This window comes from Rattus norvegicus, chromosome 17, assembly GCF_036323735.1.
Source record: "Rattus norvegicus strain BN/NHsdMcwi chromosome 17, GRCr8, whole genome shotgun sequence".
NCBI lineage: Eukaryota > Metazoa > Chordata > Mammalia > Rodentia > Muridae > Rattus > Rattus norvegicus.
Window position 1 is genome coordinate 24,221,499 of NC_086035.1, and position 71,142 is coordinate 24,292,640.

At 47.2% G+C, this 71,142-nt stretch overlaps 1 protein-coding gene across 4 annotated transcripts; it reads left to right on the forward strand.

Annotated features, from left to right (window-relative positions):
* The first annotated feature begins 8,565 nt into the window (after positions 1–8,565).
* On the forward strand, positions 8,566–31,721 carry Tfap2a (transcription factor AP-2 alpha). 4 transcript variants are annotated; one of them, XM_063276386.1, is made up of 7 exons: positions 8,566–8,683; positions 17,739–18,173; positions 21,281–21,332; positions 23,146–23,377; positions 25,579–25,697; positions 27,717–27,858; positions 29,731–31,352. In XM_063276386.1, exons 1-7 carry the CDS (start codon positions 8,651–8,653, stop codon positions 30,017–30,019), a joined length of 1,302 nt encoding a protein of 433 aa, XP_063132456.1. In that variant the 5' UTR covers positions 8,566–8,650; the 3' UTR covers positions 30,020–31,352.
* Positions 31,722–71,142: the final 39,421 nt, after the last annotated feature.

Here is a 71,142-nt window from a genome sequence, read left to right on the forward strand (position 1 = left end):
GAGCTGTCCTTTAATCCACATTTGCAATGATGAACAAGGCTCTGATGTGAAGAGCTTACCCAGCAAAGTGTTGGGACCCAGGGCTTAATCCCAGCACCTGGAAAGCAGAGGCAGGCAGCTCTCTGCCAGTTGGAGTCCAGCTTGCTCTACTACTAAGGACAACCAGAGCTGTGTAAAACAAAAACAAAGAATGAAGAAAATAGAAAAATAGTTAGATAAATAGATAGATAGATGATGGATGGATGGATAGATAGATAGATAGATAGATAGATAGATAGATAGATAGATAGAGTGGGCAGTGGTGGACCTTGCCTTTGATTCCAACATTAGGTTGATCTTTGAATTCTAGGCTAGTCTGGTCTACAGAGCGAGTTCTAGAACAACTGACAATACACAGAGAAGCCCTGTCTCAAAAACCAAAATACATACACACATAGATACATACAAACATGCATACATATATGCATACATACATACATACATACATACATACATACATACATACCAGACAGGCAGACAGACAGACATGTTGATGGTGGCGGTGGGATGTCGGGTTAAAATGGGTTTGAGGTCAGCCTGATCTACATGTTTAGAAAATAAGAGAAAGAGAAGACAAGAGGAAGTGGGGGCGGAAGGCAGAGGGAGGGAGGAACTCAGAGACTAAAATATAGAACTCTGGTTTTAATGGCAGTGGAGGTTTGCGCTGGAAGACCTGTGGGGTCCAGGGGTCCCCTGATCTAGCTCCATCAGCAGCAAATGGACCCCTTAAAGAAACATAAGAGGCAAAACAAGTGTCTCAGCTTTTTAAAATAAAGCCCTTTAAATCAATAATTAAAAAGGCACGCCAGGGTATTTCCAGATTAGAGTAACAACTTGAAAAGTCTCAGGCCACGCCCTACACCCCAGTCTGCTGTCACTCACCTAAGATTAACTGAAAGGAAATGCAATCTTGTGCGGGACTCGGATTCCCTCTCGGTCCCCACCGCTTACGGGGGGGGGGGGGGGGTGATCCGTGAAAGGACCTGGATAAAGGGACTCTGGACAGAGCACTGGCGAGAGCCCGGGTTTTGCATGGCAGAAAGTTTTGAGGCTTCCTTCCCAGACTTCCAGGAGACTTGTTTCAAATTAGGAGACTCTCTGTCTCCACCAGCCTCTAAATTCTGAATGGGAAGGAGCCAGATCGGCTCCCCACCCCCTGGCCCGGCAGGATTTGGCGCCGCTGCGCGCAGCAGGGACCATCCATCCCGAGGGGGCTTCCTATGCTCGGCGCCGCCTCCAGGCTGGACTCTTGGCTCCCCCTGGAGCTGGGAGGATCTGAGTCTCTGGGCCGGGGGTTTGGACTTACAGAAGGCCAGAAGCCCCTGTTGTCCCCTTCGTGACAGTAGGCGACGCCCACCTGTTTGCTCACGAATGATCCAATTCAGGCAAAGACACCTCAACTAGAGGCCAGACTCCACCAGAGGCACGGATGAACCACAGGGGCACACATCCTCCTGCAGATTAAAGTGCCGGAGGAACAACAACCTGGGGCCACGAGCTGCGGGTAGAGCCCCCTGGGCTTGCAGCCTTTAGCGTGGTTGAGTAAAACTTAGCCTGCTGCCAAATCCAGCCGCTGCTGCAGGAAAAGGTATCCGAGCTGTTGTGTCCAGGAGCCCTACCTTTATGCTCAGATATAGAAAATTTGACCCAGGAGAGGAAGGATTCCTGAGAGGACGCTAGGACGGAACCGATAGTGGCCAGCAAACAGCTTTGAGAGTTTAGGGGGTGGTGGGTGGGTAGAATGGAACAGAGAGAGCAATGTAGGGAAAAGATAAAGAGTAGACGCAGACTTTTAAAGTCATCCTCCGTGCTTAGGAGCACTTGTTGCTCTTCCAAAGGACCTTGGATCAGGTGCTCGCACCCTCACTGGGCTGCTCACCGCGACCCTATAACTTTTAGCTTCTACAGGCACCTTCACGGGACACACACTTAAAAAAATAATTTAAAACATTTTCTTTTAAAATCGCTTCAAGTGTGTAGTAGCAGCATTCTGAGGGGCAAGACAAACAATGCACCTGGTTAAAATATTGATGGCCAGGCCCCGATCCTCACAATATTCAGCAGAGTGGCATCTGAGACCTTGCCTAGTTTAACATGTTCCCAGCTCTGATAGTGACTTTCCCCTGACTACCCCCTCCTCCTCCTCCTCCTCCTCCTCCTCCTCCTCCTCCTCCTCCTCCTCCTCCTCCTCCTCCACCTTCCTTCCTCCTCCTCCACCTTCCTTCCTCCTCCTCTTCCTCCTCCTTTTCCTCTTCTCTCCTCCTCTTCCTCCTCCACCTTCCTTCCTTCTTCCTTCTCCTCCTCCTCCACCTTCCTTCCTCCTCCACCTTCCTTCCTTCCTCCTCCTCCTCTTCCTCCTCCTTTTCCTCTTCTCTCCTCCTCTTCCTCCTCCACCTTCCTTCCTTCTTCCTCCTCCTCTTCCTCTCCTCCTCCTCTTCCTCCTCCTCCTCTTCCTTCCTCCTCCTCCTCTTCCTCCTCCTTCTCTTCTTCTTCTTCCTCCTCCTCCTCTTCTTCTTCTTCCTCCTCTTCTTCTTCCTCCTCCACCTTCCTTCCTTCTTCCTCCTCCTCTTCTCCTCCTCCTCCTTTTCCTCTTCTCCTCCTCCTCTTCCTCCTCCTCCTCTTCTTCTTCCTCCTCCTCCTCTTCTTCTTCTTCCTCCTCTTCCTCCTCCTCCTCTTCTTCTTCCTCCTCCTCTTCCTCTCTTCCTTCCTCCTCCTCCTCTTCCTCCTCCTTCTCTTCTTCTTCTTCCTCCTCCTCCTCTTCTTCTTCTTCCTCCTCTTCTTCTTCCTCCTCCACCTTCCTTCCTTCTTCCTCCTCCTCTTCTCCTCCTCCTCCTCCTTTTCCTCTTCTCCTCCTCCTCTTCCTCCTCCTCCTCTTCTTCTTCCTCCTCCTCCTCTTCTTCTTCTTCCTCCTCTTCCTCCTCCTCCTCTTCTTCTTCCTCCTCCTCTTCTTCTTCCTCCTCCTCCTCTTCCTCCTCCTCCTCCTCCTCTTCTTCTTCCTCCTCCTCTTCCTCTCTTCCTTCCTCCTCCTCCTCTTCCTCCTCCTCCTCCTCTTCTTCTTCCTCCTCCTCTTCCTCTCTTCCTTCCTCCTCCTCCTCTTCCTCCTCCTCCTCTTCTTCCTCCTCCTCCTCTTCCTCCTTCTTTTCCTCTTCTCCTCCTCCTCTTCCTCCTCCACCTTCCTTCCTTCTTCCTCCTCCTCTCTTCCTCCTCCTCTTCCTCCTCCTCTTCCTCTTCCTTCTTCTGGAGTGAGGATTAAACCCAAGGCCCCCTTTATGCTAGGCAAGGGTCTTGGAGTTAAATCCTCTTGGAATATTTTTGCTTCATCCCTCCTCAGAGACATTCTTATGTAATTGCACCAGAAAGTTGCTTGGGCATCAAAACTGGAAAACTCTCCAGGTGAACTTGTTTGTAGAGCAAAGCTTTGAGAAGCCAAGACTTTTTAGTCATTGCTCCCTGGGAAGCTTTTTGGCTGGGGAAGGGACTGGGGTCACCCCACCTTAGACTTTTGAAGATCCTGTTAATTCCCAAGCCCCTGACAAACATGCTGGACAGAGAGCTCTTGCACCAGGGCTCCAGTGTAGCCCGGACACTGCTTTCCTGAGCTATATGGGAGTTGTAAATGGCGACATGGCTTCTCCCAGGCCTTCACCAAGTGCAAATGAGAAGTCCTCACTGGAAATTCTTGGAGCTGCATTGGAGGCAAACTTATAACTTCTGCTGTCCCTCTGGGCTCAGGCTCGTCCTTTGGGACTCCACATGATCTCTTAAAGGCTAATGGCCACAGACTTTTCAGACTCCGGTAACAGACACCAAGACTCCCCAATTTAGGGTGGCTTGAAAGCACAGGAGTTCGAACTCCCAAATGTGGATGTATGTACTTCCTGGATCATGCTGGGGATAGAAAGGTCAAGGGTAGGGGTGGTGAGTTAGGATACAGTTTTAAATGCTCAGGTACAAACTCAAAAAGTGTAGTTATAGTAAGAGGTGAAAACAAAAATGATACCAAGGCTGACAAAGCAGTCTCCAAGGAAGAATTCCTTCTCTTAATGTGCTTGTTTGTTTGTTGTCTCAATGCAATGGAGAGGCAGGCGGGAGGCACCTGGGTGGAAACCCCTCCCCCTCCCCAGTCATCCCAGTGTGTGAGCTTGGCTACACAAAACACCTCTCATCCTGCTTTAAATCTGGAAAAAATTAGAAGATTCCAAGGCTTGTGGGTGAAGAAAAGGATCTCTCATGGTATTTAGGACAAACATTTCCAGTTTTGCCTTGACATTTAGTGGGTACCACCCGGCTCTGTCTTAATCTCTCCCTTTCCAGAACAAATTCAGGAGAATGGCCTCCGTTGCAGGAGGCACTATCCACTGGCACCGGTCAGGAATTTCATGAGCACCCCTGTAACCAGAGACTCCAGAAGGGACTCACAGTTTCTAAGAATTCAACCCCTTCCCAAAATCTCTCAGCTATCTTGAAGGGCCTTATGGGCATCTGAAGACTTGAGGAAAGCTGGCATTAGTGTTAGGTGGGCAGCAGTTGGGTTCATTCCATAGAGCCAAGAGAGGAGACTCTGCACCTTGCCTGGCCCAGTCCTGGATGCTGACTGGCTGAGCTCTTCTGCCAGGGTCCTGCTCCAAAACCCAGGGTACGCTGGTCTTTCTTGGCCTGTCAGGGCAAGACATGATGGGGGCTCGCTCTGGCCAAGCGATTTACTCTTCAAGGAAGTTAGAATAGTCTCCATTTCTTCGGTTACCTCTCACGCCACCCACCACACCACGAGCGGTTCTCCAGAGTTTCGCTCCCAGGCAGATCACGTTATGACAGGGTGTGACAAGTGGTGATTTTGTTCCTCTTTTGATGGCAGGATTGCTTTGTAAACAGAAGCACAAACTCGTTCCGATAGTGGTTCCGCACCAATGCACCAGCAGCCCTGGCACAGCGGGAGGCCGAGGCAACCGCTGCACCTGTCGCCCAGGGCAGAGAGGGCCCCGGAGGCCGGGCGTGAAAGGTGTGTACCCAGTGGTGGCTACTCTTCCAGCCTTCAGGGCACATCCCCAGCCATTGGGCCTTTCTTTCCTCTAGTACACACTTAGGGCTTTTTGCCCAGGATGACTCTTTCCACTGGCACCAGGGAGCCTCAATGTGGAGCAGCCCGGTTCCACTCCGAGGTCTCAGGTCCTCAATTCGGCACCTTTGCAAAGCGATGCAGCTTCCTTCTCTTGTGGTTTCCTGGTAATCCTCTTCTTTTGCCTTAATCCTACTGGAGAGTCCAGAGGGCTTTGGGGCCCTGAAGACATCATTTCCAGTGAAGGCCTCAGGTACAGTGGGAAAATGCCACCCCCACCCCCACCCCCTTCTTTCTTTTCAATCTCTCTTCCTGGCTCGGACCCTAAGAACTGGTTACTAGTTTACTATTCAAAGTTGATTTGAGTTTTCTCTGGCCCAAGGGCAGCCAGGAAGACAAACCACTGCTAAGAAAGAGGGCGGTGTTCACTGATTCCTGATCCTCAAAGGGGGAAAGCTAAGCACACACAGGTCACCCCCACAGGTGTCTGAAGTCCTTTTAAGGAACTTCGAGGTCCAAAGCTGGAAGTTCCGAACCAGATCGGCAAATGAGAAGTGACGAGGAGTCCTGGTGGCCCTGGGGTAAATGAAAGTGAGGTAGAGAGACTAATCTTAACAGTGTATTCCTTTTGCGGCTTGGGGAGCTGGTGGAGCTAAAGAAGAGCTTCGGGAGAGGAATGGATTCCTGTGTATTTGATACTCCGGCCTGGCAGAGCCCCAACTCAACTCTACCTGCAGCTGGAGTTGCCTGTCATCTGTCATCCGGTTTACTCAGTCTTTCCCAGAGAGCGCGTCCTGGAAGGGCACAGAAAGTTTGCGATCCGGTGCTAAGTCCTAAGGCCCTGTTAGCTGCAGAGCCTACAGCATTCCTGCCTCTCTAGGAAGGCGGTCTTAAGCCTGGTGCCGACTGAAGCCGAGAGGCAGCTCAGGTCGGTCCTCCTATCCCGTCCTGGGCACTGCGGGTGTTTGAGTCCCTCTGCGCCACAGAAGACAGATGAGATGAGGTACAGATATGGAAGCTGGTGTCTGGGTGGAACGGGATTTGGGGAGGTAATCTCGGGAGGGATCTAGACAAACATCTCAGCCTTTTTGGGGGGGAGGGGTCTGCGGTGAGGAAAATGGAGCTGATCTCGTCTTGAATCGAAGGTGTGTTTGCTAGGACGGGAGCCTCTGGAGTGCTCAGACGGTCATGCTCTCTTCATATCACCTGCTAACGGGGGTTGGCTCTTCTTCCCCTCCTGTTTCTTACCAATTACCCATTTGAAAAGGAGCAAGTGAGTTTCAAAGAAATTCACCGTCTTGGCCAAGACCACTCATTCAGCAAATGAAACAGGCAGAACTGATGCGTACTCTAAGGTTTCAGCTGGACACTCTAATTCTAGATCTCCTCTCTTTTCCAATCTTCTTCCACCCTCCAGCATCTAAGGAGAGTTCCCCAAGACTCTTTGATTTCTAGCTTTTCTATCTGCTCTGAGCAGCGATTTGACTTGGTGACCACCACCACCACCACCACCACCACCACCACCACCACCACCTTACTTGTCTCTTCCAGTGTGCATCACCTTGCCCGCCAACAAAAACACCCAGGGTGGAACTGGAACTCCTTAAGTTCCACCCCAGCACACACATGTGTTAGGTGTTTCAGGACCGGGCCAGGCCCAAAAAGGGGGTGCGCTATGGATCCATTTTAGGGAAAGGCTTGGCAGACAGGACCTATAACCACCGCACATTTGTGAGTAAGCAAGGGCACCAAGGAGCGTCCAACACTGCCTTCACCTGCGTCTTGGGCTAAAAAAAAGAAATGGGTTTCACCACCCTGCTTTCAAGAGCCTGTCAAAAACAAAAACCAAACCCCCAAATCAGGGAAGGTTCAGTGTAGACATTCAAGAGTTTAAAACACAATTTGGCCATAAGTTGCCACTAAAACAAAATAAAGGGGAAACACCCCCCACCAAACTCCACCTACAAACAAACTCCAAACTTGTTGAGCAAGGTTTCAAGACAGGTCCAAGAAAGTTTCCAATCAAGTAGAAAATCGGCCCTGAGATGAAAGGCCAGAAGATTAAGGGCCGATTAAAACGCTGAAGGGACTCTAAGGAGAGACACCAACACTCCTCCCCTCGACACTCAAGTGGGGTGCACCATCTAGACCAGGCTCCCCGCCAGAGTAGGAAGGAGGAGTTTTGGGGTGGAGACCTCTTCTCCACTCTGCGATTCACAGATGACCTTTTACATATATTTGCTGACCTGTGCCAGAGAACCGATTGGAGACCGGTTCATTGTTTCTCCCCAAGTCCCCGCGATAGTAGTACCAGGAGAATGATTGAGTCTGTGTCCTGGGTGCTCCAGACCTGCGCTCTGTACAGCCTGAGACCTCGTGGTCCTCGGGAAAGGGGCTGCCCAACTGTGGGAGCAGGGTGCCTACCCCTCGGGCGAATCTCCTCTCGCCTCTGCTCCTGCCCAGGTATGATTGCTGACGGAGATGAGCAAGATGGGAGCCCCAAATCCTGTGGCTTCTTTTAAACTCCCCTCTAATTAGAAACAGCAGTGAAGTCACCTGAACGATTTTATCTGTCATGGGAAAGCAAACCCCAACCCTAAACCTCGGCTGCTCGGCCCAGAGCCACCAACGCCCCATCTCGCTTTTAAAAGTTTTTAATGAAAAAGATCTTTAGCCCGAAATCATAGGGGGTTGGGGGCGGGGGGGCAGGGAACGTGGGTTGGCGGGCTTTATATTTAAGTGCTAAATATTCCAACCTGAAAGAGCATGTGTGTGTTTGTAGTCCCCCCCCACCCCAGCCCCCGGTCCCCAACTCTCTGCCCATGGGAGGAGACTACATCTCGGAGACAGAAGTGAAGCAGAATTGCGAATATCTTCACTTATTGAGCAACACTTGATCTGGAATCCACCGCCGAGGCCGCCCTGGGGGTGGCAGTCAGATCCGCTAAGGCTGACAGTGCCTTGAAGATTGTGGGCGGGTGAGGAGGAGGGGCGGGGACCGTGTCCCACCGCTAGCGTCCAGGTGCGCCCAGACTCTCCAGCCGCCCTTTCTCAGGTCTGGCCCATCCCCCATCCCCTCCCCCACCTCTAACCTAAAAGTTCCGGGGGCGAGGGGACAGTGGAAGGAGCTTGCAGATGTCCCCACAACACGAGTGCTCAAACGCACGCTCACACCCGCGTGGGACTCAGCAACCTTCAGCAGTCAGTCCCTGGCTTCGGTTCACTGGCCAGGGACTGACCGGGAAAGCGGGTTAGGGCTGTTGGGAAAAGCTGGAGCTGATGGTGAGATTGCCGTGGTTATAAATCCATCACTTCCCAGGTCAGCTTAGAGAGGTGCTGGGACTGGAGCTGGCGGACTGAATTCCTTAGGCCAACGCGCATGCGTCGGCAGGTAGCAACCCAGCTCTTTATGACCAGGTGAGATGTTGGTGAGCAGGTAAAAAAAAAAAAAAAAAAAAAAAAAAGGATTTGTCTAAGCGATTCCAGGGAGCGGGCCCGGTCGAGCCCTCCAGCCCATGCCCGGCGGGGACCCGTCGCCTGGAGCGCCGAGCCGCGATGTCCATACTTGCCAAAATGGGGGACTGGCAGGTACGGGGGTTTGCCTTGGCTGGGGCTGAGGTGGGCGGGGGTGGAGCGGAGGAGGGGGCCGGGAGTGGGGAGGCGGAGAAGTGCCTTGGCCCAGGGCAGGGGAGTCCTAGGTGAGGCACGCCTGGCAGCGCCCAAGACTGCTCCCCGGAGAGGGAAGACTGGATAAACCAGCGCAGGCAACAGCCTCGGAGCTGGGGGCCAAGCTCCCGGCTCTCGGGGCGGAATCCGGAATAAATTCGGCGCAGGTTCCACAGGTGGCCCCTGGGGTCACTCGTGGTTTGATCTCCAGCCATTTTCCCACCTCCATCCCAATAGAAACTTGGGTAGATGACTAATAAAGAAGTGGGGAGAGACGCCGGACTGGAGGTGTGGGTTTCCCGATGGCCGTGCCTTCAGCTTTGCCCCTAGACTTGGTGCACCTGACCCGTTGGCATCCTGTATTTTGGGGACCTTGGAGGGTGAAATCAGGTCGTCCTGATTGCCAGACATAGCCGGGAGCACATTCTCTTTTTGGAGAGACACTTTTTAAAGTTTGCCTAAAGTTGAGCTGTTCTCTCAATTGGCCTCCTAGGGTAGGTTTTCGGTTGTTGGTCTACGGAATTGTGGTGGTGAGTAAAGGCAGCGAATTTTCAGTACTAGAACCTGACAAGGGTGACCCTGCTAGGCCGTGGACTCCTCCAAGCTGAGTAGGCGCCGGGTCTGGCTTTTCCCGAGCCACAGACCCCGACACCGGCCCTGGGAACGGGCTTCCACATTTTCCTGACAAGGAAACAAGGGCGGCTCTAGCTAGGATGAAGTAGCGTGCCGCCAATCCCCAGTTGAGGATTTCATAATAGGAACCGCGGGGCCCTGTTTTTTTGCCCCAGTCAACCGAGGCCTGGTTAGAGCGAGATTCTGTAAGCCGCAAGCCTAAGGGGCAATTTGAACCAAGGACTTAAACCTTTCCAAAGAAGAAAAACAGAGCTGGAAGCTTTGCTCCTTCCAGGGCCAGGCCCTGGAGTTGATCTTCTTTCTTTCTCTTTTGCCTGAGAGGTCAACTATAAAGTTCTGAGAGGTGTCTTCTTCATTACATTGTCTGGAGTTGGAGAAACGAAGGCATTTGGTCCCCCGTCCCCTTATACTTACCACTTTTATTAGTTGAGTGAATACTTTTATACTCCCTCTCTATTTAAACTACTTAATAATATTCCTTCCTCAAACTTAGACTGACTTTGCTTAAGGATGAAAGTTTCACACCATACACTAACGCTAGAGCCCAGTCCCTTCTCTCCCCACACCGCATGTGCCTAACTCTTCTTTCTGGGTGCTGAAACTTGGAGCAGTTCTAGCTAAATTCTGAGGAACTCTGCAGGAGGTGAGAAGGTGCCTAACGCCCACAGTGGTTGGGGTCAGGCCTCCAGGGAGTCCGGCTAGGTTTTGAAAGCTAGAGATTACCAAAGAAAAGAGCCATGGAGGAGCCCAGGGCCTGCTGCGGAGAGCCTACAAATTGGCAAATGGGTGTAGCCCTGAATCTGGGGCTGAGGGTCAGCGGTTTAGAGACCCATGAGAACAGATCTATCAGGCTTGCCCACTTGAGTATTCCCCATCACAGTGGATGCTGACAATCAGAGAACAGACGGTCATTCTGACCCGCGTTTCTTTGTTTCTCCCCACGTCTCTGCCTCGGTACAGTTCATTCCCCCAGGTCAGGCCTACATCCTCAGCTCTAACTCTAGGCTGCTATTCAAGGGAACCACGGGCCCCTGCCCAGCTGCCTAACTCACTGCAAGAGATGAGTTGTAGTAATGAAGCTCATGCAAGCGTGAGCTTCCCAGGCTCAGGGGCTACCCGACCGACCGCTCTCCCCAGCCTTTCATCAGAGCCCACACTGCGGGGTGGCGGCTGGGCCGCTCTGAGCTGGCAGGCCCAATCTACACGTCAATGGTGCCCTTGGCGGGAGTACAACAACAGTTTAGTTGCCTTTAACTGATTTGGAGCCAGAGATCCGCCGGGCACTGAGCTGTAGGGACAAGAGAGGGAATGGGGGTCGCTTTAGAGAGCATATAACCCCTTAAGCGCCTTTCCCCTGGTCACAACTGAAGGAAAAGAAAGCGAAACTTAAAGAGTTCCCGCGAGCCCGCAGGATGTAAAAACCCCTGCTTGCAGGTCTTTAGAGCGGGCCTACAGGTCATAGGGCACCTGGCTGTGGCTGTGGCTGTCCCTGGGAAAAGTGGAGGTGCTGGCCCCTCCCAGAGGCTGAGCTCCAGGTTTTAAGCCATTTTACAGCTCAGTTGGGCTTGGGGCAAACCTTACAGAACCTTACTTAGAAATTGACCATTTTTCTGGGCAGAGTGGGGTGCCAAGCTTCTACACCTATCAGCCAAAGGACTACTTAAATGTGGAACGGTATCTCTAGGGGGTACCCGGGGCCTTGCGACTTTGAATTCACTTGTCAGCTCTGGCCTTGTCTCTGGCTTTTCGAGGAGGAGACTCTAACTTAATTAGGCAGGTTCTTGAGGCTGAAGCACTGCCTCTCTTCAGTTTTGGGTGGAGATTGGGGTTCTTCTCTTCTTTTGTTTTTCTTCCACCTGTTAGCGAACACTTGGATTTGCCGGGCGTCTTCCTCCCCATGAGGAACTCGCCATGGAAATGGAGGTGGGGGGGGGCAGAGATTTTTGAAAAGAAAGAAAGAAAAGAAGGAAAGAAGAAAAAAAACAAAGAAAAAAGATTCAGATGAACCAGAGATCTCTGAGGAGATCTGTTGTCGTTAAGCAGTTTACCACAAGTAGCAGAAGAAAGAGAGATAAAAAAATATTTTTTAAAGTGCTAGTGGCAGAACTCGGTCAGAGAAATCCCTCTATGTCAAAGCGTCATATTAAAGTCTTTAATTTTTCCCCTTACTTTAAAATAATTGTTGAGAGGGACGAAGGGTCCCAGTGGAGTACGTAAGCCCCTGGGTGGAGTTGGAAAAGCCACGAGTGGTCAACTTGGGGAAGGGGTGTCTCCCGCCTTCTGGTTCTTCAGCAGACGGCCAGTGCGTCTCCAAAACGCCGGCGTCAGTAACAACAAATCATGAAGGATCGGGTCCTTCTTTAATTAAAAAGGAGAATCTTGGGAAAACTGGAGCCGATTAGCAAGGAAGAGTTGATTCCCAATGTTTTATTTTGATGCATGTACGACACCTCATGGAGAGTCGCAGGAGCTCATGGGTCTGCGATTTGGCTCACTCCGGAAGGGGCTTTGCATCTCCATCCGAATTCCGTGGAGTTGGTTGTCCACGTTGCACCTGGGAAACCTTAGAGTCCAAAAGCCCCGATGAATCGTCAGTCCGCTTTGGCTTCCTACAAACGGGAGGAAAATCATTTAACACCCGGATCTGTCGAGTAATCTCTTCAGGGTACAACTTTTATTTTACACGTAGCAATTAAGAGATCCGCAAACCCCAACCGAGCCACCGGAGTCGGTTGGCAGAATCTCCAACCTGGGGGGAGGGGGGGGAAGCTCAAAGCTAATAAAACTCCCAGGGCGCTGCAGCCCGAGGGGGTAACAGCCGTGAGTGGAGGCGATCTCCAGTTGGGCAAAAATCCTGGAGTGACTTTGCTGGTCCTGGTTTGATGGTTACGGTTCGTTGCGAAAGGGATAAGGATTTCTAATAAAATCGGACCGGGACGAAGGCAGATAGTGGCGGTTGTAGTAGGAGTGAGGGTGTGGGGTACTAAAAGTTGGACCCCAGGCGCCGCCGCTGTTACCCTGCGTAGTACAGAGCGCATCTTTTGGTTAGCAGGACCCGAAGACAGGCGAAGGGGAAAGGGATGAAACTGGGGACAGGGGCCGCAGGAACAGGGAGGGTGCTGGAAGCTCTAGGCAGAGTTGTTGGGCTAGCAGGCTAGCAAGCCGGCTTGTGTGCTCTAGGAGCAAGTTCGCGGCTAGAAGAGGCCTTTATACCTGGGTCTGAGCGGCCGGGGGCAGATTGCGGTACTGGCGAGCAATTGGACTATTGTTGATATGCTAATGAGGCGATTAGGCTGTTGGTGAGGAGCAGGAAAAGGGAAAAGTTTCTACCATTAGAGGGAGATCTCCGAGCGCACACGGGAGCTCTCTAACCCTTCTCTCCTCCTCCCTCCTCGCCCTTCTCCTCCTAGCCCTCCTCCTCTACCTCCACCTCCTCCACCACCTCCTCCTCCTCCCCCTTCCTCCCCTTCTCCTCCTCCTCGCCCTCCTCTCCTCCTCCCCCTCCTCCTCCTCTTTTGCTCACCGCCCGCAGCCCGCACTTTGCGCTAACCCAGAGAGTAGCTCCGCTGGGGTGCAAGGCGCAGAGGGGCAAATCCGATCACGCCGATCCATGAAAATGCTTTGGAAACTGACGGATAATATCAAGTACGAAGACTGCGAGGTAAGCGCGGCGCTGGCTCAGTCGTCCTCGCGGCCACAAGCTTGGAGATTGACCCTCCCTCTCCTCCTCCTCTCCACGCAGCTTGCTGCGAAATGCGGGTGGGACAAACTTACACCAGCGCATCTATCTCCCACCCCTGGAATTCGCCAGAACAGCACGGGGGAGAAGCTGGAGGTGGTGGACACGGACCTCGCTTCTTTCACTTTATCTTTCGAAGCCCGTGTCCCACTCCCCACCCCACCCCCCTTTTTCTGCTTACTTTTGGTTCTGCCTGAGAGTGGAAAAGAGGAGCTTGGGTTTTAAAAAAAAAAAGCTGGCAACTGGGCACGTGCCCGTGCAGTCTGGTGTGTTTTGAATAAGATCCTGGGGGTGCCTACAGTAGCAGGAAGAAAAAAAAAACATATTCCCCTTTTTACCCCCTATCTGACATTAATCCCCCCCTTTTTTTCATTCATTCTTTTCTTCCTTCCTAAAGAGCTTTTGGTGAAGGGCCCACACACTTCGCCGCGACCTGTAAAGCGGGTTCGGCTTGGGAACCCTCAAGTCAGTCCTTGCTGCCACTCTTTAGCTTCTACAGTCCTTGAAGTTCTAAGCAGTTTCTCCCGCCGAGCTTTGGGGTGGACACACCCCATGGTTGTGGTTGGGTGCTGGTGTGTTACCAGCCTCTCGGAGCCGGGGGCGTGGGAGGAATCCCTCTTCTACCTGTGGGCGCTAAACAGCGGGACCCTGAAAATCCTGGGGCGACTGCCGATCGTCTCCGGTTGCCGATAGTCCACTGGGATCACAGAGGACTCTCCCTTGGGAACCCATTTTAAAACCCAGAGCCTCAGAGCATAACTTTTGGGACAGCCAGGGAGGCATGGAGAAAACACCAACGGCTTGTGCAGGGGATGACCTTAGCCTTGTTAATTTTTTTTTTTTTTACAAACTCCACTGAAGGGAGCTGATGAGTGCGTGGGGGTGACTGAGGGGTGGGAAGCCCGTGATTATCCAAAACTGTGGTAGCCTTGACTTTCGCTATTCTTATTTCGCTTCATTCCTTTTGGCTTTTGGGGTTTCTGGCTGAAAGGTCTGCTCGCGGGCGCAGAGGCAAAAATTCTGTCTCCACTCGAAATCAGAAACTGGGTTTACATGAAGGAAGTGTCACCCGCTCCCTCCACTTTGCTTTTAAAAAGCCATTTTACTTTCTTTTTCCTCTCCTGCTCTCTCTTTACCCCTCTCCACTCCTAACCTGGCGGAGGGGACACCAGGTGACAAACAATATCCGTGCTTCTTTGGGGGGCTCCTGTGGTGCGCCGGAAGGGGCACAGGAACCCCACATAGGACCAGCCAGCTTTGTTTTCTAGGCTAAGGGTACTTTGGCCGGCAGGCCTAGGTACTCCTGCGACTATTTAAGAGCAGTTTTTTCCCTTAGGGTTTTGGGCTCCCTTCCCAGGCTGACGCTTTTTCACTTTCTTGGAACCCAGAAGTCAGTTCGAGATACAAGCGCCCTGAGTGGAAGTGTTAAGAACCTTCGTGTGGCTCTACACACCAAAGGGATCTCGAGGGTAGGGCGCGAGATGAACTTGAACCCCCCAGAGGGACTCTGGAGGTGCATGAGAGAGGGTTGGGAGAGGGGTGTGATGAGACTGGGGCCGGGAAAAAAAGTCTGGACAATTTCAACAACTTTGGTGGCGGCGGGATAGCCAGCGCTGGAGCAGGGATTTCAGGTTTCCGAGCGGGCTTGGAGTTGTCTGATTTAGCTGAGGCTCTGCAGGGACACGCAAGAGGCGAGGTGCCGCTTGTTCCGACAACCAGGCGGGCAGACTAGCAGTGGCGACGCGCGGGGAGAGCTAGCCCTGTCATCTAGGGGGTGTCGGCGGGAGTGGCCCAGCCAGTCCGACGGGTTTGTGCAGGGAGCCAGGAGCCCTTGCCAGAGGCGCCCAGGCTGGGCCGCTTCGCGTCTGTGCGCGCCCCGGGCCGCGTTCCGGCTCCGGCTCCCGCTCTCGGAACCCGGTCCGGGGACCAACCGAGATCGGAGCAGTCGCAGCCGACGAGCGCACGGCTCCGAGGTCCTAGGGAAGGCGACTCGCGACCAGGCGGAGGACAAGGGTTAGCGAAGCGGGCGGGTTGCTCCCAGGCGGGACGCCGGGCCATGGAGGAGCAGCGAGGCAGCGGGCAGCCGAGTCCCGAGTCCCAGGCCCCGCTGCGCAACAGAGAATCCCGGGGCCGGAGAGCGGCGGGAAGCACCTCCCAGGCGCAGAACTCGGTGGGCAGCGGCCAGCGGGTCCCCGGAGCTCCAGCTCGCGGCGCGCGACCCCCGCTCCATCCCGAGGTCTGCCCTAGCCTTTTAGGTCCGATTGTCCTCCCTCGCTTCCTCTCCCCCTCCCCCCCCCTCTGCCGCGGGCTCCCCCTCCGCAGCTCCGGCTCGGCCCCCTCCTCCCCCTCCTCCTCCCTCCCTCCTGCCCTCCCTTCCTCCTCCCCGGCGCTCCCTCCTTCCTCCCTCCCTCTCTCCACTCCTCTCTCTTCTGGTCGCCCACACTTTCTTTCGCGCACACGCACGCAGACACATCCTCCCTCTCCGCGCTCTGGCCCCTCGGCCTCCCTCTCTCGCCTTCTTTCTCTTTCACTTTTGCAGGCCCTGCAACCTTTTAAAATGTTGCCCCTTTGCTGTGATTCGCCAGTCGCCGCGCCGCGGCCCCCCGCACGCTCGCCCGCTCCCTCCGTCGCTCGCTTTTTGTCTCTCGCGCTCCCTCTCCCCACCTCCGATTTGCTACACTGAGACTCCCGTCAATGACTGCATTGAGAGCCGGCTCCGGCGCGAGTTGCCTCTCCGCTTCACGCTCGATTTCCAGGCATTCTTCCCTTATTAAGTATTCGTGTAATATTAATAGTCATGAATATCTGCTATTAGGAGGCTCCAGGAACGCTGCCCAGCGCGGTTATTAGAAGCTGAAGTGAAGCCGCCGCTAAGGAAAGAGGGGGAGACACGGATTAAGGAACACGCGCGCGCGCGCACGCACACACACACACACACACACACACACTTTTTCGTATTTTTTGGTGGGTTTTTTTCTTTTTTTGGTTTGGTTGTTTTTTGTTGGTGGTGGTTTTTGCTTTTTGTTTTTCTTAAAGAGCTCTGAATCCTAACCGATCCCGGGAGGATAGAGATCGTGGGTTCGACCAGTTGAAGGCGCCGCGCGACTCGGTGATACAAGTTCGGATGGATCCGAGCGGGGCTCCGACGCTCGCGGGAACGTCCGCGCGGTGACTGGAGTCCTGGGTGGCGCGGGGCTCTCGGCGCCTTTTGTGTGTGGCTCTTTCGGGCCGCCGGGCAGCCGGGTGCTCGAGGCGTGGTGCTTTTTGCTTTTTGCTTTTGTTATTGTTGTTGGTTTTTTTTTTTCCTCACCCTGACTGGTTACCCCAGATTCTTCGCAGATGTTAGTTCACAGTTTTTCAGCTATGGTGAGTCCCACCCCACCCCCAACCCTGTTTCCTTAGGAATTCTGTTCCAGAAACCCGCAGCCGAGAAACTGCCCGAGATCCTGAGCTTCTTGGCCAGGGTTCCTTGTGGACCTCGCCTTCCATTTGCATTCCTATCCCCCTTTCCTCTTTTCTCTGGCTCCTTTCCATCCCCAAATCCAACGCGTCGCCACTGCCCTGTCCCTGCTAGACCTCTCCGCGCACGCAGACCTACCCCGCAGCTCTTTCCCTGGGCCAGTTTCTCGCCGGGTTTGTCTTTCTTTCCTTGCGTCTTTACTAGTTTCGGAGACGCTCTCCACAGCTGATGTTTAATCCGTCTGTGGGGGGTGAAAGGCGCACCCCGGTGTGTCCCCTAGCCTGGGGCCTGATGGCTAAACCTCGGAAGGTTCCCGCTTTCTGGAACCCACCCTTGTCTTGCTTTGCAAGGGAATTGCAATTGAGAAACCTAAAGTCAGGGGTTTCTTTTGCCCTTTGGGGCTGGGGTGGAAGGGGCGGGGGCCTCCGCCCCGGGGTGCACCTCTTTCTTTTAAAAAGAACCCGGTAAGACAGAATCTTTCTGTTTTAAACCCTGGCTTGGCGTCCTTCACTCCCCATTCATATCATAAAAACGACCCTGTCGTGTAAAAAGCCTTCTAACAGAGGAAGCGGAAAAGACAGACCCCCTCCCCAACCATGCAGTTAAAACCTTTAAGCTGGTCATTTAAACGTGTGCTTTCTTACGGCCTCTATGTGAAACATGTTTCTATTTAATAGTCATGAAATGGTAATAGTCTTTGAAGGTTTATGATTTTCCCCCCTCAAGATTAATGGAAGAGTAAACAATAATGCCTTGGCAGACAGGTTCAAATCCGGGAAAAGCAAAGGCCGCTTCTCCTGTTTAATATTTAGTGGCTATCTGAATTTTGCTTAAGGGAGGTTTGGTACTGCGGCTGTTAAGGGTTGTAGCACAGGACATACTCTTTTATGTCTTCTTCCCTCCTTTGAGAGGAATGTCCGGGAGAGTCTGTTGTGCCACTAGATTTACATATTCTGATTTCTTTGCATTTTTTTTTAGAAAGGCCTGCTTCACTTCTTGGGTGTTTTCCAATATGAACAGTGTAGAGTTGATGCCCCTAGTTCGGTGGCCTGCCCACACTGGGTTTGTGGAATAGATCAAGTAGGATAGCTGAAACCCTGAGCCTCATTTCTTTTTCCTTCCCTTTCTGTCTTGCTTTCTTCCAGGACCGTCACGACGGCACCAGCAACGGGACGGCACGGTTGCCCCAGCTGGGCACTGTAGGTCAATCTCCCTACACCAGCGCCCCGCCGCTGTCCCACACCCCTAATGCCGACTTCCAGCCTCCCTACTTTCCCCCGCCCTACCAGCCTATCTACCCCCAGTCGCAAGATCCTTACTCCCACGTCAACGACCCCTACAGCCTGAATCCCCTGCACGCCCAGCCGCAGCCGCAGCACCCGGGCTGGCCCGGCCAGAGGCAGAGCCAGGAGTCTGGGCTCTTACACACACACCGGGGGCTACCCCACCAACTGTCAGGCCTGGACCCTCGCAGGGACTATCGGCGGCACGAGGACCTCTTACACGGCCCGCACGGGCTCGGCTCCGGGCTCGGGGACCTCCCGATCCACTCCTTACCTCACGCCATCGAGGACGTCCCGGTAAGAGGCCGTGCAGGCCACGGGAGGGAACGCAGACCTAGGCTCACCTGCCCGCTGGGAAGCTTCGTGGAGCCCAGGCCCTCAGGGCCTTGGTTTTCCTCAATAATAGTTGGGGGTGAGGGTGAGACTCACTTGAACAATCGACTTTTGAAATTAAAAAGTAATTGAGAACAATGCTTCCTGGAGCTCGCTCAACAAAGCCTGGGTCACCACTTCCAACCGACACAAATAAATCTGGCGATTGTCACCCTTCAGGTAGCTTCTCTCCGAGGCGGTAAAGTGTGTGGATCGAGGGAGAATGTAATTCCACTGCTGAAGGTGTCGTGTGTGTGTGTGGGGGGGGGGGTTTCTCGCTGTTCTAGGAAATAGGTTACATTTAATCTAGAGAGCTTTTCAGATGCGCTCACAAAGTAAAAGAAAGTATGGGAGACTTAGGAAAAGGTCCTTGAACCGGCTTTTATAAGCATTAGTAAAACCTAGAAGTTATGCCTTCTCTATCCTGATCAAAGGGACATAAGTAGCAAATCCGAGCACAGGGACATTAAAATGCAGCTTTCTTCTCTTCCTGGGGGTGCTAAGTGGTGACCTCATAAATCATTAGCTAGGTTCCCAACGCCTATCAGAGTCTGCTAACTGCATATTCAATTAAATGTTTGGAGACTATTGGGTGCTGTGTTGAGTTCTAATTCAGTTCTCAATAAATGCAGTTTTAAAATAATTTCTAAATAAGCAGGGCCTTAGCACACGTACTACTTAGAATGTAGCCCAGGCTATTGATAATTTGAAAATACGTTTAAAAATTAAATTGCAACCAGCATCTCAGCCTCAGCTCTATAAATTTATGACTTTCTTACAATCGTCCTGAAATGGAATATATATATATATATATATATATATATATATATATATGCACCGTTAAAGGTGCTTTTCTTTGGAAAGGAAATGTATCTGGATGTGATTTCTGCTAAAATGCTATTTCAAATTACTACATCAAATATAGCAGTGGTATGTCTGTTGACAGTTTAATGATTACTGAATTAGATTGTAAGGAAAACGGGCCACATGGACTTACCTGATTGCCTGGCGGATTTAAAACATTCTTGAAGTTCTACAGGAAAATAGAAAATTTATTACCTCTCTCATTTAGCCCAGTTAATCACTGAAATTTGTTGGTTATGCTTAACAGCCTTGCAAGGAACACAGAAAGCAGGCACTTGGTCCAATGCAAGGCTTAGTAAGCTCTGTGTGTGTGTGTGTGTGTGTGTGTGTGTGTGTGTGTGTGTGTGTGTGGTGTGTTCATATTTACATGCTTTTAGAAAATGATCCTTAGTGAATTTGAGGCAATATTTTATAAAAAAGTAATTTTGAATAGAACTAGAAGTTACGGTGATTTTAGAGAGGCTCTGAATTCTTTTCTTTGCCCGTTCTTTGAAAACACTCAAATAGCAAGTAGTATCTTAAGCTTTGGAGTTACCCTGCATTGGACATAGGTCTGCTTTTGCAAAAATGTCCTGTGGCTGGTGGGAATTCTTGATACCTGTGTGGTAAATCTTTGTGGTGAAATTGGTCAGTAGGAGAAATTAACCAAATGATCACATGAAAGCAAGAAGCCCAGCGTTCTTCTCACCCTCCCCCACCTTTCAAGGGGAAAAAAAATCTTTCAAAGGAATTTGGGTCAGGAAAAGGGTTGTTTTCAATTTTCTCATTGCTGCCACGGTTAACTTTTAATAAGAATGGCTGCTAAATATTTAAGAAAATCAAGTCGATGGTGAAAATTATTTAATCATTAATATCTCAGTGGGATTTTAAACTTAACAGTCTTCCCTGTATGGACAAGGTCTAGCTAGAAATAACAGAAATAAAAGTATTATGCCACACTACATTTACTTTATGGGTTTAGGGTGCATGCATAAAGGGATCATATTTCCCCATATAGTTAAAACACAAGAACTGCAGCAGTAGTCATTTCTGAACATTTCTCAATTTAATTATACTTAAATCCAGAAGCACTTTAGGCAAGTTACAAATGAGAGCATTGAGTATAATAAAACCTGTAATAAAGCAACTGAGTACCATCCACCCGGAATCATTGCGATCAGGCGCAATTAACAGGAGCATAAATCCAAGACAGAATGGAAAATGTTCGAATCAGTATTATTGTTGGACAAAGACTAGAGAAGGAAGTAATAGTTTTTTAAATGGCAATGCCTGTGCTTGGTAAGGATTGCAAAATTCTCTATCTCAGCAGCCCTGGTGCTAATTTGTAAACACAGCCAGACATTATATTGCCTGTCAGTTTCTGCATTAGAAAACATGATTTCATTTTACTTTCTAATCACGTTTTGATTCTAGCATACATGTATACCCATCCATCTGAGAGAGAGAGAGAGAGAGAGAGAGAGAGAGAGAGAGAGAGAGAAACGGGTGGTGGTGGGGGAGACCTCACTGCTGTTGGACAACAGGAGAGCACCATCAAAGGGTTTTTGTTCCTGCTATTTCCACATTCCTGCCATATCTACTGCGGGCAGCAGTCTTTTTACAATTATTTCTAGCTTTCCTTAAGTGAAGGTGTGTGTGTGTGTGTGTGTGTGTGTGTGTGTGTGTGTGTGTGTGTGTGCGCTTTGTCGCATTACCTACAGGGTTTCCAACAATCTGCTGTTCTCCCACCCCCGTCTTTTTCTATTGTGTTTCTTTGGCTTTGGCTGCCTCCACACTGGGATCCCTGAGGTCTCAAGCTACAGAAAGGTGCCACACTAAAGCGAGGTGCATTTCTAAAGGTTGAACTGACTGTTTAAAAAAAAAAAAGATTAGGGACTCCAAAACTTCATTTGATTTTCAAAGAAAGTTTTATTCACCATCCCTGTCCTCTTCAATGTGGATTATCTGCTGGGGGAGGAGAAATGGGCCGTGGGTGTACAGTCAAACCTCTTGAGTTTTAAAGCTCCCGAATTCAGTAAGCCAGGATAAGATGTTTATATAGAAATGTCATGGGGGAGGCGGAGGGAGCACTCCCCTCCTCCACTTTCCCCTCCCCCACCCCACAGCGAATATTCATTCCCTTTTGTTTTGATTATACACTTACATTCATGTGTATCCTTTTGTTGCAGCATGTAGAAGACCCGGGTATTAACATCCCAGATCAAACTGTAATTAAGAAAGGTAAGCCATTTCCTCCTGCATTCCAGGCATGTCCTTACTGGCAGAGTGCTATTTAAAAGAACTTACAGGACTGTATTTATCTTTTTTCAAATAGGATTTCCTAAAGGCTCAGAATTAGCAAAGAGATAGGCACAGAAGAACAGTGCTTAAACAACCAGCTTTCAGGATCTGGTGATGGCAACAGGCGAGCTTTGTTCTAATCAGGATTTCAGCATCGAATGCAGTTTAATGATATTTGCACAGAGTGAAGTGGGCAATAGTTGACCTGATTTGGAAGTGGCATTTCAATTTGGAAACCGTCTCAGAGTTAATTAATTGTGTGCGGTTAAAGGGCCATGAGGGTTAAAAAGTGTATGAAGCTGAAATAATACAAATAATTTAATATTAATAAAAGGTCACATTGGGGGGAAAAGCACTCTGTAAGGGGAAGACAACTTTCGAGATCTCTGATTTGGTTTCTAGTCTCTTGATTGAGTCTCAAGGCTTTAAAACTTGAATTAGGTTAGCAAAAATTTAGCTTTTGGTTAAAATTAGCATCTTGAAGATGCTAATGTTGACCTATGTATCTAGAAAAGAGATGATTAGAAAAATGTTACATAATTTGAATGGGCTTATCATCTGCATTGTGCTTAGTGGGTAGTAATGAAGTTTCTTGCATTAAATGCAGCCGCAGTACTCGAGTTGTTATGGTGGCAGTCACTTCAGAAGTCTGGGCACCACCAGAGGACGATGCTATATAAAACTGTTCTCATTTCTAACCCCAATCAGTATATTGTTAGCTAGTTTAAAGTTTCATTTTTGCATCTGTGAAATCTTTGTCATGTCAAATTAGATGGGTAAGGGATAAATCTTAAGAGGTAGTCTTTCCAAGGCGACATGATAATTGGCTCTTTTATTAGTAATCTCTCTCGAGTTCGTTTAACTCCCATTGTCTCTATTAGCCTCCCTAGAGCTATTAATGTCACAAGTGATCTATCCAAAACCTAGAGCCCCTCACCTCCCCATACAACTAGAATATCCCCATTTTAAAACAAAACAAAACAAAACAAAAATGAGAAACGCTATGCTGGGATTGTGCATATTCTTATTATATGTCTCCGTGTGGAATTTTAAGATACAAACACATTGTACTTAAACGATTGTGGATGCATCTGAATTACATTGGTGTTAAGAAATGAACCCCTCGTTTTGCTGGTCTTGAATTTGTTTTCTAACAATGGTAGATCCAACAATGAAGAGATTATGGTTTTAACTGATTATATATCCTAACCCCCACCCCTTTGAAGAGGCTAAGACAGACAGGGTTCATTTAGTATTTGCTCAACAAAAGGATGCATTCCTAATGTTCAACTGTAGGCCTATTCTTGAGTCCCGTTCACGGGCTTGGAATGATCTCCAAAGCCTGAGTGTCTTTCAAATGGAACATAAGGGTCTATTGATGGAAGGACGGACGTGTAGTGTGTGACAACAGAATTCACCACTTGCTAGCTAACTGAAATGTTCGTTTACTGGCTGCTGCAGCCATCGAAACTATCGGTTGGTTTTAACAGCAATTTCTTTCGCCCGCAAAACCCCGACTACACCAACCCTGTCCTGGGTTTGCACGTAAAACCCATTCGCTGCCTCCCTAAACTCGAGCTCCTGCATCACTTCGGAGCCCTCTAAGAGCCCAGGGGTCGCGCCAGCATCAGCCATCTCTAGACAGCTTGCTGCAAGGGTGAGGGCAGGAAGCCGCCTCGGGATTCCCGAGCTGAGCAGCGCTTGGTCGGTCCGCCCCCCACCCCCACACACGCGCTCGCATCTGTCTTCGCAGGCCCTGTGTCCCTGTCCAAGTCCAACAGCAATGCCGTCTCCGCCATCCCTATCAACAAGGACAACCTCTTCGGTGGCGTGGTGAACCCCAACGAAGTCTTCTGTTCAGTTCCGGGTCGCCTGTCGCTCCTCAGCTCCACCTCGAAGTACAAGGTCACGGTGGCGGAAGTACAGCGGCGCCTCTCACCGCCCGAGTGTCTCAACGCTTCGCTCCTGGGCGGAGTACTGCGGAGGTGAGGCTCGGCCCTGCCCCGCCCCGCCCCGCTCCACCCGGCCCCGCCCCGTCCCGCCCCTCCTCGCGAACGCGGCCCCAGTGCGCCTGCGCCGGGATGGTAGCGGTACTGCACGCAGGCAGGGAAAGGGGCGGGGAGAAGAGAGTGTCTCTCTTTGTGGGCGTGGCCGAAGGCGGGGTGAGGCGACGCGCCTGCGCAGTCGGGGAACTCCGCTTTCTGCAGCACGCAGGCGCAGTTGTCTCCATCTGGGGCTCAGTCCCAGGCTTGGCAGCCGTGGGGCGCCGTGCTGCTGCCTTTTCCCTGGTTGCGCACAGGTTACAAGCTCAGGAAAGCTTCTGGGCTCTTTGCTTTGCCTTACCACATTGTAGGGTCTCTGATGGGAACCGGGTGCTCTTGAGTGGAGATTTGACAGACAGTTTTTCAAGTAAAGGAAGAGAGTGACTTCTGCTTGCTGCATGCCTCCCCATTCCTGGTGGCTTGGCACCTCTTGCCAGAAGGCACTCCTACCCCCACCCCAGTCTCGGTGCCGGAGGCTCTAAGTTTTGACGTTCTGATTTGCTGTGACGTGTGACGGGCAGTATGTGGGATACATTTCCAGTTTCCGTTCATTATAAGTAGTCGCTCAAGGACTGCATCCATTAACACAGGCGTCCCACCTCTCTGAAGTGAGTGAGTCCTTTATTCACAGGGCCAGGGAAGATAGAGTCTAAAGAGAGAAAAGTCTGGAAGCCAGCTGTGTTGTGTGTCCTTCCCCTTTCTTAGAGTTCTGTCCAGTGGTGTAGGTTGTAGGCCTTGTGTTAAATTTGGCCAAAGAGCACGTCCCTTACCCTCCTCCCCACAAAAGGCCTGTAATTCATTGTCCAACTTGATTCCTGTATCTTAATAACTCTAGTTGGGACTTGGTTACAGTCCACCTACATCCTCTAAGAGGGTTTGGCAGAATTAATACCTTTTACTTTTACTGCCACAGATCTTTCTCTGCCCTCTGCTTTTTCCTCCCCTCCCCCACCCCCAATATCGGAGACTGCTTACCTATGGGAGTATAATCTAATCCACACAATTAAAGAACCACTTGAGTAGGGAATAAAATCTGAAATTAATTAATTTGCTGTTTTATTTAAACAATTTATCTTAACCACTTTCTGATTATGGGAGTCTATTTAGACATCTATTTAGAGGTGTCTCTGTTGTCTCTGAAATCGGGGAAATGTCTGAAGGCCAATATCAGCCATCAGCCTTTTGACATGTTCAGTTACGCTCCTGACATGGCATGTAAACAGTTGGCGAGGAGCATTTCCCACTGGGACCAAAGCCAGGGCATGAAATGTGAGCGTGATGATAACTTTGGTTACTGGGAACAACCCGATAGCAGATCTTGTGAAGACGATTTAAAGACCCCACTGGGCTTTGCCGTGATTGTAGCGACGGGGAAAATACGCAGTTATCAGTGGACCTCAAGAATACCTCCAGCTCTAGCAATCGGAACTCTGTGTGTGTGTGTGTGTGCGCGCATGTGTACATGCGTGTATATGTGCATGTGCGTGTGTGCGCGCGCGCACGTGTGTATGTGTGTGTGCGTGTGTGTATGTGTGTGCATGTGGGTGTGTGCGTGTGTGTATGTGTGTGCGTGCATGTGTGTTCGCGCGTGTATGTGTGTGCGCGCGTGCATGTGTGTGCGCGTGTGTGTATGTGTGTGCATGTGTGTGTGTACGTGTGTGTATGTGTGTGCGTGTGTGTGTGTGTGCGTACATGCGTGTATATGTGCATGTGCGTGTGTGTGCGTGCGCGTGTGTATGTGTGTGCGAGTGTGTGTATGTGTGTGCGCGTGTGTGTATGTGTGTGCGTGCATGTGTGTTCGCGCGTGTATGTGTGTGCGCGCGTGCATGTGTGTGCGAGTGTGTGTGCGTGCGTGTGTGTGTGTGTGTGTGTGTGTGTGTGTACACCTTCTTCAGAGAGCTGAAAGTGAAAAGCTCTCAACCTGCCACAGTAGTTGCAGTGGTCACTAACACAGTGGGTGCTTTACATGCCAGCATCTCCTACGCTCTTTCTGTATGGTTCCTTGTTGCTCTCTCCTCTCTGCCTTGGGACTATTTTCTTCAGTTTTTAAGAAGACATTCAAAAAAGTGTTCAGAGTGACTTCGATGTGACACGGAGCAACTCAATATTTGCTACATCCCTGTCTTCTCGTGTTTCTGAAACAGAGCGAAGTCTAAGAATGGAGGGCGATCTTTAAGAGAAAAACTGGACAAAATAGGACTGAATCTGCCCGCAGGGAGACGTAAAGCCGCCAACGTCACCCTTCTCACGTCACTAGTGGAAGGTAAGCGGATCTACTTGCTAACTAGAAGGGGAGCTGTCAACGTGGGGGGGATGGGTAATATTTAGTAGCCAGATGTTTGAGTGTGTTTTGTGTCCTTTGGGTAGTCTCACCTTTCCGTGAAATGTAGCTATAACTGAAAGAGAAAAGAATTTGGGATGCCAAGGAAAAACAAGAAACAAAACAAAAGATCCGAAGCCTATTTGTGTAAACGCATGCCTGTATGCTCCTCTTCCTCCCTGGCACAGCCACTCTATCCTCAGTACAAATCTGACCTAAACAGTGCACAAATTTAAGGGCTCTGCATTCCCCAAGTTCCTGTCTCCTCTAAAGAACTCAGCAGTAAATCACTTGAGTTATTCTGACATCTGCATTTGAGAAGTGCGTGACCACTGCTTCCTGAATTAATTTGGGAATCTTTGACCTGCATCCTGATTTAAGACTGTCCTGAAAGCTCAGGGTTAAAAGCCCTTGTAGGCTGTCCAGTTCATACATATACTTCCTACCCCATGTTTTCATTGTGTCTTCTCTCCAGGAGGGGAAGAAAGTGAGCAACTTTAGAACCTGGATTGCTTGAGACAGAAAGATAAAAAGAAACAGACATATTGTAAAAGAGTTTTTTTTCTTTTCTTTTTTCTTTTTTTTCCTCGAGCTGGGGACCGAACCCAGGGCCTTGCGCTTGCTAGGCAAGCGCTCTACCACTGAGCTAAATCTCCAACCCTGTAAAAGAGTTTTTTAATGCCAGTTCTTGTTTCTGGTTTTTCTTTTTCCTTTTAGCACACATACCTTTCTAAAGTCCTTAAGACAAAAAGCCATCCTGGCCAGCTATCCAAAATCTGTCACCAGAGTCTTCTCACTCACATTCCTGCTTCCTAGATTCCTAACTTCTTCTGATACTCAGTTCATTTAAGGTTGGGATGGGTGCATAGCTCTCCTTGGTGTCCTGTTATTATCTCACGTTAATAGAAAAATAAAAAGATGGCGGTTTATTCCCAGGCAGATTTAAAACTAGCACTTATATTTTCACGAGGCATAATTTATTTGTGCAGTGCATTGGGGGAGATGTTGCCATTGCATCCAAGAACTTGAAAGTTTCTAAAAAAACACCTGAAGCGATGTTTTTGAGGAGGAATTCTATGATTTCCGGGTGTCAAATGGTGTTGAAGGTGGTGATAATGTAACTTTAAAAAGATCCCTTTTTTTTTAAGGACCAGAAATTCAAATGCAGCTACATTATGTTAAAATAATGGTAGTATGTAGAGAACCCATTATTCATACCCTGCTCCCCAAATTATATGCCAGGAAAATGGTGGTGGAAGCTGAGGGTAGGGCGTGAGGAGTTGGTCTGGGTCTGGGGGTTGAGGGATGCAGTGGGGAGGCTGGTTTCTGGAGAACTGTTACTGTTTGTGATCCGCTCCATTTTATGGAAACAAGCTCCGCGGAGAGGGCTTTGATGCTCTAATTGGCGCATGCGTTTTTCCGGAGCTGGAGCTAATGGCAGGAAGCCCCGCAGTAAAAACCAACTGGTTCAGGAAATTAAAACCAAAGATTCGAAAATCAACAACACAGACAGACTCAGTGGAGTGACCCTCAAATCCTCTCGGTTAATCGGCTTGGATGAACAGATAATTGTATGCGATCAAGTTAAAATGTAAACCCTTGGTTCTTCCCTTGCTGAAAAGCTCGAGGAGTGATTAGGAAACGCTGCCGATTGGTGTGTTGATAGGTGTGAGGTTGGAATCTGAGCGGCCATTTTCAAACAGAAGTCTGGGATGGGTAGTGGGTGATGGGCGAGATTAACATTTTCAAACCCTCTTGGCCTTTTAAGCCAGGTCGGCACTTTTACTGATGAGTCTGTTCTCTAGATCTCATAGAGAAGAAGGAAAGTCTAAAGTAAGAAAACAAATGGTTTCTGTTCCAACTTTTGGTGAAGAAAGTTGAGGGAGTTGGGTGTGGAGAGGAAACTTTGATCCTGATTCCATGATTCTCTGGCCCTCACTTCCCTCCCCCACCTCTTGCCAGGAGAAGCCGTCCACCTAGCCAGGGACTTTGGGTACGTGTGTGAAACCGAGTTCCCTGCCAAAGCAGTAGCAGAATTTCTCAACCGACAACATTCCGATCCCAACGAGCAAGTGACAAGAAAAAACATGCTTCTGGCTACAAAGTAAGGCACTTACCTCTGTAGGGTCGGGCCTGTTCACTGTCAAAAGAAACAAAATTACCTCACCCTTTGTTTTCTCTTCCTCTCTTGTTGATGTGCGTTGTGTTGTGAATACCGAAATCAGGGTAACCAATGTGTAAGTGAGCGCAGTCTGTATCAAAGAGGAAACAGTGGGATCATCAGTGTGTTTCCTGTGTTCCTCCTCAGGTCTATCTCTTTCTGTGCTAACTTTTACATGAATGGGGATGTGCTGTGCGTGGTATGCAGCCCCGGCTTTCACTGAAAGAGTATGGATCTGTTGAGGGTGTTGTTTCATAAAAACCAGAATCAACCCTCAAAGGGTTACCAACCAGGCTCACCTAGGTTTTCTCTCTTATCACTATGTTCTCAAAGGCAAAGATTAAGCCCAGGACTACAAAATGTGCCATCCATAAACAACTCTACCTTTACCTCTAACCCCAGTTCCCATTGTCCTCTCTCTCTCTCTCTCTCTCTCTCTCTCTCTCTCTCTCTCTCTCTCTCTCTCTGTGTGTGTGTGTGTTTCTCTGTCTCTCTATCTCTCTCTGTCTCTCTATCTCTCTCTGTCTCTGTTTCTCTCTCTGTCTCTGACTCTGTCGTCTCTCTCTCTCTCATACACACACACACACACACACACAGAGAGAGAGAGAGAGAGAGAGAGAGACAGACAGACAGACAGACACAGAGACTCAGAGACAGAGTTACACAGTTATATTACAAGTTTTAGCTAATTGGCAAGCTATCAACTGGGTTTCAAGATGGCTCAAGTTATATGGGAATAGGTGCCTGGGCTGAATTGACTTCTCTGGGTAGAAAAGAAAATGACTGCCTTGATATGTTTGCTGGAAATTAAAAGGCTTGTTTAGAAGTCCTCAATTATCAAAAGCTGGTGTCACCAGAGGGCCCGGCAGAGAGTTGAGAGGCTAGGGCCTGGGGTGGGACAGTTTCTGGCCTAGTGACATGCTTCCTCACCCCTTCCCCTGACCCATGGGCTATAACCACCCCAGGAAGGCCTCTGCTAATGCTGGCTTCCAGGACCAGACAGACTTCCTGTGTGCTGAGGTTACTTTCTCATAGCTTCCCATATTATTCTTAGAGATAGTCTCTGTCAACTGACCCTAGAGCTCTCTGTTTGGGCTAAAGTGGCTGCCCAGCAAACCACTGGGATCCCACTCTCTCTCTCTTCCAGCCTTGGGGTTAGAGACATAAACCTCCAAGCTGGACTTTTACATAAATTCTGGGGGATCCAAAGGCAGGTCCTCTTGTGTGTGTGGTCAAGCATGAGTTCTGTCCCTGGGCCCTGCTGTTGTTTTCAAAAAGCAAAGTTTGCCTTTCTGCCTAAATTTAAACCTCATCTGGTTTGAAGGTGAATGAGAGGAGGCCCCATTCCACCAACTGTTATTGTGGCTCCCGTAGGGGTGTGGAGAGCAGGCGCTGATGATATTTTGAAGAACAAGTCTGACATTTCTAGAATACTGAAGAGGGATACTTGTGTTTTTAACTTCTGGTGTAACTTTTCTTTGCCCTCATTCACGGCCTATAAAATGCTTGCCTGGGTTCAGGGTGTTTGCTGTGAGAAAGGTGTAGGCAGAAGTTCAGGTCTGAGGGCTAGGGATGAGGAGAGACGGGGAAGTCTTTTTGAAGTAGGAAGTGTATTCATTTAAGGGAGGAGAGTTGGTTTAGTAGTGACCGGCTTTATTTTTCTGAGTGGCTGGCCTTAGGTCCTGGGGGCGGGGGCGGGGGTTAGGATGGGGGTGGGGGTAGGCTAGGTGGCAGAGGTAACTGCCTGGAGGGATGGTTTTTCACTGCCACTAAGGCCTGAGGGGAGCTTTCACTTCTTTCTCTGTCCTGCTGCAGACAGATCTGCAAAGAGTTCACTGACCTGCTGGCTCAGGACCGATCTCCCCTGGGGAACTCGCGGCCCAACCCTATCCTGGAGCCTGGCATCCAGAGTTGCTTGACCCACTTCAACCTCATCTCCCATGGCTTCGGCAGCCCGGCGGTGTGTGCAGCGGTCACCGCCCTGCAGAACTATCTCACCGAGGCCCTCAAGGCCATGGACAAAATGTACCTCAGCAACAATCCCAACAGCCACACGGACAACAGCGCCAAAAGCAGTGACAAAGAAGAGAAACACAGAAAGTGAGGCTCTCCTCCCGCCCGCCCCCGCCCGCCTCACCGGCCGGCGTCCCCACTCGCCCCTCCCCCACCCGGCAGGTGACAGCTCCGGGACCAGCCACTCCTACTGCTGCTGCTACTCTCTGCGCTGCCGCGCCGCCCTTCGTCTCCGCAGTCCTCCGGATTGCTCTCTCGACTGCCAGTGGGGCTGCCGCTTCCTACTCAGCGCCTTGCCTCAACTTCCCCATCAGCACCAACACCCCCTTTACCCTCGTGTGGAGCCTAAGAGAACAGAACAGGTCGTGAAGCCAGCAAAGAAAAGTTCTGTCGCGTTTGTGAAACTTTTTTTTTTTAAATCAACAACAAACATTAAAACTTTTTTTTTTAAAAAAAGGACGTAAAAAATTTAAAAAGTATATGAGCTTCATGGGACTAACTCATCGCCTTCCCTTGCATACTTCAGATTGTAGCCATACTTTAAAAAAAAAAAGGCAAAGAGGATAATGACATTTTTTATCAGTATTGTGAATAAACTTGAACACAAATCCAGAAGTTCTATGTCCTGTCTTCAGTTGTAGAAGTTGTCTCTGCAAGGTACAACCACCCATTTGAACTTCCTCTGATGACACAATCCACAATTCTATAAGGGAATCAGTGTTCACGTCTCTGTATATATTTATTTATGTGTAATTTAATGGGATTTGTAAATATGGTGAGTCTGCCTTTTTTTATTTATCTGGTGATCTCGTTTACCTCCTTGTTTAGTGGGCTTTGGATCGATCGTCCTTCTTAGTTCTTCAGTGGTTTTACTTAGAAATCCAAGGTTTGGGTAATACCCCCCCCCCGCCCCCTTTCTGGAATTCATGGATTTAGCCCCGTGGTAGCATGTTAACAATGATAATGAAACAGCTGAACAAAACATTTTTAAGGTAAAATAAAAATTTATATATAATTAGTATTACATTTAGCTTTTCATTGAACTGACAAGAAAAAAAATCAGTGATATTGGGACACTGGAAAAAATTTTCTTAAACTGGAGTGATTTGATAATCCTTCTATGGTATCATGGGGAGAAAAAAAATAAAGTTTATTTGAGTTCACTGTCCTCCCTTCAAAGCGTCCTCTGAGCAATAAAGAATATTGTCTTTAAACCAAGGGTTAGGGATTTCTCTGCTCTCTCTCTCTCTCTCTCTCTCTCTCTCTCTCTCTCTCTCTCTCTCTCTTTGTTCAACTGTCTTCACTGGCCACATCGGAAGCAGTTCTAGATGTACTGTGTTGAGTTGCTCTGGCAGTAGCCTCTATGCCTGTCAATGTATCATAGTCCTTTGTTGCCCAGATAAATAAATATTTGATACGCTTTATGTCGATTTTTTTTTTATTCAGTGGCTGTCTTTACCCAGGCGTATTTTTGTTCTTGGCAGTATTTTTTATTCAGTATGGTTACAGTAATTGAGTTTAACTCTCCCTTGGCAATCGCTCTTTGCAATAAGCAGCTGAACCCATTGTTTCCCTCAAGTATAATAAAAACTTACTTTCAACTTGGAGTTCAGAGCAGGGTATCATTTAGATATTCCACTGAGTCTGTATTCAGACAAATGACCCAATAAAGCCCGATGTATTCTTTTGGATAAAAGATTGTTTGTAATGCTAAAGGAATGGCACACTACTGCTTCCTGGCTGGGAGCATTAACTTTATTAATTAAAAATAAAGTTTTATTTTATTTATGTTGATCCTATAGGTTTTCATTTGCATTTCGGAAGCCAGACTATTAAGCCCTCAGAACCAAACATTAGAAATGACGGATCTGGTGGTGAGTGGAGTAAGAACACAAGAAGCCCCTCCTCCCCGACTGACTCCAGAATCTGTCTCTGAAGACAACTGAAATTCAAATGATTAGTTCATTAGTACAAGGAAGATGGCCATTTCAGTCTTGTTGGCTTAGGCTTTTATGGCTTAAACTAACTCCCATTTTTTTCTGGGAGGAGAAAAGGGAAGGTGGCAGAAATACACATGGAACTCAGAAGAGAGACCAGATGCCCCATTTGCTTTAATATTTCATCTGGAGATGAATTCAGTACTGGAGCCAGTAGAGGGGAGGGGCAAAGTAGGTGGAGCCTTAGAATCTTTGACACCCCCACCCCACCCCAAATGCAGGCACACCCAAGCCCTTATCTCCACTGGCTCCTTCTTGGGCCTTTTAGAAACACAAAAGTCTCTAAGTGGGATAGAGAGGGTGGGGGAGGGCCGCCCCTGCTAACCTTCTCTATCTGTCGCCAGCTCAGGGAAGGGGAAGGCCCTTCCTGCATAGGAAGATGGCGAATTCAGACCTTTTTTCTTTTTTTCTTTTTTTTTTCTTTGTAAGTGGAGTTTGTAATTCTCTGCCTTGGAAGTAAGGGGGCTTTTTATTTTGATTGAACTTATGGCTTTGTTGTTATTATTATTTTTATTTTAACAAAGAGATGGAGGTTGGCTTGCTGCAAGGAGGCTTAAAGCAGTGCTGTGTAGGTAGGCACGCTGAGAAGGGCTGGACCTGTGGTCCTGGGCTTTGGCACTAGGGAAGGCTGAGAAGGCAAAGCATCCATGTGTTGCTTGGGCAGCCTCCCACCCCCCCCCCCCCCTTTCTGATCTCCTTAAGGAAGTCGGTGTGAAAATCAATCTCCACCAACCAACAAGAGTTGGTGGAGTCTAAATTCTATTTTCCAAAGCCAGAGAATTCATAACAATGGTGGGTTTAAAAAAAAAAAGAAGAAAGAGTTCAGATGGAAAGTGAATTCTCAGAACGAAACACAGCAATTGTTTTTTTTTTTTTTAAAGCGGTTATTTATTATTTCCTAGAGAGACTGGTTAACTGTAACATAGATGTAATAAAATAATGAGGCGAATGAACCCTAACTGTACATACTGTTGACAGAAATGAAATGCACACATCCTCGTAGCAGGTGAAGTGAAGCATTGTCTATCAGGGCTGTTTTTCTTGGCTGCATCTCAGATTGTGGGGCAGGGGAGGGGGGGGATCCTAACCTCAGGCACAATCGCATTCATAAACAGCCGCACATTGCCGCTCTTTCTCCAACGACACATAAATACTCATTTTAAAACGAAAACAATCTTATTAAATACCATTCATTCATATCTGGATTTACAGATGCTTGTGACGTTGGAAAACCTGAACCCAATATAATCTTTGCATCCCAAGAAACATGGAAAGGAAATAGTGGCTGGAACAGGACAAGGTTAAAAAAAAAGAAAAAGAAAAAGAAAACAAACAATGGCTTTTGCGATGTAGAGCATCAGTGATTTTTATTCTTCTGTTGGGCTCGTGATCTTGCCACTGTTCATAAACAATAACATTAAAAGGAGTTGTGCACATTTTAGGGGAGCGGGATGCAGAAGGTGATTTTCAAAAAAAATTTTTTTAAGTTTAGTAAACCAAAGGCTATGTGAATTTTGGCTTTTTTTCTGTTGTAACTGTTGTATATTCTCTCAAACGTGTGGGGATTGCTTGACAGGTGAGGTGTTTTATATGCTAACCACAAAGATTCTCTTTGGATTAAACCAGTTCAAGGTACATTGTTGAATTAGAAAGATGCTATGCTAATTACCACACCCAATTCTTATGGAAACACAGTGTTCTTTCTAGGAGGCTAAGTCAGAGTCACCCCCTCTTAAACTTCAACACCCTTTAGAAATCACAACCCAACCCACTCCTCCCCAAAATCGAATATTAATACGATTTGTGTTCTTGATGGAACTACCATCAGGACCGCAATGCCCCGCAGCTGAAATAATATTTAAAATAGAAGGGATTTGACATTTGAGAAGTCAGTGGCTTGAAATACCCAGTTGTACTTAGCTAATTCAGTCCTTAACCTCTGGTTTCAAATAAATCAATTACAGTCGATTCCACTTCAGTTCAGAAGTGCACAGGGTTTTAGTTAATTGAATACATTTTATTCACTTGCTAGGAATATTCATTTGTCAAAAAAATCCAAATTTAATGGACATTTCTTTACGACCCAGGTTGTGTTGGACTGCACAATCAAATCCAGTTTACCTGGATTTCCCCAAGTCCCTCTTAAAATTTGAAATTTATCTACCCTGAAAAAAATGCCTCCCAGTACTTTCAACCCAAAGTGTGTTCATAATAATTCCGTGTCAGGCAGGAGAGTTCCCTCATAAAGATAAAAAAAAAAGTCATGTGGTCATTAGCCTTGTTCTAAGTTTAAATAGGTTAAAAAATAAAGCTGGAGTAATTCATTTTTTTTAAAGTGTAGACTTGAAATTAAGAGACTATAGCTTGCATGGTTTCTATTAGAGATTTACTTTGCTGGGCAGGTACACGGTGTTCCTGATCTTAAAGCCACAGGCTACTTTCTTAACTCTAACTGTGCCTTTGCCTCCCACCCTGAGGCTTTTGGGGCAGTGAGTGGATAGATAGGAACGGTTACGCAGAGCAGTGCAGTCGCATGTGCCCAAACGAAGTTGTGCTTTAAGCAGATATTGATGTATGCAGTGTTTTATGTTTATTGTTTGCAGCATCCTGCTGGCAGCCATTTACTCTTTGGAAAGGAAAGGGGTTAATTAGAGTCATTATCAATCACTAATGCTTGCCTAACGTGTCCAAAGAATAATCAAGTTAGAGGAGGGCATGAAGCCAACAGCTGCTTCGGCCCAGTTACTGATCTTTTAAGCCACTCAGTGATGGCGTGGAGAGGAGGCTGAGTGGGAAAGAATCTTCATTGCCCGGGTGAAAGGGCTACAAAAATCAGGCCAACGTGCTAGAGATCTGAGAGGCAGAACAAACAACACAAACCAGCCTTTTCGTCCCCTGAGTTACAGGTGTAGGGATTGCTGTGAGAGACAGTTGACATTTGCCCCTTTAAAAAAAAAAAAAAGATTATCCAAAGTGAAGACTTGAAGAAACAGATCCATGTTTCCCCATTGTTAAGTGCTGGGTGGGAAAGGGGAGGGAAAGAAAGAAGAGAGGAAGGAAGGGAGGGAGGGAGGGAGGAAGGAAGGGAGGAAGGAAGGGAGGGAGGGAGGGAGGAAGGAGGGAGAGAGAAAAGGTAATCCAGGAACCAAAAAGTCAATTCCAAGTATCAGTCAATCACTCCATCCAAGGAGAATAAAATCACTGAGCAAGTGACAACATCTGTCACACCTTTGGAATATCTGCCCTTGTAACTTTCAACACCCCACCCCCCCATTCTAAACCTGGCTCAGTGGCTAACTAAGCTATACAAAAGATGTCATGTCACCTACCTGTTAAGCTTAGTGACACTGCCTTCCCTTTGACGCACCTGGGACTAGAAAACATTCTCCTCTTGAGTATTCCTTCTAGAAGTTCATCTTTAATAACATCTAGGGCCAAGGTAACCGCGAGTCGGGACTAAAGGTGTTACTAACGATCAGAATTGAGTTAATTGCCTCTGATGGTAGGGATGGACTAGGTCAAGGTAGACCGAGTTATAGACAAGTGGAGAGCAGTACAACGGAATGAAACTTCAGTGTGTGGATATAGATCAGACACATTTCCCAACCAAATCATGCTATCTCCAAAGGGATAATGGATGTTTTTCGTGATGGACTGCAGGGTTGTCTGCAGAGTGGAGAGAAAGAACTGTGCTGAACTGGAAAGCTGTGGAATTCAGGTATGGGAAGAGTTCACAGGCTTAAAACAAAAAGTCTTGCTGTGTATAAAGAGGAGGGAGATGGGGAAGGGAGTCTGAGAAACAGAACTTTGCCGTTATTCATATGCAAGGTTGAGCTTTTATTTTGTCTCACACAACAGGAGGAGAGCAGAGGCCACTTAGCTTTCCCAGAGCAGGTTTCTTTCTGAACAAAACAGCTATGCTTCTGTAGCAGGAGTGAGCTGTAGACAAGCAGAAAGCTAAGGAGCTGAAGCTTTCATAGTTAGGGCAGGCTCTCCCTCCCTGCCCCTTCTAGTAAGTCTGGTGATCCTGAGCGCTGTAGATTGACCTCCCATTTCCTGAGTAGGTCTTAGCAATGGCCATCTTTCCAATTGCAAGGAAAGGTTGTCTTTTCCTGTTACTTCTTCTTTTTCTAAAGTGGCTCAAACCCTGCTGTGATCTCCTCTATGGAAATAAAGTTTTTGTTTTTAGCTGAGGGGTAACTGGGTGGTAGAACACTTGACTGGTTCTGGGTGGACTCCTGCAGCCCCTCAAACCCAAAACCAGACAATGACAACCTCTTGCCCTTTGAGTAGCAAGAACCATCTTAAACACAAATGGTCTAATTGAGAGCAGCCAGCCCATGAGTGATCCTACCCATGGGGCTGAAGTTACAAGTCATTTCTGATTCCTGGCTTCTACCAGTTAGAAGCCTGGGCCTCTGCTTTTTTGTCTTGGAATGGGCAGTACCCAGAACTCTCTGGATCATCACTCTTTAAAAATCCAACATGACCTGGGGATATGGAAGACACACACACACACACACACACACACACACACACACACACACACACACACAGACGGTCAAACTAAATTTAGCTAATACAGCTTAAAATAAAAAAAATTTTTTTCCTGAGGCACCGAGTTAATGCTAGGATCAAATTTCCGTTTGCTTTGTCAGCTACCAAATCCTATTTCAGGATGCCCCTTGTCTTTTTTGGAGCCCCAAGTCTGGGCTGCACTTTTGTCTACAACAGGGACTCAGCCTGGGAGGAGGTGGCAGCGGCAGCGGCGCCTCGCCCCCCCCCCCCCCACAACCCCCAGGTTTTTATCTGGCCTTCCAGGGACCAGGCCTTCTGAAAAGGCATTGCTTCTGCTGAAGTCACCCTCAGCCCACCTATTCTGCTTAGAGCCCCTGGTATTGGGAGCAATCCCCAACTTTATTTTGTTGGTCCTGAGTGGGGGTACAGTGCCGGTGGGAGGTTAGAGTCCTGGGAGGTTAGAGTCCTACTTGGGGTGCCCCAGGGGCTTAGGGAGAGGCTAGGTTGGGGTTCCAAGGGCAGGTAGAGTTAAGGGAATTCTGGGCGGTAGCCACTATCACCTGCATCCCGGTTAGAGTCAATTAAACCGAAGCACAGGTCTGAGAGAGAGCATTGAAACCATTTTGTGACTCCGTCACCTCCACTATTTCTCTGTGGAGTCAGCCAGAGCTGGAAGGCATGGAGTTACGGTTTTAAGGGCCCCTTTCGCGGGATCGACTCTTTAATTAATGACTGCAGGCAGGATTTGGGAAACTTTTTGGCTCCACCAGACCCAGGACAGCACGAAGTACGCATAGCCCTAGCCCAGGGCTGTAAACTAGGAACTGCCTACCTACAGCCCATTGCACCAATTTCTGCCCCACACTTCTCCCTAGGCCTTTCTTCCCTACACCCAGAGCTCCTGTCCGGCGCCCCTTGTCTGTTAGCTATATACTGTAAGCTTTGCAGTCACATCCAAAAATCTTTTGCTTTATTATAACAATTTATGTTGCCTTTCAATACAGGTTTGAGAGAACACCCCAGCATAAACTTGTTACTAATGTGGAAATGTCGTTCATCTGACTTGGTCTGGGTCTCCACACCCAAGCTTCAGCGTCTCAGGAGGATGACATCCACCCCCCAAGGAAAGTGGTGTCCCTGTGCAATATCTATTTATTTGAGATATTCCCCCCTCTTTTCCCTTCCATCCATCTGTCTGTCGGTCCGTCCTTCCTCTTCTCCCACCCTTCTCCATTCCTCTCCCCACTTTTCCCCTCTTTTCCTGTTCTTTGCAAAAAACCACTCTGACTTTTCGGGGACGGGGGCGGGGAGACAAGCTGGGCTGTGCGAGCGAGGGGGGCTTCGCAGATAGTTGATATTCCGGGTCCAGCCGCTCTCCGCGTTCCCATTCTCTAAGCTCAGCCGGGGGGAAGTGTCGCCCCAGGCCAAACATATGCTTCTTTCCAGCGCGCTAATCCACCTTCAGCGTGGAGGCGTAATTGCTCGAGTGTCCATGGATTCTCTGCGCTTTGTCCCTCGCTGGCTCCCATCAGCCCTGGCACACGCCATTTCAATCAAATCTTTTCAGAAAACTGTCTCCTTTTATCAAGTCGCAGCCCGTGCGAACGACGGGGGCATTTAACAAAACACCCTGCGTGTTCTGCCGGCCTCCCTTGGCCCTGAGCAGGGAGCTGCGATTAGAGCAGCAGCTTCCACAGAGTTCAGTTGTGTGGAGGAAGGGAAGGAGGAAGGGAGGGACGAGTGGAGGGGGGGAAAATGAGGGAGAGAGGGAGAGTAGAGGGGGAGAAAGATAGGAAGTGAGATGAGAGAGAGACAGACAGACAGAGAGAGAGACAGACAGAGAGACAGACAGAGACAGACAGAGAGACTATGAATCAGAATCAGCAAGCCAGACCCAACGCGAATCTCTTTGAAGACCCTGGAGTCAGGTGTATTGGAAAGAAAAGGTCAAAGGTTACATTCAAAGCAGAAAACACGTTTCATCTCAGTTATTTGTTTATTTTTTTTCCTTGAAATCCCAGAAATGAGTTGCTTCTGTGGGAAGGGCTTGGCCTGCCCAGTGGGATTAAAAAAGGCCAACAGAAAGCTAGCTCGGCAAAGTGGGCTGATGGTGAGGAGAGGCCCTGTTTGAAGGGCATCACTGGTGGGCTTTGCTTCTGAAAGCTGAGACAGGAGTTTGGGAGGCTGATTTCCATGTATGTATCACATCTCTTCTGCTGCCAGGGACAGATGCCAGTAAAAGTTGTCCGTGGCCTTTTCAACCTGATGCTAACACTCTCTTGGTAAATGGGGATGCTCACACATTCTCTAGTCAATGTTTTGACTGTATTCCGAGTTTCCTGAGGAAGAAAAAAAGGAGGCTGTGATAGCTCGAAAAGAACTTTAGGAAAAATCCCTAGAAGCGGATTAAGAATTAATTTTTTTGTGCCAGAGGGGAGAAAACGGAAAACAAACGAGTGAAAGGAAGCACAAGGTTTGGTTTTGTGTAGCAGTTATTACGTAACTACACACAGGCAGAAGCCACTGTGGTTCTGTTAGGAGAAAGCATCCTTGTTGCTTGTTTATAAAATGAGAGCATAGGGTAAAAGAACAGATCTCAAATCCCAAATCACCTCACATCGAGACCAATTCTCATGGCTTGAGTAGTCTTTCTTTCTTTCTTTCTTTCTTTCTTTCTTTCTTTCTTTCTTTCTTTCTGCAACAACTTATTCCTGATAACAAAGAGGAAGAAGACTGCTCATAAGCCCCCCTCCCCACTCCCCCCATCCTACAGATGTAGAATTTCAGCAAGTCTTTAAGTCATGAAACTCCCTAGAGCTTGGAGGGCACCTCTCCTGGCTGCGCACTCTTGGACCGAAGTACTTAGTTGCATGGATCTTCGGTGTCAACCCACTGCTCTACTTCCTAAGTCTGACAAAGCTATTCCAGGGCCTCCAAATGGATCAGACAGTTGACTCAGGAGGATGCCTAGGTAAGTAATTTGGAGCCAATCTCCATAACCACACGTGTTTGGAAACACTTTTCTTAAGCCCCTAAAATGTTCAGGCTTTGGGATGGAAAGTGAAGCAGTGTGTGTGTGTGTGTGTGTGTGTGTGTGTGTGTGTGTGTGTGTGTGTTTGATTCCTCCACGACCTAGAAAATGGGACATAGTTTGGCTAGGTAGCATTAACTTTGTCAGTGGTCTTAAGTAAGGAAAAGATGATTTCTCTGGACATCCCAACCAGGAAGATTTTCTGGAGAATGATTTTGAAATCTGAATTCATTTGTTTAGCCCACTGCCGCTCTTTTATTTCTGCACCTCTATGGTCAGTGGATACCAAGGGTTGAGGAAACAGTAGGGAAGGCCATACTTAGTAAACTTGTTGCTGATTCTTCGTTTCTCACTCCACCTTCCATAGCTAGTTGAATGAAAAGATTCAAGACAATGTTTCCAAAGAAGAAAAAGTGCTTCCTTGAAATATCAGGGAGCATGAAAGTAACAGGTCCTAAAATTGAAGCTGTTTCTTCAAAGTTCAAATAGATTTGAAGGTTCCAAGTTTGTGGGACTGAAACTGAATCCACTTCCTCAGGTTTTCCCCCATTGTTGAGGTGAGGTCATCTTGCAACCTAGGGTGGTTCCCTGGGTAGCTTAGATGACCTGGAAGGTTTGTTACTTGTGTCCCCTTGCCTGTGAGGGGATCACAGGCCTTTGCTACTAGGCCTAATTTGACTTTCTCTTCTCTTTTCACCATGACATATAATCAGATAGGTTCAACTTCTTGAATCAACTGAAAGGAAGACTTGGGGCAAGATCCATAGTTAAGAAACGATGCATTTGGAGGAGTTTCTAACCAGCCCTGGGACCACACCCGTGAAAGCTTTAAGGAGAAGAGACTAGAGAGAAATTTAGATCAGGAAAGCCTGAAATAAAACCATCTCCTGAACAATAAGATCATTTTGAGACAAGTCCTATCTTCTTAAATGCTCAAAAGTCACGACCTCACCCCCCCTTCCCTATATACGACTTTCTAACTCTCCTGCTGGTTGAGCTCAAGGAGACCAGAGGCAGGGAATTCTAAGAGTGGCACTCAGAAAATCTCCAGAAGCCCCTGCGCTTCCCAGGGACTGGGTAGAGGAGGAAAATACCACCTGCTTGCAACTGAGAGGGGCTTTTGCTCTTAACCAAAGTAGCTCATGCAGTTGCAGACTGGGCAAAATGTATAGTGCACTGAGAGTCCTGGGTGCCTTAAAAATTGTAACCCTTCTATATCCTCTAGCTCAGGTTCCAACCCTTAGCTATGGTGTCATAGGGGTGACAGTCAAGTGAGGTGTTGCTTGGGGAAAAATGGAGTTAGGAAGTTTGAGGGTGTTCTTTAGAGGGGAGGAATGTGGAAGGAAAAAAGAGTTCAGATAACTCTTCTGAGCCCTCTCCGAAATGTGCCCTCCCTCCCAGCATGTTGGCTGAACTTAGTGTTTCTTTGTATTGCTGGGGAAACCTTAAGAACCTTCCATAGGCTTAGGTTTAACCACAACCTTGACTGAATCTGGTTTATGAAAACCAGACTTCTCCAAGAGCCGGGTCTTCTGGCAGCAATTAGCCTGACTTTTCTTTAACAAAATTCTTTGTAATGCCATTCAGAAAACCAGTTGGTAGGAGTTTGTGGTACGGTGTGTGTTGGGGGGTGAATATGGAAAGGGTGGATGGAGTGGGGGGTGGCGTTAGAGAAGGCCAATTTGTATGATTTGGTGGAAAAAATTCACAGTGTTAGCACATTAGACTGGGGGAGCTGTGAAATATTTAATTAGTGCCCTGGCTGGAACCCTATTAAAACAGCTTCCATTTTAGAAAAGCCTGTTTGTCTCTTTTCTATATGCAAAGGAAGGGACAGCATTGTCCTCCTTCCTTGCCATCAAATGATTTCAAACATTTTGCCAAGGCAGTCTAAGATTTGGGAGGGTGAACGAAAAGCCCTACTAGTGAATACTGGGAAGGATTCTGCAGGCGCGTAGGTGGAATGGCAGTGAGCAACTTGGGGCAGGGGGATCCTGTCTTCAGGACGTGAACAGCTTCTCTCTTCTTGGCGGGTGAAGCCTGGCTTCAGCAAAGCCTTAGATACCCTTTCCCCTACGCAGGTTTAAAAACCCAAGCCCACAACACGTTCACACTGACAACAAACAAGAGATCCATTCATGGGCTCTGCCACCTTCTCCGGTTGGTTATGCAAATACTAAATTGAATCAACTGGCTAGAACGTTCAGCCCGTTGCTGAAATATGATAGAAAAAAAAAGTTGGGTATTCCAAGGAAATTGATTCCAACAGTTCATTTTCAGTCTTCCAGTCGGTAGGGATGTCTGCTAGTCTGACGGTGGAGGGGACACAAATAAATCTTGTTGGGGTTGAGGCTGCCGTTTTGCAAAGTTGCAGGCAGTTTGGGAGACGCCCCCCCCCGCCCCCTTTTGCTCCCGGGGAGATAAGAATTCGAGCCATTTCGCCGGCGACGCGCAGCACTACGGGGCGGCTCATCCCTCAGGCAGAGGACTTCCCCCTGAACCCTTTTCTTGGCTCGACTTTCGCTGACTGCAGGGCAGGAGGTCCACCCGGCCAATTTAATTGAGAGTCCATTTCAGGCGTGAATGCAGCTAGCTCCTGCCTCCAATCTTGCCCCAAGGAGGAAGGGATGGTGGAGACGAACCTCGAGCCCGCTGGGAACAAACATACTCTCCCTTTTCCTCCAGACCCCAGGCACAGGAACTTCCTTTAGGTTATGCGGAACAGTCTTGTTTCGGAAAGCCAGAATATTCTTTCTCTTTTCTAGGCCTCTGGAAACTTCGATATTTCAAACTTGTGCCTCAGTTTCCCTATTTCAGAGATCAAAGGGAAAAGTTTCTCCGGGAGGTGGCCAGCATAGGCTTGTTTCTCGGGCCATTACGGTGCAGGCTGGCGGGAGCAGAGGTGCACCAGCCTGGGCGAGGGAGTCCAAGCCTTGTCACCCAGCTAGGGCCACCCCCTCCCTCACAGAGTCCCAGGCACCCCAATCGCTACAACGGGCGCGCACCGCAGCGCTGGCGGCGTCCCACCACCATCGTCTCCATCCCAAGCATGGGTGGTGGTGGGGAATCCAATCTTTCTGCAACCCAATACATCATTCCAATAAGAATGACTTCACTTTAATAAAGATTTAATACGCTAAATCTGTCCTTGTCGCTGATTGATGGTTCTTTGTCCCGAAGCCGATTTGGGTTTTACTGATCAGGAATTCCGAGGGCAAAGCTGTAATTCAGACTGTTGTTACTTTTGATAACACTCACAGGAGAGGAAAACGTCTCCGCGTGCGCACAGCCACGCACACGTGCTCACAGGCTTGTCGCCTTGTTCTCGCTGGGTTCCCGGTACCCGCATCTAGAAAGCTCTCTAGCTGACTGCCTGGGCCGTGGGGGAAGGGAGCTGGAGTAGGGAAGGGGATGGTAGGGGAGGGGAGGGGAAGAGAGGGGAGGGAAGAGAGGGGAGAGGAAGGGAGGGGGGAGGACATGGAGCGCCGCGTCTGTCGGAGAACCATTTGCTCTGAATCACAAATTTTCACGGCTTAGGAAGAAAAGGTAGAGCTAATGTCTGACTCAATTAATAAACATGGTAATTTCACACCCGGAGAAGGACATAATTTCATCCGAGCGCTATCGGCGCCATCACAAAGGGTCAGGGCGCAGCTGCGGCGAACCCGGGTCATTACAGAGTCGCCGTGCGGCTCCCGCGCCCCGGCCCAGCGCGCGCCTTCGGGCGACGTATGGCTGCGGGCGAGGCCGGGGCTTCCCCCGATAAAGGACTTACCCACCGTGCGGGGAATGGCGTGGCTTTCAGAGCACCAGTAATCAGCTCGCAGACGTAGTGTGGGTCACGGGCCCCCCTCCCCTCCCTTGTATACTTTTTCCCCCCTTTCTTCTTTTTTTAAAATAAAAGATGCCCTTGAGCTGCACCCTCTGCCCATAGCCTCCGTCTCTCTTCCTTTTTTTCCCCTTGAGGTGGGGAAAAACCACACTACCATAAAGAACATCCGCACATATACCCATTTTTAATTTTGAGAGCTTTCTTTTAATGCACTGGCCATAGAAGCCTATTGTATCTGGAAATTTCAAGACAGTTGTCGTTGATAAATTTCTGATGTCAAGATATTGGGTTCAGGAGCTGGGAGACAAGATATTAGCTTCAACCTCATAATCTTTTAATCACATTACACTTTAAGTGAGCGCGAGTGATTTCACCCATCAGTGATTTATGTAAGCATTTGGGGCACAATTACTCGTGTCTTACACGCATACCGACTGGAGCACGGTTGGTTAAAAAAAAAAAAAAACCTTGAGCTTGAGGAAGCCGAACCATCTTCACGACGACGCACCCCATCTCAGAATCAAAATTCATGCGTAATCAGGACCCGCAGGGCCCTTTTCCTCAAAGCAATGGGTCCCAAAGGCAAATCTACTCCGAGCCTCAAGGGAGGCGACACTCCCGCCTTTCTGGATTTAGATTTTAAAAGCAGGTCTTCAAAGCTAAAATAAATGCCCATTAAATAGCCTCATGCAAATGGAGTAGAATAGGGCAGCTAAAATACACAAAGCCCGTCTCAAATAAAACAGACGTATGACGGATGACAACACGGATGCTGGGATGTTTGGAAAAATTATAGTTGTCCAGTTTCCCAGGTGTCTGAATTATTGAAGAGCGATGTGCATATTTCAACGAGAGAAGGTGGCTGAGGTTAGAGACCAGTGGCTGGCGTCAGGAAAGCCATGGAATGATATATTTGGGGTCCGGGAGACTCCCCGGCGAAGAATTTTTAACGCATTCTTCTCTAGGCCACTAAGGAGACAGCGTTACCCTGACAGCTGTAGGACAAATGGGTAGAGAAAATGGATCGTTTTCTGCGGCCGGGGACCTCCCGTTTCCGGCTGGGGTCGGCAGGTCCTTCTTCGGGGCTGACCGCTAGGTCATCAAGGCCAGGCACGGATGGACGGGGGCAGCGCAGAGCCGGGCGAGCACGCGGTTATTACGATGCTCAACGGAGCGCTGAACTTCCTCCTGCGGCCTTGTTGGGAACCTGGGGCATCTGCTAGTGTGGTCTTACAGTTCCTAGTTCCTGGGAACAAGCTCCAGGCGTCTGCTCTTTGTCCATGCCTTTTCCTGACCTAAGGGTGAGGTAACCTTACAAGGCAGGAGGGGTCGACTCCATGGGTGGAGAAAAAAAAAAAACAAACGAGGTTATCAGGGCGGGATAACGGGTGCTGAAGCTGCTGGACCGGCATCTCTAGGAAGTAACTCAGGCAGGCATGTTAAAGAAAGTGGAAACAGGAGCTCCCAGTATCCAAACAAGAACATCCTAAGCTCCCCTCCTCCCTTTCTTTGCCCCTACCCCCACCCCATCCTTGTTTCTCTGGAGATATTTCAAAAAAGAAAACAGACTTCTTATGTACCCATTTGTTCAAGTCAGAGTGCTTGGCCAGCATGCCAGGAGCAGTGAGTTCGAATCCTTGAGCCGCACAAACAGAACAAGATCAAGTATGCCTGTAAGCCCAGCCCTCCAGAAATGGGTTTGGGGGATTGTCAGTTTAAAGTTGTCATAGGCTACGCACAGAGTCTCGGGCCAGTCTGTGATGCATGGGACCCTGTCTCAAAACTAGAAAAGGGATAGAAAAAGAAAGGAGAAAAAGAGGAAAGGAAGGATCTATCGGGATTCCACACTCACAGTTATTTAGTGAATATAGGATCAGGTTTGGTGGCCTCTTATCAGTGAGCCAGATTCTCCCCATTTTGGTGAGTTGGGGTGGTGCCTTGTGAACCCAAGGTTGTCCTAGGCTGGGGAGAAGCCTAGGAATTGGATCTCAATCCCAAACTTGATTCCACCTTGCTGTTTCAGTCAAGCTCGGTGGATTCATACTATTGACGACAAAGAGTAATTAATTACATATTAGAAAACAAAACAGTCATTACACCACCCTGTCCACACACAAGGCAGCCGAGCACAGTGGCCCAGCTGGAAACACCTAAGCTCTGGGCTGGCCCCGGGGGCTGACTCAGCAAACCGCAAGGGCATGGAGTTGGGGTCTACAGTGACCTCTTCCCAGGACTGTTGGCAGATGCTTTGGGGCTTGTCCTGGTCACCTGCAGGCTTGGAAGTTTCCCTTAATACCATCTGATTTCAAAGCTCTCTGTCTGAACCGCATGCTACCAGAATTAAATAACCATCTTTCTTTTCTCTTTTCTCTTCTCTTCCCATCCTTTCTTTCTTTTTTTTGGGAGGGGGTTGTATTTTTGTCAAGGGAAGCATACAGATTCTTGGGTTTCAACTACTGTTACATTTAGACACGAGAACAGGAGTCTCTTTTCATGTTAATTTCTCCTAGCACCTGTCACCCAGTCCCTTAGTGACCTCACCATGCCCCCAGGCACTGGAATCTTCGGGCTCTGATGAGGAATATTTCCTTCTTCCTGGGGGTTTGGAAATGGACCTACTGAGAGATGAGTGTCCTTCTAACCACTCGGAGTCTGAGCCATTGTCCCCAATTTCCTTGGACTGGGAGTGGAAAAAGACCTCACTCCCCACTTAACCATTTTGCAGACTGAGGTTTAGAGGTGCTCTTGTCTGTAGGGGCTGGAGTGGGTGTGCCATTAGGGGACTGTACAGTGGAGGCATACCCTCCAGGCAAAACCCACCTACCTCCATTTTGACTGCACACACCACAATGGGATCATAGAACTCAGTACTGAAAAGACAGAGCCAGGGCCTCTCCTCCAGCTTCTGGAAGCCTGGCTTTCCAGGGATTAGAGCATTCCTTCAGAGTCAGGTGACTTGAATCCTTTCAGGCCCCAGCTCCTTGTCACCACAAGTCGCACCACCGACAGTAACCACACGCTATCTTCTTCTTCCAGGCCCTATCGCAAAAGAGTAAGATTTGGCCAAGGAGGTTTGAAAGGGTGTGTACCCAGTGTACACGCTGGGCAGTGTTAAAAGCCAGCAGCTTGTGTGGGAAACCTCCCACAAGCATGTCCTCTATAGGACTCCAGAGGCCCAGTTGTATGTGAGCAGCTCTCTCTTCACCCACTCCAAGGCTAAGAGAAGGACAAAGGACCTACAAAAAGGAAAAAAAAAATTACCACAAAATATCAGCTTGACCCCCCCCCCTCCCCAACCAAAGAACACTGTTTAATGAGGTGGAAAATTCTTCCACACAAATTGCTTTTTCTACTACTTTATGAGAGTTCATAAATGTTAATGAAATCCAGTTACCAAAAAGTAACCATACATCATTGCCTCTGAAGGGAGGCAGAGGAAGGAAGGTGCCGCTTAACATGCACTCATAATTAAAGCGGCAGCTGCAACAATGGTGGTGCCCCTGACCAGGTGGCAGAGGCCAGGGCTGTAGCTCATCAAGGTTGGCCACTGGGTGTCTTCTTCACTGGGCAGGGACTGGGCAGCCTAACTTGCAGGTGCAACAACAACAACAATGACAAGCAAACAAACAAAAATCTGGAGGTGCAGAAGGCTGTAGATGAGACGTAAAGCAGCATTCTGAAACATCTCTTGCTTCTTTATCGTTTGACATGGGCGATGTTTGTTCTAGACACAAGATTCAATAGACACCGTGGAGAAAGGAGCCCTCCATCCTAGAGGAAGAAGATGGCCAAACTCATTGTAAATTCCTCCTCAATGCTCCCCCACCTCCCGCCACCCGCATCTCCCTCCTTCGTTGCTTCCTTTTTACCTGGGATTGTAGGCAGGACCTACTGGATGCTAAAAAATAGCTCTACCGGGATCTACCTCGGGTGAGTGCTGACAAAGTGAAGGACAGAGAAGATCTATGGCAAGAGGTTAAATAAAGCAGTGGCGGTCTGCTTGGTAACGTTCAAAGGTGAGACTGTGACTCTCAAGCCTGTTTGGGAATCAAATGTGTTTGATCCTAAGGTTGCACCGTAAGCAAATTCAACATTAGCATCCTGTCCGTCTGCTTCTGGGACAGGGTCTCATGAAACCCTGTCTCCCAGCTGACTTGACATGTAGGTAAGACTGGCCTCGAACTCCTGATCTTCCTCCGAATGATACCTCTGCTAACTTCTGAAGTGCTGGGATTGCAGGTATGCGCGCCTGCACGGAGCTTGCGGTTTCCCTCTGAGAGCTGCAGAAACCAAGTCACTTTGGCTTTGCCCAGATTAGTGTTCCATGTAAGCCTGGATTCAAATACTAATATTTATAGTTGTTTGTTTGTTTGTTTATTTGCTTATTCATTGCTTTTGAGGCAGGGTCTGACTGTGTGTTCCTGGCTGGCCTGGAACTCACTATGTTAACCAAGTTGGCCTGGAGCTCACTCTGTAGACCACGGTGGCCTGCAACTCAGAGTTATCTCCTGTGCAGACGCTTAATTTCATTTATTTTGAACGTCAGCTGATGAAGTGACATTGCAGTTTCCTCTTTTCCCCTCCCTCCCTCCCTCCCTCCCTTCCTTCTTCCCTCTCTCCCTCCTTTCTTTCTTTTTTTCCTTTCTTTGTCTTGTTTTGCTCTTGTTTGGTTTGCTTCTTTGTTTTGAAGCCAAGTTTTACTATGTGACCCCAATCTGGTCGGGAACTTGCTATGTAGATCAGGCTAGCCTGGAACTCACAGAGACCCAACTGCCTCTGTCTCCTGAGTGAAGGCTAAATACCGACATACCACATCCAGTACATTTTGGCGTGTTCACATGTGTGCGAGAGTGCGCACACGCAATGGCATTTTGTTCTTCTTATTCATTCCCCTCCCTTGTGCCCCTCCCCCACCAGGCCCTTCTCCCAGCTGGCTGTTTCTTTTTTTAACCTCATAAATGGCCTTCCCTTCCCTGCCACTGACCCATCACACATATTTGTCTTTCACTGGTCTTTCTCTGGAAGTTTCCTCCTTCCCTCTCACATATTCCAGCCCATCATCTTTCCAGCCACTGTGACCTGTGCCTCAAGAGCCAAAACCTCCAGCCATCTCTGAAGAGAACTTGTACTGCTCCCCTACCCCTCTCTGCCACAGAGCTACACCCCAGACTCTTGTTTTGTTTTGTTTAAATATCGAAAGAGGGCAAGTTCAGTGTCTTCGGCACCTGTAGGGGAACTCAGGTCTCTGTGACTCGAGTCTGGAAAAGTCCGTTGTCACAGGAGTCTTAGCTCTTCCAATGTACCCAGTGTGGCGAAGCTAGACGCATGCGCTTATGAAATGTTTGCCCACTCTACAGTCGTGTGGTAGTTCACACACTCCCCCTTGCGTGTTCTTTCTTATCAGGCTTCTCAACACCCAGTCTGGTCGCAGACACAGCTGAACTGACTGAATTTCTGCTGAGTGTCGCTTTGGGGTACAGAAGGTAATGGACTGGGTGAGAATGGAGTCTAAAGATGTTCCTGGCTGAAGGCAGGAAACATTTGTCAGGAGACGGCGAGTTTTCTCTGCGTCTTGTGGGGTCTGAAGTTTGGCAGGCCTAGGTGAGCCCACTGCCCACCTCCACAGTCTTTCTTGGGGTTACCCTCCCTTTTAATTGCAGGGTGTTCTGTTCTGCCTTGCCTGCGCCATTAGCCCTGCTGTTGTCTGTGCTCTCGGTCCAGGCATTACAGTGAGAAAGGTTAAGTGTTCATTTTTGTGCGGAAATTTGCAATGCTCCCTTTGGAGACGACGTAATTACTACTTCCCACACCGTTTTGTGTCTGGTAGAGGAATGGCCACAAAGACATCAAACACACACTGGGTCTCTGGGACTGCCTCCTGCTCCTGTCATCCTTCAAAAAGTGGGCGAAACCTGCGGGCTTTGAAACTCTTTACTGTCTTTCCGTACTGGTGACTTGTCTGAGGCAACACCTGGAGGTGCCTTTAATGTTTGAAATTCTCCTTAGTCAAGCAATAAGGAGGCAAAACTACCAGGACACTGGATTTCATCAACCATCAGTTTTTGTACTTCATTTTGTCCCCTGTTCATGCATTTATTCAAACTGAAATTCCATTGTTAGCAATTAAAAAAAAAATCTCACTGAGAAGTTTCTAGGCTGGAGTGTGTGTGTGTGTGTGTGTGTGTGTGTGTGTGTGTGTGTGTGTGTGTTGGGGGAGGGGCACAGAAAAAGAACAGTAGAGGGAGCCCCTATAATGTTTTAAACATCAAATAGGACTTAGCCATTTTAATATATGGAATCAGGGTAGGAAATGTGTTCCCAATTGAGATGATGTCACCCTCAAAGGGGCAAAAATTGTCTCTCGGGGAACAAAATAATCTCAGCTAGTACAATGATTGGTGGTCCTCCATGCTTCAACCCTATCCAACGACATCACATTCCTTCTGATTTAATTTCTCTTGTTAGATTTTTCTCAATTGAATTTATTTTCTTCTCCTTAGAGAAAGTGATAATAAAAGAGAGCTGATAAGCATTGGGCCAGCCGGAAGTCTTGACTTAAGGGTTCTGGTTCTTTCTGCTCAGGATTATCAGGACCACGAGTGGAGCACACTGGTGGAATACTTGGGTGAAGCAGAGGTTCAGTCCCCAGCACCAGTGGGGAAAAAGAGACTTGCGTAGCTGTTAAAAGCAGCGAGGAGACCAGAGAGATGGCTTAGCCGCCGAGAGCCATGGCTGCTCTTCCAGAGGGCATAGATTCGATTCCCAGCAACCGCATGGCGGCTCACAACTGTCTGTGAGTCCAGTTCCAAGGGTTCTCCTGATGATCTCAGGCTTCAGGCATGCTCTCATAAGTGTACATACATGTAAGCAAAACATTCATACACGTTAAATGGGTGTGTTTGTTTGTTTGGTTCTTTAAAGCAGCGGTGGGGGTGTCTGGAGAGATGACTCAGTAATTACGATTATTTGCTGCTCTGGGAGAGTACCTGGGTTCAAATCCCAGCACCCACGGATGACTTCCTACCATTCACAACTCCAGTTCCAAGGGATCTATGCTTCCTTCAGACCTCTTTAGATACCAGACATGCATTAGTATACATACATGCATGCATGCATGCATACATACATACATATAATATACTCATATACATACATTTAATTTTAATAATCTAAAGAAAAAAAAAGAAAAGGCAGTCCAGGACCGTGGGGTGCTCCTTTAGTACCAGTACTCAGGAGGAGGCAGAGGTAGGCAGTTCTCTGTGAGTTCCAGGTTAGTCTGACTGATGTCTCCAAACGACATGACAGTATTTTACTAACGAAAAATACCTTATCCTGGGGGTTGTGGCACATGTCCTTAATTTCAGCACTCAGTAGTGGGTAGGGACAGGAAGATCTCTGAGCTCAAAGCCAGTCTGGTCTACACAGCGAGTTCCAGGAAAAGCCAAGGCTATACAGAGAAACCTTGTCTTGGAAATCAACAAACAAAAGAAATTAAAAAAAGAAAGAAAAGATAAAAAATAAAGGAAGAAGGAAAGAAAGAAAGGAAGGAAGGATAAAAAACAAGGAAGGAAGAAAGCAGGTTTGTTAGGAAGCTGTAGTTCATCAGTAGGATGTCTGCTTAGTGCCCAGGGTTTAATTCCTAACACTTCCTCAAAGTATCCCAAATCCGTGTCCTGGTACAGACACTGCCACCCCGAATATCTATCATTTCAAATAGCCAAGTAAATTCTCAAGTCTTCCTGTAACATCAGAAGTAGGCTCACTCTAGGGAAGCCTGAAAAGCCACCTTTTGGCCTCAGTTGCTCCACTAAAAAAAAAACCCACAGTTGCAAGACAGAGCGTTGGTACCGGAGATGGTCCGGACTACGTGCAAATGAATTCTCACATTACCACTTAACAATGTGGAGTTGGCTAGCAGCCTCCCCTCCATTCACTTGGAGGTGACGGGATCAGATTTTAATATATGGAGAAAGCAATAAGCCTCCTTCTAAGGCTGCCCGTAATTTATCCTTTTGGTTTGGAGTTTTTAATCCTTGGGCCAGCTGTAATTATCTCTTCTACGTCTGGCCCAAAGCTTAACCTAAGAAATTGCTGAGCCCAAGATTTGGAAGTGGCGGAGACAGCTTGGAAGGAATTTTTCACTGTATAAAGACTTAAGTGGTGGGACGTAAGACAAATTTGGAAAGTGCACGAAAAGCTGGACTCTGACAATCAAGAAGGCAGAAACAATAATTACTGAGTAATGGGGGGAAGATGGCCTGAGGGAGATGGGGCAAAACTGGTCTCAGAAATCACTTTACCCGGAGTGGCCCCATTTACAAAGAATAATAACAACTCCTGTTTCCCCTTCGCTAAAGTTTAAAAAATAAAAAGCCACCCACAAAGACAGCCTGAGTAGTTCTAAGAAGTGTCTGAAGGAGGCCATGAACCTGGTAGGCCGTGTGAGCGGAAAACCTGCCAACCAAGTACAAAGCTGGGCCAGCTAGAGTTAGCGACTTTTCAAACTAAGGCCACAGGCTGACAAAATTATTCAACCCACAGTGCCTCTCTCTGGAATAGCATTTCAATCCACACAGGTCAGAAGGCTGCAGCGGGGGCCTACGGGGAGATATAAGCTGTTCTGTAGAAACCCTTCTCGCGTGAAGTGACTGCTTGTCCAGTTACATACCGCAGTCACACAGACAGGGACACAAAAGCCATTTGTTAATGCTTGTAGACAAGGCAGTGAGGGAGGCATGAGAAGGTTGACCCACATTCCTCAGCCACTGTAACAAACAATTCTTCCCATTCACACCATATTAGTACTGACTGCTTTATTGTCGTCCTGTTATTGTGGCTGTTACTCCTTTAATGACACCATTCCCAAAGTTTAAAAGTTGACTACTAACATTTGCTTCACTGTAGATCTCAGTACTGTTGCTAGCAGGAGAGAGAGAGAGAGAGAGAGAGAGAGAGAGAGACAGAGACAGAGACAGAGACAGAGAAACAGAGACAGAGACAGAGAAACAGAGAGAGACAGGGATACAGAGACAGACAGAGAAAGAGAGAAGGGGAGAGAGAGATAGAGACAGAGATAGAAAAAGAAATATAGGGGGCTGGAGAGATGGCTCAGCCGTTAAGAGCACTGTCTGCTCTTTCAGAAGTCCTGAGTGCAATTCCCAGCAACCACATGGTGGCTCACAACCATCTGTAATGGGATCCGATGCCCTCTTCTGGTGTGTCTGAAAACAATTACAGTGTACTCATATAAATAGAATAAATAAATCTTAAAAAACAAACAAACAAACAAACAAAAAACCCAAGACAGCCAGGGCTACACAGAGAAACCCTGTCTGGAAAACTCAAAAAATAATTAAAAAATAAATAATAATAATAAAAAAAAAAAGAAACAGAGAGAGATAGAGAGACAGAGACAGAGATAGAGTCAGAGACACACAAAGAGACAAAGAAAGACAGAGACAGATACAGAAGAAAAGAGAGAGAGAAACAGAAGGGGACGGAAGAAGGGGCACTGGATTAAAAATATTTATTTATTTTAATTTTCTATGTATGGAAGTTTTGCTTGTATGCTTGTATGTGTACACGTGTATTCTTGGTGTCTTAAGGAGGCCAGAAAAGGGTGCCTGATTCCTAGAACCAAAATTACAGACAACTGTGACCTCAGCCCCCAACCCCTTTTACCCTGTTCAAGAACGGCAAGTGCTCTTAATCATTGGGCCAGGACACTCGTTTTTTTTTTTTTTTTTTTTTTTTTTGTTGTTGTTCTTTTTTTTCGGAGCTGGGGACCGAACCCAGGGCCTTGCGCTTCCTAGGCAAGCGCTCTACCACTGAGCTAAATCCCCAACCCCAGGACACTCGGTTTTAAACTTCCAAATATTCAAAGTTTTGAGCTATAAGACAAGCTGCTTCTGAGAAGAGGATTCTCAGTGTGGGGCAAAGGTGGACCTGCTTGAAGCTGGCTGAGGTCTAGGGGAAAGACGAGTGATCTGGAAACTGACAGGCAGGCCCTGTTCTGCTGTTGGCAAGTCGCTTACTATGGGTGTGCCTCCATTGTTCTCTCTCTCTCTTTTTTTTCCCCCTGGGGACCAAATCCAGGGCCTTGCGCTTGCTAGGCAAGCGCTCTACCACTGAGCTAAATCCCCAACCCCACCTCCTTTGCTCTCATCTGTAACATGGGCATAATTATATATATAGACCGAGTGTTCTAGACACCACAGCTGAATGAGAAGAAATAATCTGGGGCTGGAGAGATGGCTCAGCGGTTAAGAGCACTGACTGCCCTTCCAGAGGTCCTGAGTTCAATTCCCAGCAACCATATGATGGCTCACAACCATCTGTAATGGGATCTGATGCCCCTTTCTGGTGTGTCTGAAGACAGCTACAGTGTATTCACATATATAATAAATAAATCTTAAAAGAAAAAAAAAGAGGGAAGAAATAATCTATGGTAAAGCTACAGAGGGCCTTGAAAGCTCAGGGTGGTTGTACAGTCAGCTTGAGGATGCCCTAATACAGAGATTTCCTTCCTGATATCCCCACAGCTCGTCTTTCCTCCCTTGCCCCAGTCTGTACTGGCTTTAAGTGGAACATTTTATGTGGTGTCCAACTGTATTCCTGAGCACAAGTCAATTATATCGACTACTTTCCTGCAGCTCCCGTTTCCTCTCACGCCGCTTAAGTTGCCTTGCTGAGTTGGAGACCATCTTTGACCTCACCTAAAGTGATTTTCTGGATTTTTGTCCCATGAAATGACTCCAAAGGCCGCAGGCTACTGTCATGTCTTTGATGCATCAAGAACTTACAGGGTTCCCTCCTGGTCTTGCTCGGCCTAGAATCTCATCAAAGAAATTTCAAAATATGTTCTCTCTCTCTCTCTCTCTCTCTCTCTCTCTCTCTCTCTCTCTCTCTCTCTCTCCCTCTTCCTCCTTCCATCCCTCCCTCTTTTTCTTTCTTTCCTTTTTTTTTCTCTCTTGAGACATGGTTTCTCTGTGTAGCCCTGGCTGTCCTGGAATTCACTCTGTAAACTTGGGCTGGCCTTGAACTCGAGGTTTACCAGCCGCTGCCTTCCGAATGCTGGGATTAAAAGTGTGTGCTCCCACTCCTGGGCTTCGAAATATGTTCGTATCCATTAAATTCGAGTCATGCAGCATCTTTGCTTTGCAGGTTGGGGATGTAACCTGGGCCTCCACACATTCTCCAGAAGAGTCCTACCACTGGGCCACACCCCAGCCCTCATAAGCGTCTTTAGTGTCTTCTTTATCAGCACGATTTATCTCTCCGTTTCACTTTTTATTGCATGAGTCTTGTAACTTTATTCAACATTGCTTTAACTTTGTTTAAAATCTCCTGCCACAAGCCGAGGAGCAGCACCAGCACGTGTTGCTTAGCCTAATATCTTTATCACAGAGTTATTCAATGCAGCACCATGTACAATGCCACCCTGGTTAACTCTAGTACAAACACGAACTGTTCATGGCTGTATCCTTTACCTGATGATGAGTTTACTGAGCGCAGAAAGGCTTTGTTTTGATCTTTGCTCTACATGGTGACTGGCGGAATCATAACAACAGAAGCTGCTAGGGAGAGATGGTGTGGTGGTGCATGTCTTTAATCCCAACATTTGAGAGGCAGGGTGGGCAGAGAGAGACAGAGAGGGGCAGAGAGAGGCTGAGAGAGACAGAGAGAGGCAGAGAGAGGCAGAGAGGCAGAGAGAGAGAGAGAGGCAGAGAGGCAGAGAGAGAGAGGCAGAGATAGAGGCAGAGATAGAGGCAGAGAGAGAGGCAGAGAGAGAGGCAGAGAGAGAGGCAGAGAGGGGCAGAGAGGTAGAGGCAGAGGAAGGTGAACTTCTGTAAATTCAAGGATAACTTGGTTTAAATAGGAAGCTCCAGGCTAGCCAGGAGTACATAGTAGAACCTTGTGTGTGCCTCTGTGTGTGTTTGAGTGTGTATGTCTGTGTGTGTGTGTGCATGACTGTGTGTGCCTTTGTGTGTGTGTGTGTGCCTCTGTGTGTGTGTGCATGACTGTGTGTGCCTTTGTGTGTGTGTGTGCCTGTGTGTGTATACATATATGACCATACACACACACACACACACACACGTGGTCACACACGTTTTTTCTTTGGGGCACTGGGGATGAATGTGACTAGTTCACGCCAGATCCACGCTCTCCCACTGAATTACACATGCTGCAGCAATCAGTATAGCGAGTAAAAGTTTTCCTGTTCTGGGTTGAAAAACGTTCCACAAAAGTCATCAGATAAGATTTAGCAGCAGGTACATTTAGAGAAGACATTTTCATGCATGGGCGGACAGACAGTTGAATGGATGGACAGACGGACGGCCGACTAAACATAAACTTATTTCTTTATGTATCAAACTGGCTCCAAGTTTTCAGTTACATGGAATTTTGTGTTGTTTGCTTTGGGGGTGGGAGAGAGAGAGAGAGACAGAGACAGAGAGACAGAGAGACAGAGAGACAGAGACAGAGGATTTCAGACTGGCCTCAGACTGGTGACAAGGTGACAGTCCTCTTGCCACAGCCTCCTGAGGGCTGGGATTGCAGGCGTGGTTCACCACACTGTCAATAGATCTTTTAAACAGAAAGGCACTCCTTGAGCTCTTTCATCAACTCTGTGCTGAATTTGCAGGCTAGATTCTCTGTAAGAGGACTCTTACGTCAGCTTTACCTCAAATCCTAATTGTTGCTAACACACAACTAAACTGCCTTTTTCAATGTAACAAGCCCTTCCTCCAGGATATCACCATGGAAGGAAGCATCAGCTGCTGTGTGCCGCTGAAGTTTCCCGTGTCTTCCTGGGTGAATGAGTGTCATCAGAATTAATGATGGAGCAATTAGGTTTTATTGAGTAATTAATTAGTGCAGAGGAGGAGGATCCTAGATGCTACTTCTATGCCCCTTTTCTGGATTTGTAAGAGAAGTATGCAAACCCAAAATGAATGAAGCTTTGAGTCAATCACATTACCAGGACTCTGGGAGGGGGTGTGGCAGGGGTTTTCCGATGACTGCATCGAAGTAAAGAAAAACCTCAGAACTACCGAAGGCTTGTATAAGCATGCGTGCATTTCCCTTGTGTGGAGACGTGTGTGTGTGTGTGTGTGTGTGTGTGTGTGTGTGTGTGTGTGTGTATGCGTGTGTGTGAGTGTACACCTATTTTAAACTTGTATTTTAGTATTCTGGGAAAGAAACACACACACACACACACACACACACACACACACACACAAATATGTCCCACCTTAGCAAAATCAAGCAAGTACAGACAAAATTCTGTTTCTCCTTTTATTGAAAATAGATTCTTTTCTCATGTAATACCTCTGTTATGGCTAGTTTTATGTCAGCTTGACACAAGCTAGACTCATCAGAGAGAAGGGAGTCTCACTCCAAGAAACACCTCCTGAAGACTGGGCTGTGGACAAGCCTGTAGGGTGTTTTCTTAATTAGTGATTGACAGGGCAGGGCCCAGCCCACTGTGGTATGTGCTGTCCTTGGGCTAGTGGTCCTGGTTTCTATAAGGAAGTAGGCTGAGCGAGCCAGTCAGCAGCATTCCTCTATGGCCTCTGCATCAGCTTCTTCTGCTTCCTGTCCTGCAACGCTTGAATTCCTGTCCTGACTTCCTTTCACGTTGAACAGTAGTGTTCATGGGTAAGCCAAATAAACCCTTTCCTCCCTAAGGTGCTTTGGTTGTGGTGTTTCCTCACAACAATAGAAACCCTAATTAATAATAGACATCCTCCCTCTACTTCTCAAAATTGCTCTGACAAAGGTCACAGGGGACATCTCCTTCAAACCTTTGTGTGATCTTACCATTAGCTCCTCTCCCATTTGAATCAACTCTCTTTCCAGACAAAATTTTTATATAGCAAGGTTGTAGAATTTTTTTTTTTTTTTGGTTCTTTTTTTCGGAGCTGGAGACCGAACCCAGGGCCTTGCGCTTCCTAGGTAAGCGCTCTGCCACTGAGCCAAATCCCCAACCCCAAGGTTGTAGAATTTAAGCAGAATGGAGAACAACCATTTTCAGCCATATACTAATTCGTTTGTGATTAAAGTTTATTCTTTTTTCTTTTAAAGACCTGTTTATTTATTTTATGTATGTTATTACATTGTGGCTCTCTTCAGACACACCAGAAGAGGGCATCAGATCCCATTTGAGGTGGTTGTGAGCCACTATGTGGTTGCTGGGAATTGAACTCAGGACCTCTTAACCACTGAGCCATCTCTCTAGCCCTAAAGTCTACTCTATACACTGGCTACTTTTTTTGTGTTAACTTGGCACGAGCTAGAGTCATCACAGAGAAAGGAGCCTCAGTTTACCATCCTTCCACCATTGAGTTCTCTGTCTTGAAGTAAACAATGCCAATATTTACGACGGTAATATTTTATTATAATTTGAAATAAATGTGATTGACTTTTGCTTTCTGTTTTAATTATTTTCATTACATTTATATATGCATGTATGTGAGTGTCTGTCTGTCTGTCTGTGGGAGAACACACATGGCCCATGTGTGAAGGTCAGAAAACAGCCTGTGGGAACCACTTCTCTTCTTCTACTACATGGGTCCCAGTGATCAAACTCAGGTTGTGAGGTATGACAGTGGGCTGTGCTTGACTTATGAATATATAATATAGTCACATGGCTCCTAACATCTACAGAGCAATAGACAACAAAGTCTCAGTCCATTCATTTCCCATCTGTTTTGGTTACTTTTCTATTGTTGTAATGAGACACCATGACCTTGGTAACTCATAGAAAGAAACGTTTATTCGGGCTGAAAGTTCTAGAAGAATGACTCCATCACTACCACCATCATGGCAGCTGGAATCTTATGTATTCATTTATTTTATTTAGACAGAGCTTCTCTCTATAGCCCTGGATGCCCTAGAGTTCACTATGTAGACCAGACTTACCTGTAACTCACAAAAGTCCCCCTGCTTCTGCCGCCTTAGCTCCCACCATGCTCAGCAAGAGCTTCTGTCCTCAACCACAAGCACAAAACAGAGAGAATGAACTCCAAGTGGCTTGAGTCACTCTCAAAACTTGCTTCCAGTGATATACCTCACTCAACAAGGCCACACCCTTTAAACCTAGTCAATAGCACCATGAACTGGGGACCAAGTATTCAAGCACTGAAGACTATGGGGGGACATTTCCTTCAGACATCTGTATGATCTTACCTAATCTTGTCTCAGCACTGTGGTCATTGATATTACTGGTTAATTTATATACATTATACATTTTTATCCTTTTCACACCTTAGTCTTCATCTTATGTCCCCCAGCCCCACGAGTAGTGTTTCTGCCTCATTGTTAAGGAGAGAGGAAGCTTGTGGCTTCTTTAAGGTCACACTCTCTCTTTCTCAGTGTCAGCATACTGTGCTTCTGAGCACTAAGTTATAGGAGAAATATGTCAGCCAAGACTGGGATTGTTAGAGCTTCCCACCTTACAAAGTATGCAGTCACGGAAATTGGGGTAGCCTGAGACAGCAAGCTTTTGAACTCCCAAGATGTTCCAAGATGTTCTTCTAGGCTGGTAGGAAAGGGCGTGTGAGCAGAACGGGCTTCTGTGTCTTCTTGGTCTCCTAGATGCTGCACTGCCTGGTAGGATGCTCAAAGTGACAGGTGTCCAGATCCCAGAATGCCCTCTGAGTCTGGTGGGCTCTCTGCTCCCATACCTGCAGTGCAACATGAGGTTAATTAAAAGTGTGGCTTTCAGAGTCGTGGGCTCAACATGAATTCCTGTTATCAGCTGGAGGTTTGGCCTATTGACTGAATCTCTCTGCATTTCAGATTTGATGGCTTTTTTTTTTCAAATGCAGAAATCATCTTGAGAAACACCAGTGATTATTGGTTGCGAATGCTCTGCTGGGTACCCTAATATTAAGATGGTGATGGGAGGGCAGGGGGTGTGGCTCAGTGGTGGAAGGCCTGTTTAGCATGAACAGGTCCTGGCTTCGATTCCCACTTTGGATAAGGGGAGGGAGCGGAGAGGAAACTGTGAAGATGAATGTGAGGTTAGAGATGCTAGACCAGGAAACTTAGCAACATAGGAGGATGGCAATTCGGGTGTAGGCCAGGCCAAGGAGACTTCTAATTTTGTTTTTAGTGCCTTGAGAATGCTAATCACACATTCTCTGGCTCTGTTACCCTCATCTCTTTCACCCCTTCTGTGAGTGGGTTCACCTGACCTCCTTCCACAGAGGCTGGAGGGGACCGAGGATACATACAAGAAAATACATGAGCCAAGGGGAATTCAATGTTCATTTTGACCTCAATTAACTTACAAAACATATACGAAATTATATGCAAATAAGTACCAATTATTTTCCATCAGGATCTCGTGTCATTTTGACATCGAAGTGTTGCTAGGTCCCTCGCATTTGACATCCCTACATTGAATCGTCACCCTTGATCCATTTTCCCCCATCCATCTTCCCTGCCAGCATTATCTACCGCAGAGCAGCCCTCCTCATGTTTATTCCTTGTTCAGACCCTAACCGCCCTTGCACGCTTCCTCATGGCCTAGAGTTGACAATAACAGCACTTCATAAATTAGTAAATATGCTGCCTCTTAATATCACATCGGCCACAGAACCAGGAGCTGTAGAATTCACAATGGGCATTCTTGGCAATTTCAATGCGTCTCTGGGTTTTCAAGCACAGCTCATGTCCAAGGTATATGGAACTGGAGTCTACCCTTCAGAAAAATCATAGATCAAAGCTCTCTGTGGGCTAGTTTCAAGGCCAGATCCTTCTTAATTTAAAATTAGGAAAAGTCAACTATGACAAAAAAAAAAAAACTACAATGGCACAAAATGCACTCATTTATCTATTCATTGAATAACTGTCCAGCTAAGTGTGAACCAGGTTTCTTAGGAACGATAGCTATGTTTGGGAAGAGGTATTTGCACACCTGATAGACATGGTATCTAGGTAATATATTAGTAAAATGAGACAGGAAACCAGGAAAGGGGATAACATTTGAAATGTAATTAAAAATGCAATTAAAAAATAAAGTGAGAATGCTATTCTTAATGAGCACTTCACCTTAGCAAAGTCATAGTCTATCTGATTGTAGGGTCAACATCTTTGGTCTGTAGGCTTATGGTCAGAGAGGCACTTTGATGTCCAGTTTATGTCTCAAGTGAGAGCATTCAAGAATGAAGTAACAGAAATGCTAGGGACAGAAGCTGAGCCAAGAAGCCTACTTCTTGTGCATACTTGTAATCCTAACGTGTGGGAGGCTGAGGCAGGAGCATTAGGAGTTTAGAGGCAGCCTGGGTTACAAATTCAGACAGTGTCTATAAAATCAAAACAAAGCAGAAAGGAATAAAGGAAGAAGCAGAACATTGATTCTCCTATGGACAACAATGTGGGTGGCATCAGTTACACAAATTTTTAAAAATGTTTAAGTTAATTGAGGTAAAATGAACATTCAATCCTTCCCCTTTGGCCTATACATTTTCATTATGTGTGTCTTCAGTTCACTCTGGCCTCTGTGAAAGAAGGTCATGTTAATGCCTTCAGAAGAGTGAAAAGGGGAGCTGGGGGGTAGCTCAGTAGTGGAGTGTGTTTAGGATTTGTGGGCCCTCAGTTTAATCTCTAACACCAAAACGCATATCGTAAATCTAGGGGCTGGTGGAGCATGCTCTTAAAGTACACACACACACACACACACACACACACACACACACACACACACACACACACACAATCTACATACCTACATAAACACACACAAACCCCCACACCTACAAACCTACACACACACCTATATTTATACACACACCTTCATACCCCCCCCCACAAACATACCCCCATACACCTATACCCCCACACACTTACATACCTACACTCACACATATACACTTTTACATCTATATACTCATATACCTACATACCCCAAACTTACACACACACACACGCACGCACACACACACACACACACACGAAACATGCACACACATACCTACATATCTACACACACCCCTACACTCTTATACACACACATAAATTTATACACACACCTACATACCTACACACACACATACACCTTCACACCTATATACTCATATACCTACAAACCTACATACCTACACAGACACACACAAACATATCCATATACACATATCCACACACACACACACCCCTACACTCTTTTTTTTCAGTTACTACTGTACTTTATTGTGTTCAACCAAATCACCATGTTACAAAAATAGCAAGCTGCCATAATAAAAAATAAGGCTCCTCTATCCAGCACCAGATAGCATCATTTTGCTTTCAAGCCTAGAAATTGCACACTTGTATATAAACCAACCGAAGATGAGGATTGAGAGTTCATCTTGGTGGATTTTTCCTTTGATGAATATGAAGTGTCCTTCCTTATCTTTTTTGATGACTTTTAATTGAAAATTGATTTTATTTGATATTAGAATGGCTACTCCAGCTTGCTTCTTCTGACCATTTGCTTGGAAAGTTGTTTTCCAGCCTTTCACTCTGAGGTAGTGTCTGTCTTTGTCTCTGAGGTGTGTTTCCTGTAGGCAGCAGAATGCAGGGTCCTCGTTGCGTATCCAGTTTGTTAATCTATGTCTTTTTATTGGGGAGTTGAGGCCATTGATGTTGAGAGATATTAAGGAATAGTGATTATTGCTTCCCGTTATATTCATATTTGGATGTGAGGTTATGTTTGTGTGCTTTCATTCTCTTTGTTTTGTTGCCAAGACGATTAGTTTCTTGCTTCTTCTAGGGTATAGCTTGCCTCCTTATGTTGGGCTTTACCATTTATTATCCTTTGTAGTGCTGGATTTGTAGAAAGATATTGTGTAAATTTGGTTTTGTCATGGAATATCTTGGTTTCTCCATCTATGTTAATTGAGAGTTTTGCAGGATACAGTAACCTGGGCTGGCATTTGTGTTCTCTTAGGGTCTGCATGACATCAGTCCAGGATCTTCTGGCCTTCATAGTTTCTGGCAAGAAGTCTGGTGTGATTCTGATAGGTCTGCCTTTATATGTTACTTGACCTTTTTCCCTTACTGCTTTTATTTTGATTTATCTTTCTTTATTTTGTGCGTTTGGTGTTTTGACTATTATGTGACGGGAGGTGTTTCTTTTCTGGTCCAATCTATTTGGAGTTCTGTAGGCTTCTTGTATGCCTATGGGTATCTCTTTTTTTAGGTTAGGGAAGTTTTCTTCTATGATTTTGTTGAAGATATTTACTGGTCCTTTGAGCTGGGAGTCTTCACTCTCTTCTATACCTATTATCCTTAGGTTTGATCTTCTCATTGAGTCCTGGATTTCCTGTATGTTTTGGACCAGTAGCTTTTTCTGCTTTACATTATCTTTGACAGTTTAGTCAATGATTTCTATGGAATCTTCTGCTCCCGAGATTCTCTCTTCCATCTCTTGTATTCTGTTGGTGAAGCTTGTATCTACAGCTCCTTGTCTTTTCTTTTGATTTTCTATGTCCAGGGTTGTTTCCATGTGTTCTTTCTTGATTGCTTCTATTTCCATTTTTAATTCCTTCAACTGTTTGATTGTGTTTTCCTGGAATTCTTTCAGGGATTTTTGCGATTCCTCTCTGTAGGCTTCTACTTGTTCTCTAAGGGAGTTCTTTATGTCTTTCTTGAAGTCCTCCAGCATCATGATCAAATATGATTTTGAAACTAGATCTTGCTTTTCTGGTGTGTTTGGATATTCCGTGTTTGCTTTGGTGGGAGAATTGGGCTCCGATGATGCCATGTAGTCTTGGTTTCTGTTGCTTGGGTTCCTGCGCTTGCCTCTCGCCATCAGATTATCTCTAGTGTTACTTTGTTCTGCTATTTCTGACCGTGGCTAGACTGTCCTATAATCCTGTGTGTCAGGAGTGCTGTAGACCTGTTTTCCTGTTTTCTTTCAGCTAGTTATGGGGACAGAGTGTTCTGCTTTCGGGCGTGTAGTTTTTCCTCTCTGCAGGTCTTCAGCTGTTCCTGTGGGCCTGTGTCTTGAGTTCACCAGGCAGGTTTCTTGCAGGGGAAAAGTTGGTCCTACCTGTGGTTCCAAGGCTCAAGTTTGCTCGTACACCCCTACACTCTTACACACACACACACACACACACACACACACACACACACACACACAGAGGTTGCTCAAGTAGCCCCCAGCTATTGGTTTAGATGAGGGGCTTCATTTAACATCAAAGAACTGTCTGCCCACAGGAAGCAAATATTTTTGAGGAAGCTAACCCGACTTGATCTGAATTGATTTGATTTGAAGAAGTTTCATTTAATCTGGATCTGTATTCTAATTCAGTTTCTACTTCTCCAGCAACACCTCAAAAGAGTAAAAGAGAGTTTATCAAAACCTTATTTCGCCAAGCTTCTGATGTTGAAAGCAGTCTTTGGCTTTTTGAATGTTTGCAGTGAATCCTTACTGACCTGGGCAATTTCTTCACTTCTTTATGTTCTCAAGGTTTTTCTCTTACTCTTATTCTCCCAGAATTTTGTCAATGAATGATGTCAAATTCATGAATCTAAGATCTTCAGGACTTCACCTTTCCATCACTACAACAAATACTCTATTGGACAGGTTATAAAGAAGAAAGGTTTGCTTTGTCTTATAGGTTTTACCTCATGGCTGTCCTTTGAGCACAGAGCAGAACATCACTGTAGGAATGCATGGTGGAACAAGTGTCCCATCCCCCTACCCTAGCTAGGGTCAGAAAGTAAAATGAAGAAAGAACCAGAGTTTTACTATCTCCCCCGTGACCTGAAGCCTTCTGTTAGGTTCCAGCATCTGCGAGCCACTTAGTGGGGTGGGGGTGGTGTGTGTCTCAGCACTCGGGAGGTAGAGGCAGGTGGTGGTTCTTTGGGTTTGAGGCCAGTCTGGTCTACAGAATGAGTTCCAAGACAGGCAGGGCTCAAAACACCTACATCACCCCAACACCTACACACCTATACCTACGCAGACACCCCTACACACCCATGTCTCAAAACAAACAAACAAACAAAATAAAATAAAACACAACAAAAGCAAGCCCTCGAATTCATCATCCTTTTCTCCTCAGGGTTGGAACTGTAGGTACGCATCACCATATTTGGCTTAGCTGTCAGCTTCATAAAATTCCAAACTACATTTTGATAGACTCTCAGAACTACTCATTTCCTTGGTGGTTACTACTTCTTCTGGAACGGTGGCACCCCAATAGCATCTCCTTGTAGTTGACGCTGTTGTTCATGGAAAGAAAAACTTATGATGGTCTTATCATCTCGGGGATCTGTCTCCTGCAGTCAGGGAAGGTTTCTGGTGCTAGATACTTGATTTGTGTTTGTGAATCAAAACCCCACTGATCTCCGTAATTTTTCTTGTTTTCCATGTAAAAACAGTCTTGACAGTACATGCTGCTCTTTCAGAAAACAATCAGGTAGGGAGATTTCTGGATCTACCAATAAATCATATTTTTAGGGCCAATAATCTACACACACACACACACACACACACACACACACACACACACACACCCACACCCTAGAAAAATGAGGTCAAGAAACTAGTAAATCAAATCAGATTCATTTAGTGTGAATATCAACTTTGGAAACAACAGGGATTTTTCTGACGTTGCTGTTTTATATTCTAAGATTGTCAAGCTTTTGGTATGCAGGGAGATAACAAAAACACAAACACAACCATAAGCCATGGTAACCTCTTGCGAGGAAAGCAGATCGTGGATCTCAAGGAAGACTTTCTATTTTCCCCCTGGATCTTCACGTTTTCTCAGAGGCTCTGAAGAACAATGCCTTTTCAAGAGCGTTGCTATGTGACTAAATACCACAGGAGAAACTGAATGACAGACATTATCCCCCTGTGAGTCAGAAACGAGGTGAATCACACCTTCTAGAACCTGTTGGAGGAGTTTGGGATACTGGTGGAAGAACAGCTCAGAGACTTGGGAAACACAGGAAGATGACAAGACCTACTTCCCTACCTTAGGCTGAGGACATTCAGGATGTTTCAACTCCCACTGGTTGCTGGGAAATGTCTCCTTTCTCTATCCCTTCTCCTGTCAGGTGTTTGAGTGAACCCTATGTACCAGGTAGGTGCAGGTAGCACATGGGGCTTTGTCTGAAGCCCACCAAGGTAAGAACCTTCCAGAAGTCCCTTGGTTTGATGTGTTCTTTCCTTTTCTTTCTGCCTGTGTGCACGGGGCTCATCTTCGAAGACCTCCCTATACCATAATCTCCCTGTGGCTTTATCTCTGTGACTAGTTGTGAAAGGTCCTCTCTCCTCTGCTCTTTGTCCTGTCATCTCAGGGATCTGTCTTCTGCAGCCAGAGAAGGCTTCTGGTGCTAGAGACTTGATTTGCATTTGTGTTGCTTTGTTTATTTTTCCTGACATAGGTCATGGATTAAGGTAGTGGATTAAGATGTGCGTCATACATGCTTGGCTTTTCTAGCCTACTCTTGAAATTCAATCTCTCTTTTCATCATCTTGCGATGCCAGGGATTGAACCTATGGTCTTGTACACACTTGGCAAGAACCAAGCTACTTTGCCAACTGCAAATTCCAGTTCTTGATGATCAGCGTAGACAGTCTCCCCTCAACCCCCACTCTCTTTCTCTCATGAACACTTCTTAGCCTATGACTCTAAATTTTTAAAAAAAGTTTTATTTTCCTATGTATGAACATGTATGTGTGTGCATCTGTGTGAATTTATGCAACCTGAATGCAAGTGTCTGTTTTTAGCCACTGATCCATGTTGTCAACCTTGGCTACTTATCATTCTAAGACAAGGTCTTACTATATTTCCAGGATGGCCTTGAACCCTGTAGCCCCAACAGGCCTTGAAAGGTTTATTCTCCTACCTTAGCCCCCTAAGTAGCTGAGATTATAGACCTGTACCATGAGACCCAGAAGATATTGTTGTTTAAATTGTATGTTCAGTGAGTGTTCAAATAATATTCAGTAGCATTTCCATTTCCTTAAGTGTTAAAAATTCCCATGCGTTGTGGTCTGGATTGAACCCAGGCTCTTGCATAACCCAGCCTGATGTTCTATCATTGAGCTACATCCTGATCCTCAATTTTTGGGTCTATGTAATGGTGTATGTGTTTGTGAGGAACCATGGGATATTTCAATATGTCATGCTTGTTGTAGGTGTCCCTTTGGCTAGAACATCGTTCTCAGTTATGTCATCAAACTCTAGTCTGGATGTTGTACTGTGGGTGCTTTGTAGATGCAGGTGACAGGCCAGTCAATGCAGAAGAACTTTATATAATTAAAGGCTCCAAGGACAAACTCTGACGTCTCTTGGGGAAGTAGAAATTTGCTTACGGACTACAGCAGCAACTTCTGCCTGCATTTCCAGCCGGGGTCAGCCTATCAAATGCACTGCACATGTCATGGCATGAGGCCATCTTTTAAAACACATTTATCTATGGCTGGGGAGATGGTTCAGTGGACGAGAGCCTTTGCTGTGCAAACATGACAGCCTAAGTTCAAATCCTGAGTACCTGTGTAAACATTATATCTACTCAGGGCCTGTAGCCCTGGTGCTGTGGCAGACAGGGACAGGGACAGGAGCATTGCTGGGTCCTACTGGCTGTCAGCCTAACTTCAGGTTCAGTGAGGAACTCTATCTCAAGGGCATGGGGTGGAGAATGATTGAGCAGGACAGTTGATGTTCTCTGGTCTCTGTACTGCCATGCACATGTATATACATATCACACACACACACACACACACACACACACACACACACACACACACACACACACAGTCTACTGATATCCACATCTAAATATATCTATTTCTATAGATTCTAATTCTGTGAAGAATCCTGACTGATAGACCAGGGTTGAGGCCCATGTTTGAACCCTAGCTCTAAATCCTGACTCCCATAATTCCTATTTGCATGCTGAAGAACTCAATCTTTACCCCTGTGAAATGGGAGAACAAAAGTAAGTCTTCAGAAAGGACGAAATGAGCTAGTGCATTGAAAGCATCCCATAAACTGTCTGACTTGGGTGAAGGAGCAGAGGTGGGTCCCTGCTATTTTTTGGTGTGTCTCATGCCACAAATTATTTGAGGCATGGAGGGAATGCGGAACCTTGTTATGCCAACCTGAGCTTTTCTGGGGGGCAAAGTATCATGTCTGTTCTCAGAGGGGCTTCTGACCCACCATTTTCAGGGTGCCAGTGGAGTGGGTCACCCATGGGAGGGGGAATGATTCTTGGAACGTCCCCCATCCAGGAAACGTCCGATGAAATTACTTGGCTGTTGTAACCCAGGGCTCAGGGTATACCTTGGGATTCTGCCTGAGCTGAGTCATGGTGTGTAACCTCGGAGGAAGAGGGGGCACCCGGAGAGCATCAGTCTCAGTGCAGCCAGCTCTTACCATTGTCGTCCCTTGGCTAAAGGAGCTTCTTCGCAGAGGATAGCCATCAAGTAGCCCAAGAGTAAATGCTATGCCGAGCCCTTCAGTGCTTCAGTTTGCGATTCTACTTCATTTGTTTGTGTGTCTGCTTGGAGTGTACAGATGAAACCTATATGGCATAAATTAGGGGAATGAAAAAGCCCCGTGTGTAGCCCATGATTCCCTGTGCTGTGCTGCTCCGAGGAGAGTCACGAGGCCAACTAGGGGGCAGGTTCCAGGCAGATGTCTGTACAGAATACAGAAATTGGTTTGGAGTAGAGCTGTCCTCCGAGGAACCGAGGAACCGTCCCCAGTGGTGGCTCAGAATTGTTCCTGACCACAGATAACGGGGTGGGGGGTGGGGAGGTAGGGGATGGGGGGTGGGGTGGGGGGTGGAGGTGGGGGTGGAAGATTAGCAGAAGCCTAGAGGGTTGGATGTGGTGTTTGCTTAAGGTTGTTCGCATGTAGATCAGTGAGGCTGTGGAAGCTTGGGGAAAGAACTAGTTTCCAGCTTGTGGAGGACCGCCTTATATAAAAGGGATTGACTTGGGAAGTGTGGGAGGTACAGATGTAGCTTACTTGCATTTCCTCCCAAATATCCTAAAAGCACAAGCTAATAAAAACTGGTATGCTGATTAGAAGGGATTCCTTCCTTTTTTAATTGAAAAAAAAATAGGAGGTGGTGGAGATGCTGAAATTCAGTCTGGAGAGAATTAAGAGTGAGTATTTGTCTTTTTTCTGTCTTTGAGAAAGAATATCACTCTGTAGTCCTGGGTGTCCTGGAATTTATTTATGCAGACCAGGTTGGCTTCAAACTCTGAGATCTGTCTGTCTCTGCCTCCCGAGTAGTGGGATTAAAGGTATGTGTCATTACACTTAACTTGAATACTACTCTTTAAGTAAACCCAAATTTGGTTTCCAGCACCCATGTTCAACAGCTCACAACTGCCACTAACTGAATCTTTAAATGATCTGATTCCCTCTTCTGACCTGTGAAGACATCTGCACTCATGTACACACACACACACACACACACACACACACACACACACACACACACACACACACACACACCACACACGTGCACACACACTGTACTGGCTGGTTTTGTGTGTCAACTTGACACAAGCTGGAATTATCACAGAGAAAGGAGCCTCCCTTGAGGAAAAGCCTCCACGAGACCCAGCTGTAAGGCATTTTCTCAATTAGTGATCAAGGAGGGGGGGACATTGTGGGTGGTGCCATCCCTGGGCTGGTAGCCCTGGGTTCTATAAGAAAGCAAGCTGAGCAAGCCAGGGGAAGCAAGCCAGTAAAATGCCTCCATGGGCTCTGCATCAGCTCCTGCTTCCTGACCTGCTTGAGTTCCAGTCCTGACTTCCTTTGGTGATGAACAGCAATGTGGAAATGTAAGCTGAATAAACCCTTTCCTCCCCAACTTACTTCTTGGTCATGATGATTTATGCAGGAATAGAACCCCTGACTAAGACACACACAAACACACACACACACACACCGCACAAATTCACATATACACATAACTAAAAATAAAAATAACGTATTAAGAAAAAGTTGAGACAAGGTAATCCTGGTTTCCCATCTCCCTCTGGCTTGGAGCTCATAACAGCAGGACTCGGTCACTGTTACCTAAAGGGGCAGTCCCTTCTGTAAGGAACAAACTGTAGACCAGTTTAGGGACATATTTAGGATCAAATTTTAGGCAAGCTGTAGTCCTGTGTCTACACAACAAGTGTACTGCAATCTTTGGGCACACAGTAGGTACTTTGGTTTGGGTATGGTTTGTCTTTCAAGGCTCACATGGTAGAAGCTTGCTCCTGGCACAGTATTGGGAGATGCTGGGACCTTTTAAGTGGTGGGACTGGGCTGGGTAAGGGGGTGCTGGTTGGGTCTTGAGGTCACCATCCTGTGAACAGAGAAATGTCTTCCTTGAGAGACTGGTTTAGGGTCTTAGGGGAGCAAGTTTGGTGCCAAACAGTAGGATCAGTTCCTGTCAGAGTGGAGTTTTACACAGCAAGCCAGCTTCTCTTCTGTCTGCTCTGTCCCCATGTCTCTGCTCTACAGTCTGGCTTTCCCTGCATCTTCCCCGTGCCACAGTACATCTTGAGGGACCTTCCACAGGATAAGCAGACGCCAGCCCCATGCCCTTGAACTGTGCTCCCTCCATAATTGTGAACTACACAAATCTCTTTTCCTTTTCCCCCCGTTTTTTAAAAAAATGATTTATGTTAAATTTATGTATTTATGTGTGTGAATATGTGCATGTGGGTGCTGAGGAAGGGCAAAGAGGGGGCCGAAGTCACAGGCACTTATGAGCTGCCCAACTTAGGTGCTGGGAAACAATCTCTCGTCCTCTGCATGAGCAGTGTGTGCTCTTAACTGCTGAGCCATCTCGGTAACCTCTTTTCTTGTTAATTATTCAAATTTCAGGTATCTTGTTAGAGTTAACAAACAAGCAACAACAGCAAGGAGATCAAGGCAGTAGGACTGATTGAACTTCTTGGCTCCCTTTCTGTTCACAGGGCCACATAATCAGTTCTGGTCAGTGAAACACCAATGGCATAGAAAGTGACTTGAGTCACTTCTGAGCTGGACTGTCTGATGCTCACTTCCCATCATGGGTACCACGGGTGCTGCTTGAGACAATGACTCTTCATTACCCTGAATCCTCAGAGCTTATTTGGAGAAGTCTTCTGATAATTGGAAATAGGCAAATAGCACAATCGAGTCATCCATGGGGATGTAGTTGTTTCTGCAGCATAACGTTACTTATCCTGACTAACAGAGAAATACAACCATTGGATCGAAGGATGCCCTGTACCTAAGCTTTCTCATGTGTGCCTGAATCTGGAAGTTGGTTTAATGTTTCCCTGCCACATCCCACAATCCTTTCATCTGGATCTCACTGAAAATCAAGCAGAGACCTGTAACCAAGACAACAGCTTCACGTCTCATTCTAAAAATGAGCATTTGCGGATTTGTCCAGAATTTGATAAGGATGCAGAAGTGCAGAATTCAAGTCGTTTCAAAGTGATACCCTGTCAAGTCTTTGGGACCAAGTGTTCAGCGCTTCATCTTTCTCTCAGGAAGAGGTCTAAGGTCATAGGAGTGAGCTGAGCAATTCAGCCAAGCTTAAACAGCTGGCCAGTAAATGGCAGTGAAAACAAGATGAGAACCCAGGACCCTTTATCACAAGTAAACTCTTCTGTGCTCCGAGGACTACATATGGCTGTCAAAAGACACCCGCTGGACTGCAGGTCAGCTCTGCTCAGAGTAAAAATAGTAGAAGCTACACATGTGTCATTTTCCAGACAAGAGATAGAGAAGGGATATTAAATTTAGTAACATTTTGACTTAAGCCAATGTGTAGAAAGTAATATTCTGTCGAAACATGTAATCGGTATAAGCATTATGAATGAG

What these genes read in the sequence shown, in the direction of transcription:
- Tfap2a (XM_063276385.1), top strand. Translation starts at nt 15,190, where the DNA reads ATGGAGGAGCAGCGAGGCAGCGGGCAGCCGAGTCCCGAGTCCCAGGCC. An exon ending in ACGCCATCGAGGACGTCCCG is followed by an intron (nt 18,174 to 21,280) that starts GTAAGAGGCCGT and finishes CTTTTGTTGCAG; the next exon opens with CATGTAGAAGACCCGGGTAT. An exon ending in CTGGGCGGAGTACTGCGGAG is followed by an intron (nt 23,378 to 25,578) that starts GTGAGGCTCGGC and finishes TTTCTGAAACAG; the next exon opens with AGCGAAGTCTAAGAATGGAG.